The sequence below is a fragment of the Arachis ipaensis genome, chromosome B2 (assembly GCF_059453495.1).
Source record: "Arachis ipaensis isolate K30076 ecotype BB chromosome B2, ASM5945349v1, whole genome shotgun sequence".
Lineage (NCBI taxonomy): Eukaryota > Viridiplantae > Streptophyta > Magnoliopsida > Fabales > Fabaceae > Arachis > Arachis ipaensis.
The window spans coordinates 4,046,677-4,100,588 of record NC_142437.1 but is presented as its reverse complement, the minus strand read 5'-3'; the positions used below and the strand labels follow the sequence as shown (position 1 = coordinate 4,100,588).

The 53,912-nt window shown below is 31.3% G+C and overlaps 4 protein-coding genes across 5 annotated transcripts in view; 2 read left to right on the top strand and 2 right to left on the bottom strand.

Moving 5' to 3' along the window:
- The window catches only part of LOC107623354 (jasmonoyl--L-amino acid synthetase JAR6), a 6,043-nt gene extending 2,980 nt beyond the window's left edge, over positions 1 to 3,063 (bottom strand). The window contains exons 1-4 of the mRNA XM_016325583.2: positions 2,929 to 3,063; positions 1,223 to 1,542; positions 880 to 981; positions 14 to 469 (exon numbers count right to left, since the gene is read on the bottom strand). Coding sequence (XP_016181069.1) covers positions 14 to 469; positions 880 to 981; positions 1,223 to 1,515 — 851 coding nt within the window. The 5' untranslated portion in view covers positions 1,516 to 1,542; positions 2,929 to 3,063. The remainder of the gene's footprint in view (positions 1 to 13; positions 470 to 879; positions 982 to 1,222; positions 1,543 to 2,928) is intronic.
- Positions 3,064 to 27,448: 24,385 nt separating this feature from the next.
- LOC148572869 (uncharacterized) lies at positions 27,449 to 27,978 on the top strand. Its single transcript, XM_088504448.1, has 2 exons — positions 27,449 to 27,637; positions 27,739 to 27,978. The coding sequence occupies exons 1-2, from the start codon at positions 27,449 to 27,451 to the stop codon at positions 27,976 to 27,978; spliced, it is 429 nt and encodes a 142-aa protein (XP_088360574.1).
- Positions 27,979 to 28,197: 219 nt separating this feature from the next.
- On the bottom strand, positions 28,198 to 32,247 carry LOC148572868 (uncharacterized). Its single transcript, XM_088503653.1, has 5 exons — positions 31,155 to 32,247; positions 30,127 to 31,071; positions 29,389 to 29,980; positions 28,733 to 29,290; positions 28,198 to 28,646 (listed from the first exon to the last, which is right to left on the bottom strand). Exons 1-2 carry the CDS (start codon positions 32,245 to 32,247, stop codon positions 31,007 to 31,009), a joined length of 1,158 nt encoding a protein of 385 aa, XP_088359779.1. The 3' UTR covers positions 28,198 to 28,646; positions 28,733 to 29,290; positions 29,389 to 29,980; positions 30,127 to 31,006.
- Positions 32,248 to 42,454: 10,207 nt separating this feature from the next.
- On the top strand, positions 42,455 to 46,509 carry LOC107623347 (mitochondrial adenine nucleotide transporter ADNT1). Of its 2 annotated transcripts, none has more exons than XM_088504875.1 (8): positions 42,455 to 42,851; positions 43,602 to 43,650; positions 43,762 to 43,925; positions 44,215 to 44,252; positions 44,745 to 44,857; positions 45,032 to 45,145; positions 45,574 to 45,918; positions 46,011 to 46,509. In XM_088504875.1, the coding sequence occupies exons 4-8, from the start codon at positions 44,228 to 44,230 to the stop codon at positions 46,092 to 46,094; spliced, it is 681 nt and encodes a 226-aa protein (XP_088361001.1). In that variant the 5' UTR covers positions 42,455 to 42,851; positions 43,602 to 43,650; positions 43,762 to 43,925; positions 44,215 to 44,227; the 3' UTR covers positions 46,095 to 46,509. The 2 variants fall into 2 exon arrangements, with proteins under 2 accessions (XP_088361001.1, XP_016181056.1); XM_016325570.2 differs by having other exon boundaries at positions 42,461 to 42,847.
- The last annotated feature ends 7,403 nt before the right edge of the window (positions 46,510 to 53,912 follow it).

Sequence of the window (53,912 nt, the reverse complement as noted above, 5' to 3'; positions counted from 1 at the left end):
ATAAAATTCGTACCAATTGCTTAACCCCATGATTTTTGTTTGGATGATGTTAGCCAAATTGGGATCAGGCTTGAGAATTTTGGACATAGCATTCCTCAAGGAAGGGACAGTGACCCTTTCGGTAAGGACACCATCCCTTATATCAGCAACAAGATCCTCCCAAACTTGCTCAAATGTCCTAAAAGAATGGACAATGCTGTGTGCAAAAGTTGAGGACACAAATTGAACCTCATCACAGAAGATTAGGCCACAAAGTAGGTGGCAATAGAGTGATTGGTGAAAATCAGGACCAAATATCACTTCTTCAGGGCTGCAACATTGTGATTTTAGTGCTTGCATTGCAACAGTGTATCTTGAATTTCTGAAAACATTTGTTGTTGCTGTTCCTGCTGCTAACCCTCCTTTGGTCTTGAATTGCTTGCTGCTGTATATGAAGCTTAAGGCCTTTCCACTTGTGATTGGAAATTCTCTTCATAAATAATAATAATAATTCATAGTCATTTCCAAATTTCAATACCAAATAGAGACAATAATTAATAATATGATCATAATAAATTGTATCAACTAAATTCAACGGTTGAGTTGTTTCTGTGTAACTTTAAAGTTATAGGTTCAAGTCATGAAATCAGTCATTAATATAATTATTAGGTTAGGCAATTATAGGATACTTATATATCTTGTTGTCTTTTTTTTATGGTACTATCCGTATATAATATATATTAAAATAAAAATATATAATAAAAATGCGTGAAAAAAATGTTTATATGCACAGATACATACTAACTGATTTAGTAGCTAATTTTTTGTATACACGTAATATGTGTGATATTTTATTGAATTTAGGGTTTTAAATTAAAGAGGAATGAGAGTATTGATTACTTGTTTCTAAAGGCAAAAGAGGTTTTATATATCTGAACTGTGGTCTCAAAAAGCTCATCATTCCATGGCACAAACTTTGGCTTCCCCTGAGTAGTTCCAGAGCTGCAAAATCATCATCATAATAACCCTTTTCAAACTCAGAATTTAACACCCAAATTCAGCCTTTTCAAGAATAAATTAAATTCTAGTACGAGCCGTATTCGTGCTCCAGAAATATCTGCAACTGCTTCTAAAGCCTAAACCGGGCAATTGTAAATATTTCTGGAACACGAATAATAAAAGAAAACTAAAAGATAGAGGGAGAATGAATGAATGAATGAATAAAGAATCAAGATATATATACCTTAGAGACATAGTTGTGATTGGTTTTGAAGTGAGGATTGAAGAAAGATCACCATCAATCATTCTATTGATGTAAGGTTCAAGCTCTTTATGAGTAACAAGTGGGACACAGTTCTTGAAACTCTGAGGATCAGTTCTTCCATTAAGTCCTAAATTCTGAAGGTATTCAGCTTCTGAATTATCTTCAAGAATCTTCCTAAGAGTTTCAATTTGAACTCTACCAGCATCCTTAGTAACTTCCTCAAATTCCTCTATTACTTTCTCCATGTTGAAACCTTCAACTTTCTCTAACATTTTTCTACTATAAGTATTGTATAGTCCCTGAATAAAGAGAGAGAAAGAGAGAGGAGCACTCAATTATGTGAAAAAGACAAATAATATATAAAATTTTATTAATTTTTTAAATTATTTAGTTATAAATATTTAAAGAGAAGTGGGCAAATAGATAACATAGAAAAAGCCAAACTATGAGTCACACATTTTGTGAATAGACACAACAAAACCAAAAAAACAAAAAAAACATACATTTTGTGAATCTATGTTATTATGGGAAAAACATTTAGATAGGGCCAAATTGCACCAATTTCATATTATATCTTTTTTCTTAATTAGTTTTTTTTTTTTTTTGAATTCTTTAAAATTTTATGGTCGTTATTTAATGTTGCATATTCTCTTTTTCTTTTTTTCATAATCATGACAAAATGAACACTGTGGTAATTTGAACCATTTAGGAAAGAACAAAAATAGATTGAGAAATTTGGAATAATATTAGAAAATGAATATAAGAAAATGAAAGGAAACAACCAAGTTGTCTAGTGATGAAGTCACACAACAAAAAAATAAATCAATAAATAAATAAATAAAAGTTCTGTCAAGCACTAACACTTAAAATTCTTTCAAAGATCAAATCAAGTTCATCATTTCAGGTATATTGAAAAAAGAAAATTCATTATATGAATACCAACCAAAAAAAAAAATTTATTAGAACTGTAATTTTCAGTGACAGATATTAATTATTAGAACTGTAATTTTGAGTGACAGATAAACTGTAACAAGATAAAGTCAAAGGAAAATCCAAGATAGTCCTTGTTGCTGAGGTAGAAGGGAAAAGACTAAAAAGTAGTGTTCCATAATCCATAAAGATAAGATTTTTGAAAACTAACAGAAACTGATTTAGACTTTAGTGAGAAGAGAGAGAGAGAGAGAGAATCATAGACAGCTGGAAAATTCAGAATTCTGTTTCAGTGTCTTAAACTCAAAGGGTTGTTTACTTGTTTCAGAAACAAGAAAAATTACAATAAAATTTTTATTTTTTTTGAAAGATTTTAATGAAAAAGATTAAAACAGAAAAAAGTCAACGAAAGCATGTCTTGTTTGGTTCTGGAAAAGTAGCCATAAATATAAATAATAGTACTAAAGAGTGGAAAAATTAGGGGAAGAAAAAAACTTATGATGTGGTACTACTACTAGTACTAGAATTTCATCTAATGAATACCCATGACTCCATGAGCAAAACCCAGATGAAAAAATTGTTTTTTTTATGCTTTTTTGTGAAAAAACAGAACATATATACATAGAATGAATATGTGATGAGATAATCTTCCTCAAATTGAGGAAGAGTGTGGTAAGTGTGTGTTTGTGTCAGGAACTTTATGAGAGAGAAGAAGCAGGAGATGATGATGAAACACACAAAGTTAGTTAACATACCTAAAGAGAGTGAAGGATGGATCTGAAGAAGGAGAGAGAGGGAAAGTGAATCTGAAGATAGAAATGGTGTATTCTGTTACTTGGCAGAGAGGCAGTTATAGTGTGTGATTAGCTCAAGATTCTCATAGTGGGTATGCCTCTATATATATAATATATAATATACTATACTATGTTTCCGAGTACACTAAAATCAGCCACCAATATAAGATATATATTGAAATTAGAATATAAATATATATTAAAAATAAATTAAACCACACATATATTTATACATAAATACATTAATAATTAATTTTAGTGACTGATTTTTTAATGTATAAATAACATTTTTAGTATAAAATAAAAAATATATCTATTATATATATATATATATATATATATATATATATTATTAATTATTAAAATTGAATTTTTTTTCAAGCATAGTTGACTTGGTATATATATTTTTGAAAGTATTTGTTAATTTATTTTATTTTATTTATTTATATATATTAATTAATTAATTAATTAATTATTTAATCTAATTAAGATAAAGATCAAATCATTTAATATTTTATTTGACCAAATTAATTATAACGAATAAATTATATTAATTATTTGATTTGATTGGAATAAATAAATTTTTTAATTTATATTAATTTTTTTATCCTATATATTTTGATTAATAATTTTTAAAAATAGTATAATAAAGAGTTGAGTAAAGTGACAATTAGATTTTCGAAAATTTTCACCTAAAACTAATTAGTCTTTGAAGAAGAAAAAAAGTATCAATTAAGTCCTCCACAAAACGAAATAGAATTGTCTATATATTTAATTATATACAATGGTCTGTCTTATTGCTGTCAAATAAGTATGAAAACAATATAATTTTAGACAATAAAACATTTATTGTTGCATGCATAAAGCGAGATTCAAACTCCTGACACTTGCTTAAGCGGACGAGTGAGCTAACTACTCGACCAACTCATAGTAGTTAATGATACATATTAACACCACAGTTAAGTTTTACGTGATAAATTGATATAATGACATAACGTAGTCTCCACCATTTATTATTGTGGAAGATTAAATTAATATTTTTTCTTTTAATAAATATAAAATAAATATTTTTAAAACTTAATAAGATTTAATAGTATGTTTTTAAATTTTTAGAAAGAAAATCTTAAAATATGATATTTAACAAAAAAAAGTTATAACAAAAAATTTCTTTCTTCTTTTGCTTTTTGGACCAAATAATCATAATTGGAGAATTTTCGCTAAGAAATCCAAATCAGTGTAAATATTTTCATTTTCCTAATCAATGTCACTCTTTTTGGAAAAGGATATTTTGGGCGGATATAGTTTCCAAAAGACGTTAATTCCTATGTGTAATTGTAATTTCTCAAATAAGATTATTTCTAGTAAAAAATACGTATAGCTTTACCCAAAAAACAAAATAAAGGTATTAATATTATTTAAATATTTAATTAAAAATCCTAAACTTTGATTTAAAACAAATTTATTGATTTTTTTTTTTTTGGCCCAAAACACAACTGGACGATGTTCAAATGGCCAATATAGTGTATCGAAATATTTAATGGCCAAAAAAATTATTCTAATATTTTGCTAAATTATCAATAATACCAATTTCATTTTATTTTTTGATGCCACTCATTTCTAGATGCCTCTGAGTCCAATATATATGTTATCTAATGAAACTAAAAATATATCTTTCCGAAAAATATGATCGGATCATTATGTGTGGCAAAAATTAAATAACCACTAAATATTTAAAGGTATTCAAAGATATCAATATCACTGTCTTCATTAAAAATTTAAAATAAAGATAACCAATATCCTCATATAAAAAACATGGTCATATAACATAGCAAAAAATAATTCATATATAATTTCCAATTAAACATTTTGTCAAGGATTTAGATTTATATGATGATGATGATGATGATGATGATGAATAAATAAACAAAAAATCCAATTATATGAACCATTGTTTTATTCATCCTATCATAAAATTATTTATTTAAAGTTTAAATTATTTTTTATTTATGATAAACAAAATTTATAACGAGAATTAAATTTTAAACCTTTTAATTTATAGTACTCCGATACTATATAAAAAATTACACATTTCAAAAGTTTAAACTACTAAATAAAAATATATAAATAGTTATATATCTAATACAAATTAATACAATTTTAGCCTATTTAACAACAAAATATATTTCATTCAATTCAAATTAACTAAAAATTATTTCCTAAATCTGATCGAATTATATTAGCTTTCACTCTACACAATAAGGAAATAGATAAAAGAAATTACATCACAAATTAAATCCCAAATAAAAAAACATAATTTATGTTTTAGAACTTGATTTTTTTTTTCCTCTCTAGCATTTTTCACACTTATTGAGATTTGGTTGTCAATGCATATGCAATAGGTGTAATAATTAATATGACTGGAAGAAATTATTTAGAAAATAACATGAAAAAATTTTAACAATAACCATAAAAGAGTTATTAGTAAAGTAAACATTAGTAATTAAAAAAAAATCAATATCTAGAAACCCAGAAAGAAGTAAGGAAATGAAAAAAACTATTATTAATATTTAATAATTATTTTTCAGTAAAAATAAATAAATTCTTATGTTGTCTCTTGATCAGTTAATTAGCAACTCACTTCACGTATTTAATTTATACTCCCCCAATTGGTTATTTGTTTTGTTTATCTTTGCATTTACGTAAATTTTGCAGGCTTTTATTTTATTTTTGGATTAATAAAGATCAATTTTAAATCTTCTGGTTATCAAAATTTTAGTATTATATATTATAAATTTATTTATTCTACAAATTTAAAATAATGAATAAGAATATATAAATAATTATCTTTTTAATATTAATTGAAATATTGTTATTAATTAAAGGCGTCATTTAGGACGGTTAGTTAGACACATACATGAATTGTGAATGTGTTCTTAAGAGGTGGAGAAAACTTGGACTGAAGTATGATTTTAATTTTTGAAATTTTAAAATTAACCCTTTTAACTTTTGAGAATATTATGTTTTGCAACTTATTTTAACTCATGATTGGTCAAGGACTTATTTATTATCTCTTTTTTTTTTTCTAGCTAATATCTAAATCCTTGAATATTTAATTTCTCTTGTTTTCACATTCTACCTAAACTAAATTATATTATCTCCATCTAAATTTCTAATCGTATTTCTTAAAACACTTATCAACTTGATGATTCATATAATGAATTACTGATACTATTTATTACAAAAGGTTAAATTGATAACCAAGTAATTTTTTTACAAAAACGAAAAAGCTCAGCATCCATGTATTTTTTATATGGTTGTTAATCAAGTAATTTCTTTCACACGCGCATCTCCCATCCCTCACTCGTTTGTCATATACGTGCTACATATAACGTGCTGCAACCTAAAGCTTTGCTCAACGTAAACCTTCTGCTGCAACATAAACATTCTTCTTCTTCTTTTTCTTCTTCTTCTCATATGTTCGCCTTCTTTCTTATTGATCTGCATTGCCTTCGTCGTTCTCCTCTGGTTGCGTTCATCTTCTCGTTTTCTTATTTCGATCTGGTTACATTGCATTTATCTTCTTCCTATTATTCTTCATTTTCTTCTTCGATCTACACTTCTGAATCGAAACAATGAATGACTCAACTTCAAATCAGTTGAATGGAGAGCGATATGGATTACTGTTCTGAAACGAATCAAAATGAACGGAGGTATACTGAATTGAATTGAATTGAATTGAATTGAATTGATAATATGTAAATTGTAGGCAGAGTTATTTGAATTTAATTTGATATAATGGATTATGTTTCGTTCACTCAGTACTATACAATTGTTTCACCATGAGTACTGTGTTCGGTTCATTCTGTAGAAAGCTGTTTGAATTTGATTTTATATAATGGATTATGTTTCGTTCACTCAGTTACTATACAATTGTTTCACCATGAGTATTGTGTTCGGTTCACCATGAGTATTGTGTTCGATTCACCATAAGTACTGTGTTCGGTTCATTCTGCAGAAAGTTGTTTGAATTTGATTTTATACAATTGTTTCACCATGAGTACAGTGTTCGGTTCACCATGAGTACGGTGTTCGGTTCACCATGAGTACTGTGTTCGATTCACCATGAGTACTGTGTTCGGTTTATTCTGCACTATTCAAAATTCTCATTCCTCACCTTCTACTGCTTCTTCACCAAAGAGAGAAGGAGAAAAAGACAAAAAAATACAGCAGCAACAACAACAAAAGAATGACGATACGGAGAAAACACGAGAAGAAGAAGGAACACAAAAAAGAAGGAGGAGAATGAGGAGGAGGAAGAGGAACGCGAAGAAGAAGGCGAAGAAGATGAAGACGCTCCGTGAGTAAACAAGCGTGAGAAGAAGCGCGGAAGAGAAGAAGAAGAAGCGTGGGGGAGAATAGAAGAAGAAGAGAAGAAGCGTTGGGCAAGAACGATTTCGTGTGTGTTGGGCGCGTGTATTTCACATTTTATTTAATGGTATGAATTTTTTTGGTGTTGGGCCAACTTTATTACATGATTACATGGATGTGTTGTGTAGCATCCGGAAACAAAAAATACATATAAAAAAGTTATGTCTTATGTTAAAAATTTTCTTTTTGGGATTATAATTTTTTTTTAGTTATTAAAATTCTGATATTATATTATGATATTAATTATCTTAAAAAAATTAAATTAATAAATAAATAAATAGATATAAATAGTTATATCTCTACATTTTGAGAGATATTATTAAAAGATATCATTAGAACTTAGACACACGTATATGAACCTTGAATGTGTGTAAGTAAAAATAGTGCGTACAAAATAAATGCACATTTTTCCACTAAGCAATATCAAATGTACATTTTTGTACTATGCAATATTAATTTACGTTCAAACAAGATGAAGATAAATGTGTTTAGCCAAAAATGGGGTGTGTATAAATAATTAATAATCATATTTACATTTTTGCAATACAAACAAGCTAAGAAAAAAGGAGGGAGAGAAAGAGAGAGAGAACAATAGTTTATGCACAAATTAAATAAGATTATCGGAAAAGAAAAAAGAAAGAAAAAAAAAAAGCAAAGAAGAATAAACAATAAGAAAAATCACTGTTCATGTCAAGATATTAGACCACAAGATAAAATAAGAATTATAAACTCACTTTTTGTTCTGTTTAGATAATTATTCCCAACTGCATTTAATTATTTAATTCTCTTATCTTCATTATATGATCATCATAGAATAATATATATAGATATTTTAATAGGAAGCTGGATTTCAAGTATATAAGAAAAAGAAGCAAAAGTTATCACTGGACCACATGATAAGTTTATGAAAATTTAAATATGTATAATATAATTTCCATTGATAATTATACAGTAATACTAAAAAAATAATACCTGAAATTATTTTATTTGATATATCTATTCATAAATTTATGTATATAACATTTATAATTATATATTTATTACATTTAAAATTAAATAATTATTTTAATAATAATTAGTAAATATTAACTTTAAATTATTTAAAGTAATTTTTTTATTATTTTTTAAATATTATTCTAATATTATATGTACACACACAATATATAGTAGTTTTCTATTTATACTAAACTAATAATTTTTTCCATCTCATGAAAGTGACATGTTATATTACTTTATTGATAAAGTATAAACTAAAGGGAGGGGGTGGCATGCTTAGCTTTCACAATTAAATTTAAGCACAACTTGCTAAGAACTTCACAATAAATTAATAAATAAACAAATATTGAAAAATGCAATTAATTAATAAATAAAATCCATGGTTCGTAGTTTGAAGGGTGTAGCTAGGTTTAGTATAGGATGATAAACAGGGAAGCAGGTGCCTAGAATGGCGACCTTTTTTTAACATTACGATACATAAATATAATAGACAAGTTGAAGAATAAAATAACAATGACTAAGTTTATTAATTTATTATATAACAAGAACCAAGTTTGTGTGACCTACAAGAGTCTAGATAGATTATAATTCTTCTAATTAAAGTCACTTATCTAAAAAAATTGACTTCATATGTGTCTTTTTTTTAAACTTTAAATGTCTTTTAATTTGAATTTTTCTTTTTTTTTTTCTTTTATCTTATGCGAATTTTTTATTTTAAAATGATAAAAATCAAATTTTAATTTTTTTTTAATAACAACGATATTATCTTTTGAAACTATTTGTCTAAAAAATTTAAACCGATTAAAAGAATTATCATTATGTATAATATATCTAAATATTAGAATCTCAAGTTTAAACTTTTGCAAATTAATAGAAAAAAAATTATTAACAAAAAGTTATATTCAATTAAATTTTTCATTCGGTTTTAATTAAATTAGTTGAATATTCAATAATAAAACTTTAATATTAGTATTTTTTTTTTTCAATTGAGAATCAATTTTATGTGAGGCTTTTTTCATGAAATTACAACTTTTATTATTAAAACTTGACTAATTTATAAATGTACACAAATACGTATATATTTAATATTTCTTAAAAAATTGTTATACTTTTTTAAATAATTTGCTTATTTTTCAATTATAAATTTAATTATTCTAATAATTAATTATTTAATTTAAAAATATATAATTTGATATTTATAAATATATACAAATATATTAACTAATTTTGTGACTGAATTTTAATATATAAAGAGTATTTTTTCTAAAACAATTATTATTGCATTAATCAATTAAATGGTAATCATGTGAACTTTTGTTCGTTATAAATTATTTAGAAGAAATTAAATAACAAATTATATAAAGAAGGAATAAGTAACAGAATTGCAGTTACAGTTGCGCACATGCCTACAAACCTTTGTTGAGAGGTTTGTCTAATCCTATCCCTACATTAATACATTAATTAATAATCTTATACATTATATTAATAATTAAGGCACCAACAAACATAAGTACATTTGGTGAAGGATCAACTTAGTTGTACATATGTTTAATTAATTAATTATATTTTATATATATATATATATATATATATATTAAGAAATAATCAAGTGGAATAAATTCCAATAGTTACTTGTGAATATTAATTAATAGTCGGTTGCAACCAATAATTTGGTTAGGTCAATTTAAAAAGAACTGTTTACCAGACAAAAATTTCGAATTTAAGTTTGAAAGAAATAGAAAAAATATATCAAATGGTTAAAGAAATTAATTTGACTATAGTACTATAGTAACATATATTAATTGCAATTAAGTCCTAGTTTTTTTTATGTCTATTTATTTACTATATAAATGTAAAGTTATCAGATTTAAAGAAGAAGATTAAGGAGAGAAGGATTGAAGGTTGAAGAAGAAATGAGAGCAGAGAATTTTGTTTTTTATTGACTTTTAAGAATGGTAAAATTAAAGAGATTCACAAAGTCTTTAGTAGGAGCACTTTATAGCACAACTGTCACTTATTGTGAACCATACGTGCTTAACTAACTGAGCCAATAGAAATCTAACTGATTAGACTAACTAACTCTGTGTGTGTGAGCTAACTAAGATAATTGAAGACTGAGTTGGCTAACTGCCTTTCATTCTCCCAGCTTACTCTATCATGACCCCTGTTAATCAGCTTCCCTTTTGATAATCTTGACTTGCCAGACTCATTTGGCTCATTAGTTAACTTGCTGTCATGACTCCTGCTGTTGCTGCTGCAGTCCTTGTCCTCTGCTCTCGCACACTACTTTGAGTTCACTTCTCCTTGTGAATCTTCTTCTTTAAGTCTGACAGAGGGGGATTTGTATTGCTCCAGGTCTTTTACCATCAACTTTGTTCTTGATTCCAGGAAGACAGCACTTGGCAATGGTTTTGTCAATGCATCAGCCAATTGCACAGCTCCAGGCACATGAGTGACTTGAACAACCTGTTTGGTGATTGATGCGTGAGCATCTTGTCTATCTTTTCCTAGTGAATTTGCATTTAATTTGTTGAGTTTAATTAAGAATTAATTATATTTTAGCCACTATGGATGCTATTTTGAGTTTTGTGCAATTTTATTTATTTTAGATAGCATTCGGATGGATTTGGTGAAGTTTCTGCAGAGAAAGAGAAGAAGCCAAGTAGATGACCAGCGAATACCGACACGGACGCATGACTCACGCGACTGCGCGGAATGGAGGAGATCGAAATGACGCGATCGCGTGCCTGACGCGAACGCGTGGACTGGAATCTGCACAAATGACGCGAACGCGTGGACGACGCGGACGCATCACATGAGCGATCTACAGAATTAACAGAAAACGCTGGGGCCGATTTCTGGGCTATTTTGACCCAATTTTCAGCCCAGAAAATACAGATTAGAAGCTGCAACATGGACAATTCAAGTGGTCCCCATCCATCAATTGAAGATTTGATTATTTAAATTAATTCAAATTTAAATTCAAATTTGAATTCTATGAAAAGATATTATCTTAATTTTAAATTTTAGATTTTAAAATTAATTAGGATTAGTTATAAAAAGGGGAGACTTCTCTCCTAGTAGACAATTCCATTAGGGGGGATTCCATTAGGGAATTCTATACAAATTTACATTCTACATTCCATGAGCAACTAATCCTCCATTGTTAAGGTTAGGAGCTCTGTCAATTGTATGGATTGATAATATTATTTTTCTATTTTAATTCATGTTTTGATTTATATTTCAATAATTGTTTTCGTTCTTTATTTTATGAATTTGGGTGGAACGGAAGTATGACCCATGTTCTATTTGAGTTCTTATAAAACTTGGAAAAGCTCTTTACTTGAACAATAGCTTGAAAACATATTATCCTGAATTTCTAATTGTTTGTATTTAACGGGATACGTGACATATAATCCCTTTATTTTTGAACAATTAGGATTCTTGTGGCATATAAACTGGAATTTGATCATCACCCTCTAATTGGAATCAATTGACCAAGGAATTGGCAGTTGATGAATTTTAGAGGAGACTAGGAAGGTCTAAGGAATTAGGGTCTAGTCACAAATAGTTTGCCATGAATTAAATCTTGCATGATTAAAATAGTTAATAAGAAAAGTCAATCGGAAAAATAGATAACTCTAAAACCTTAACAATTTATCCATATTTTATTCTCACTTATTACCTGTCTGTCTTCAAACTCTTATTTTATTGTTTAATGCTTTTTGAACTCTCAATTACTCTTTTCTGTTTGTCTAACTAAGCCTATCAAATACTATTGTTGCTTAATCCATCAATCCTCGTGGGATCGACCCTTACTCACGTAAGGTATTACTTGGTACGATCCGGTGCACTTGCCGGTTAGTAAGTGTGGTTGTAAAAACCTCACTAGTGACATAGTCTCGAACAAAATGCAGATCAATCTCAAAGTGTTTTGACTTTGAGTGTAAAATTGAATTTGCTGCCAACAATACTGCACTAAAATTATCACAGTATATTGAGGGAGATGCTTGGAGTGGAATTCTTAGTTCAACCATGAGGTTCTTTATCCAGATCAGCTCAGCAACCAGGTCTGCCATAGCTCTATACTCAGCTTTGGTGCTGGACCTTGCAGCAGCACCTTGCTTCTTTGAGCTCCATGACACCAAATTTCTTCCAAGAAAGACACAGAACCCTTTAGTTGATTTTTTATCATCTAGATCACCTTCCCAATCCGAGTCACTATATGCTAAAATGCTGTGAATGCTTGTTCTGTGTAGGTGCAACCCGAAGCCTGATGTGCCACTGACATATCTCAGTACCCTCTTTACCAGCTTCCAATGGTCATCCAGAGGTGTGTGCATAAACTGTGACAGTCTGCTTACACAATAAGACAGCTCTGGACAAGTGACTATGAGGTACTGCAAGCTCCCCACAATTGACCTGTAAAGCTTCAGGTTGTGAAAGATAGAACCACCAAAGGCAGAAAATTTATTTGAGGATAGGAGAGGTGTATGGCAGGGTTTACAGTTCTCCATTTCTGCCATTTCGAGTAAGTCGTTGACATACTTCTCTTGAGACAAGACTAAACCACCAGCATTAGTCTTAGTTACCTGAATCCCAAAGAAGTAGTATAAATCACCTAGATCCTTAAGAGCAAATTTGTGATTTAGCTGCTGAATCACTTGGCCAATTGCTTCTTTAGAGTTCCCTATGATTATTATATCATCGACATACACAAGCACAAATAATGTAGAGTTTTGTTTGAATCTGACAAAGACAGAGACATCAGATTTTGTAGCACTGAATCCAAGGTGTTACAGAGTTGTAGAGAGCTTGTGATACCAGGTCCTTGGTGCCTGCTTCAAGCCATAGAGTGTCTTCATTAGTTTGCAAACTAAATGACCATCTCCCAGTTCATAGCCTCTTAGTTGCCTCATGTATACATCCTCGGTTAGATCACCATGCAAGAATGCATTGTTCACGTCAAGCTATCTGATCTCCCAATTTATGCATAAAGCCAAGGTAAACACAATTCGAATTGAGGTGGGTTTGACAACAGGGCTGTATGTCTCAGTGAAATCAAAGCCTGGCCTTTGTGAAAAGCCCTGGGCTACCAAACAGGCTTTGTATTTCTGAAGGCTGCCATCAGAGTTATACTTAACTAGAAATACCCACCTGCTGCCTACTACTTCTCTCCCTTGTGGTAAGGGAACCAGCTTCCAGGTATGATTCTGGATTAGAGCATTGTACTCTGCATCCATGGCAGCTTTTTAGGTTGGATTTGTCAGAGCATCTTTTACTGATCTTGGTTCAACATGAGCAGAGAAGACCCTGGGCTTAAACACTCCATTTTTACTTCTCGTGATCATGGGATGAATATTCAAAGGTGCAGTCAGGGGTTCATTTGCTAGGGGGATAATTTCAAAATCTAAAATGGAAATTAGGACTGGTGTAGCTGAAGGTGCAGTCAGGGGTTCATTTGCTAGGGGGATAATTTCAAAATCTAAAATGGAAATTAGGATTGGTGTAGCTGATGGTGCTGATGGCACAGGAAAATAAGAGGTGGAATTAGGTGGCTGTATGTTTGGAGTGAATAAGGGACTATGATTAGAGTTGAGAATGTGATGAGGTGAGGTTGGTACTGGTGGAGAAGTGGAGTTGCTTAATCTAGGATGAACATAAGTTGGTGTATGGGAGGGATTATTATAACTGTTTGGGAGATTGTTGTTCGAGGCTAATGTTGGAGGTGCAGGAATTCTTAGAAGCGGAATGGTTGGTGCTGATTGAGGTTGGGGTAGAGAACCTCCTTCTTGTGATTGTGAGGGTTTAAACTTGTCATTTCTGAAAGGGAACTAATTCTCATCAAACACCACATTACTTGAGGTCACCACTTTTCCTTATTCAGTAAGGCACTTGAAGCCTTTGTGGATTGTGCTGTAGCCCAGGAAGATACAGGGAGCTGACCTGAACTCCAATTTGTGCCTATTGTAAGGTCTCAAATGTGGAAAACACATACAACCAAACACCTTGAGGCTTGTGTAGTCAAATTGCTTTGCAAACAGATTTTCAAATAGAGATTGACCTTGCAGCACTTGAGTAGGCAGCCTGTTTATCAAGTATACAGTAGCTAGAAAGGCTTCTCCCCAGTACTTTGCTGGCATTCCAGCCCCTGCAAGCATTGCAAATCCCTTCTCCACCACATGTCTGTGCTTTCTCTGAGTACTACCATTCTGTTGGTGTTCATGTGGATAGGAAAGCCTGTGAATTACTCCTTGTTCCTGCAAGTCCTTGGCTAAACTTACATATTCAGCAGCATTGTCAGACTAAAGTATCTTAATTCTAGTGGTAAATTGCAATTCAACCATATGCTGGAAACATTTAAAAACTGATTTGACTTGAGACCGAGTTTTAATGCGATACAACCAGGTATATTTACTATAAGCATCAATGAAATTCACAAAGTAATAGTTGCCATTCAAATCAGAAATAAGAGCAGGGCCCCAGACATCTGTGTAGACTAATTGTAGAGGAGCAGTATAGACAGAATTAGATGTATGATAAGGAAGGCAATGAGACTTCCCAATACAGCATGGCTCACAAGTATTTTTATTAGAAGAAGCAACAATGTTACAAGACTTTAGAACAGAAGTAACAACATTATTAGAAGGGTGGCCTAGTCTATTGTGCCAAAGGAGAAATTGATTATCTGTTGTGGACACAGTTGATACAAATGCAGCTGAGTTACTTGATGGAGTGAAGTTGAGGAACTTGTACATTCCCTTTTCAACCTCCCCATGCATGACAATCTGTTTAATTGCCTGAGATTTTACACAGCAGCCATTAGAAAAAAAATTGAAGGTAAACATCATTGTTACAACAGAATTCGTACACACTCAATAAATTCTTTGTGATATCGGGAACATGAAGAGGTTTGTGTAGCAAGAAGTTTTTGTTACTCAAATCAGTTTTGAAATAAGAGTTTCCAACAAGGTTAATGTGCAAACCTGATCCGCTTCCTATGAAACCACTCATTCTAAAAGCTTAAATTGATGGAAGAAGGTAAAATTAATGGTTATATCTCTACCACTCCCCCTCAAACAAGAGCCTCTTTTTGGGTTTGTCTGATTTTGCATAGGCCTTTTTTTCTCTTTTATTTGCCTTATGCTATTTTTTTCCACTTTTGGAATTCACTAAGAATCGAACTCTTGACCTTTCAGACATAGAGCTATGATACGTACCATGTTAAGATATTAGACTTAAAGAAGAAGATTAAGGAGAAAAGGATTGAAGGTTGAAGAAGAAACGAGAGCAGAAAGTTCTGTTTCTGATTGAATTTCAAGAATGGTAAAGTTAAAGAGATTCACAAAGTCTTCAGTGGGAGCACTTTATAGCACAGATGTCACTTATTGTGAACCACACGTGCTTAACTAACTGAGCCAACATAAATTTAACTGACTAAGCTAACTAACTGTGTGTATGTGAGCTAACTAAGTTAATTGAAGACTGGCTAACTGCCTTTCATTCTCTCATCTTACTCTATCAATATATATATAGGACTATATAATTAAATTGAGTTGGTTTAATAGTTAACTCATTAGTTTGTCTAAGTATGTAAGTGTCGAGAGTTAGAATCTTATCTTATACATATAGCAATTCATTATAATTAGCGATAAATTTAAAAAAAAAAACTCCGATGTACGACGGATTATTTTTTAATCCGCCAAATTAAAAAATTCCGTAAAACATATGTATATATATAGTAATCATTTATTTTCCGTCCATTTTTTTCTCGTCTCGCTCATCACTAACATCATCAAAATTGTACCCAACTTCTAAAACCGCAAACACAACGTGGAGTTTTCGTGTTTATACCCCCCCATATATATATTAGACACAATACGTATTTGACAAATATTCTTTTATATCAAACTGCCTTTTATAAAACTATAAAAAATATTTCATTCTTTGAATAGGTTAGATATATTCAGATATGAGTACGTATTCGCGTGTCTAATTTTATTTGTTATTTATATTTTTAAATAAAATTAAAAATAGTATACATTATTAATATAAAAATTTGTCTAAAATATTTTGTATAAATAAAGAACATTATCAAATGTTAAATAATTAATTTATATTTTAATATTAATAAAATATTAAGATATGAATATAAATTATTTATAAATTTTTGTATTTTATATATATGAATTATCTCTATGTTTAATAAAAAATTGAAATTATTGTATCTTTATATTATATATTATTATTATTATTATATCTTGTCTCATATACCCTACACAACCTCTGGTAAATAGCGGCGGTTTTATAGTCCCATGGAGTGGTTTTCAATTGTCGTCTATATTAGTGTATGGCTATCCGTGAATCATATTCTAAAACATTTCTTTTTAAAATGTCTTAATCAAAATGCTTTGGCTTTTCATTTTCTAGGAAATATTGTTTAAGTCTTAAATTTATTCACTTTGTTAGTAGCTTATTTAGACAAACACTCATAAATTAAATTGCAGTATATGTGTGGTAGTTGGTAATGTTCGTTGGATGATATGCCTAGTAGAATATAATTATAATTATATCTTCTTCATCAATTTAGTACTAAATTCATCTATGAAAGATAATTAAGTTATTTTTTGAATTAATTTCTAAAAATTAATTATATTTATTCTTTCATTATTTTATTAAGATTTTTCGTCAAAAAATTAATAATATAAAATATTAATTGACAATATACATAATTTTTAGTATATTCAATTAAATGCTGCCTAATGATATTTATGAAATTCTATCAGTTTAGTCCAATTTTTCAATTATATAAACCGAATATAACCTAACTACTAAATTGATAGATTTTTATAAATATATTTATTCAGTATCTAATTGAACATGTTAGATATTATGTATGTTATCAGTTAACATTTAATATCATTAATCATTGACAGAAATTATTAATAAAATAATAAAAAGATAAAAATAATTAATTTATAATTTTTAAAAGATTAATTTAATTAATAAAATATTTTAAAAATATTGAGAACGATTCATCTATCATGAATTAATTTAATTATAACTCAATAAAGGATATGTATTTTAAAAGTGAGTTAAAATTTTTATTTTTTTTTTTCATTTAATAGTTGCTACTAGATGAACATGCATCCTCCCATCTCCAAGCCCCCAAAAGGGCAAAATAAAATAAAAAACTAAAACTATATGACATAAATGCCAAGCTGTATTTTATTTTTATTTTTTTCAATTTCATGATTCACACTTAACAGAAACTATTATTTTTATCTAACGTTGGTCCTTGGGAATGGTGTTGGGTCACTTTGTTGAGTTTCTTCTGTTCCTTGGTCAATGGTTATACAAGATAAATATTTGGTTAAAAAATAATATAGCAACAACAAATATAAGCTGTATGTTTTGGTTATGTATGTGTGTATTATTATGAGTATAAACATTACTTAGACACTAATTAATTGTTAGATCATGTACACTAATTATTAGCAATTCTTATAAACCAAGTAGGATAAAATTAAGCCAACAATTAAGTAGACTTTGAAAATTTCTTTATATATCCTACATTTTAATTAATTTTCACAACTTGAATTATTATGTGATTAAAGATGTACTTTTAATAATTAAGATGTAAGAGATAAAGGTAGATCAATTAAATAAGTGTCAAAATTTAAATTTTGTTTGATATTTATATATAGCAAGTTATTAGTTAATAATAAAATATAGAATAAATGCCATTTTCGGTAAGACTGACAATTCATACCCTACCCGCGGGTATTCAATCCGGTCTAATCCGTTCGGATAGGGTAGGCTACCCTACCCGCTGCGGGTAGGGTAAGGTACGGATTTAGGGTGTACCCTCCTACCCTACCCTACCCACACCACATATATAGCACATATTTTATAAAAACATCTCTATATAGTGAAGGAAGTAAGAGTTGAACTCACAACCTCTCTTATGTAATCACTTATAATAAGTGAACAACCACTAAACTAGTTAGTTAATTTAGTAATTTAGAGCATTAATTTTTTATTTTTTATGTTATTAATACGTATAAAATTCGAAATAATTGAATTTTATATTTACTTTGAAAAAATTTGATATTTCTGCGGGTAGGGTAGGGTAGGGTAGGGTTTAGAATTTTAAGGTGCGGGTAGGGTTAGGGTTGAGAGATTCTCAACCCGCGGGTAGGGTTAGGGTAGGGTCCAAACCCTATCCTATCCTACCCATTGCCAACCCTAATTTTCGGTCCCTAACCATTTGTCTGATAGACTTCTCACCTCCTAAGAAATTTAAACACCCAAATCGATCTCTATTTATAGATTTTTTAGGGGGTGAGAAGTCTATCGAACAAATAGTTAGGGACCGGAGCATTTACTCTACAATATAAATCTTTAGTGAATTAATTATTTGTTGCTGAATTAAGAGATATTGTAAAAATGAAATAAAGGTGGACCATATAATTAATTAACCAGACACACAAAATATTTTTTATTTAATTTTTAGGTACTATACAAGTTGATGAGATATATACATTACTTCAATGGCTCAAGAAAGATATTCTTGTCGGTTTGTGAGACTATATGTAATAAAAAGAGAATAAATATGTGATGTCGATTTAATATAAATTAGGGTATTGAATTTTAGAATTGGTGATTGCCCATGATTCATGGTGTGTGCCATGTGAACGCCCATATGTTAGTTAATTGTTAATCAATTACAAGATCTCTTGCACATATTTCAACTATGAGTTATTAATTAAATTGATAAATAGTACTATACTTTAGTTTGTTAATTATATGTTTTAGATTTGGATTTTGAAAATAAAAAATCTTTTAGTTCTCAAAAAGTTTTTTTCGGAAAAAAAAATATGTTACAGATATATAATTTAAGGTAAAGTATATTTTTTGTCCCAGAAGTTTGACAAAAATTTTAAAAGTATCCCTAAATTTTATTTTGTTTCAATTTTGTCCCAAAAATTTTTTATTTGCATCAAATATACCCCTGATAAAAAAAGCTTTTGAAATATAACTATTTATGAATTTGTACATAAACCTTATACATTTTTGGTATAAATAATTTTATGATATTAAAATTTTGGACAAATAAAACTAAATTAGTCAAATAAAACTTTAATATTATTGGTAGTTTTATCAAGATAATTAAAGAGAGCCGTAGCTAAAAATTAGTAGCTCAACATGCTCTTAAAGAATAACCTTAATATTCATCACTTCAAATGTTCCACGATTTAAGTTTTCTTATTTATCCTTTTTATCACGCACACAAACAATTCATATCCTAGTCTTTCCAATTTTCCTTTTTTTGTTAAAAGATATTGATTAAAGATGCAAAAGTGAGATACTTTTTATTCATTGCACATAGAAAATTTAAAAGAAAAAGAAAAATATATTTTACCTTTATATTTTTAATTGTACTTTTAAAATACACTAACAATACAACCTTTAATTTTTTATGATTTTTATTTGAATATAATTTTAATGCATCGATAATATAAAATATTTTATACAATCGTTTAATTATATCTGTCTTTTTGAATAAATATTTATACAGTAAATATAAAAATTATTTTTTTATTGATGTAGTATTATATAATAATTACTAATTAGATACACATAAAGCACTATTTACAATGATAGTAAAATGAAGAGAAAAAGACAAATAAATTTTTAACTTTTTAATTCGAAGACACCTAAGTCTTTATCTAATTGAAAATATAAAAGATATTTTTAGCCTTTTAAAATATGAGATATTTAAGTTCTTTCATTCAAAATATATATATATATATATATATATATAAAAGGATAAATCGATCTCGAAGAGACTTAAATGTGTCGCATTTTAGAAAATAAAAAATATTTTTATATTTTTAATTAGTCGATAATTTATTTATTTTCGAAATAAAAAATTAAGGATCTATTTATCATTTACTTTAAAATTAAATTCTTATTAATTTAGTTGTTTATTTAGCCAATGAGATAGATGATGAGAATAACAAGGGTATCTTTTTTGGCTTCTTCTTCAATTGGTTAGACACATTCCCGTGATGGGTTTCAAAATAAAACAACTATCATACACTTTCTATTTTCAAGCTTCATCAACATCAAGAGTCAAGACACATTCATAGGCATACTACTAAAAGGGAAAGGTTTTAAGTAATATAATAATTACTATGAATTATGAAATTAACTTCTTTTTTTTTTTAAGTTAGAAGTGAGATTTGAACCTAAAATTTTTAAATAAAAATAAAAAGATTATGTCATTTGAGTTATAACTCGTTAGTAAGATAAACTTCTCTTTATTCTTTTAAAATTCTTAATATGGGTGCCATTTATGTTATAACAGAAAATATCAAAGTAATATATTTCAGTTTATTATATTATTATTTTTATACACATATCTTTATTGTTTAATCTTCCTAAATTGGATAAGCTTATAGGACTAACTAAGATAAAATTTGAATGATTAATGTAACTTTTAAAAAATTATATACATACATATGGTCATCAACATTATCAAAATTTTCACTAATATATATGCTTTGTGAAGATAAAAAATTACTAAAAATATTCTTAAAAAAATTCAACCGTTGACAAAATATATTCAAAAAATAAAAATAATAAAATATGCTTTTAAAAAAAATGACAAATCTTTTTCAAAAGCAATTTTGTTGCTTAAATTTTTTAGGATATTTTTATTATAGCTAATAAATATTTTAGAGATATTTTTAATATGTTACTCTTTTTTGAAAAAAGGAAATATATTCAAAATAAAGAAAAGAAAAATATATAATCATACTAATATATACTTCCAAAGTAATAAGTATAGGAAAGTTATCAGGTATACCCAGGAATATCGGTATTCCAGTTGTTTTAACCGTTGATTTTAATTAATATATATTATATATATTTTTTATAATTCAGATCAACGGTTAAAATAACTGGAATACCGGTATTCTCGGTACACCTGATAAAGTATAAACTTAAAAGATTTTCGAATTTTTGAAAGCATTGTTGGTGATATAATAAGGAAACATATCAATTCATTTTGTTGATTGTGAAACTTAGGAATACACAGTAATGTGTCATTCTTAATGCAGAAAAAATCAGGAGGAATAATATATAATTTAATCATAATCATTAAGCAGTGCAAATTATAAAATAATGGTCTTTGGTACTTTGATGAGGAAAGTTGCATCCAACACTACACAACATAGATATGAAATTATTTTTTAAATGATATGGCGTTGAACATACTTTTCTTTTTCATTGGAATTAGGAAAAAAAATAAAAAAAAGGCAAGATCAATGAGTGCTTGACAATTGTTACTAAGATTAAGGAATTAATTATTTAAATTCTGTGGTCCTTGTAAATGTATGTAAGCGGTAACTTATTCTGTTCCAAAGCCAAATCATGTCTTATTCAAGTTTTATAAAGTAATTATTAAAGTGTCCAAGGTCATTAATTTTTTTGTGGCGTGTCTAATCAAATGTCACTTTGTGCTAAAACAGAGGTAATTTAATTTAATTTAATAATTAATATATATACCTAATAAGGTAAAGAACAAAATTGCTACAGCAATTATATATAGTTCATCCAGCTCATGGTTTTGGCTTGAACAATGCAATACCATTTTTCTTTTCTTCCAAGATAATTACTAGAGTAAAGTCACGGTAAGATGTTCGAGAATTTTAATTTTGGATTAATTAGTCATCGGAAAAAAAAAATGATAATAATTAAATTCTTTATTATAATAAATGATACACATGTAGATTCTTTTATTAATAGATAATGTAAAACGAAAAAAAACTTGTCTATATATTTTATTATCTACAATAGTGCGTATTTTGTTATTGCTACATAATTATAAAAAGTGATATAGTTTTGGATAGTAAAATATTTATTATCTTTTAAATTTTTATATAATATTTATTAATTGTTTTTTATTTATTACGAATCTTATTAAAATAGACAAAATTTTACTCCAAAATTTATTATCTATATGATAATTTTTATACATATCATAATAGTTAATAGTATATATAAATACATTGTTAAATTTTTATGTGATAAATTGATAAAAAATATAATATATTTACTGTTTACTATCATAAAAAATTAAATTGATATTTTTTTAAAAATTAATTAGTTCGAGATAAAAAATTTCAAAATCTTAAATATCTCTATACTCAATTTGTTATTGAATACAAAAAGTAGTATTGAATACAATAAGTAGTTGGAGTTTGTTTTTGTCTAAGTAGTTTGTTTGTTTGAGAATCTAATAGATTTAAAAAGAATTAATCAATAAAAACAAGATGAATCTAATTACTAAGAAAGAGTTTTCTGAATACAAACAAGATGGATTTTTTTATACAATTATTTTTCTGTGAATCCAAATAATTAATTAATTGTTTTTTAATTAGACATCTTTTAGCGGTTTTGTTTGTACTTTTTTTTTTTTTTTTGTATATGTTGAATGTTTATTCAATAATTCTATTCTACGGACTCTGTGTTAGTATGTTTATCTAGATGTAGCAGATAAACTTGTTTCCTTTTTCATGCTCTCATTGATTCAAATCCAACCCTAATTGTTTGAATTTCAGGTAAAAGTTAAACTATTACAAAATAAATAAATAGAATAAAGTATCATTTTTATTCTCAATATTTAGGATAAATTATTTATATTCCTAACGTTTAAATCGGTCTATTTTTATTTTTAACGTTTATAAAAGTGATTTAATATTATCCTGCTGTCAATTATACATTATGAACTTTAGTTGGAGTTTGAAAATTTCTTCTTGAAGTTAGAATATAAATGTCTGGAACAGACCAATAATTCACTCCGAATAATACCTCATAAAAAATTGAAACTAATCCCTGTAATATTCATATAATTCACTTTTTTAGGGACATAATTGAATCTGAACACAAATAGTTTGTATAATATTAAAATCGAACACATTCAAGTGAGATTTAATTGAGAATGAATACATCCAAGCGAGAAAATTGAAAAATACAATCTAATTTGTTAGTATAATTGACGGTAAAATAATATTGAATCACTTTTATAGACGTTAGAGATAAAAATAAGATATTTAAACGTTATAAATACAAATAGGACTTACTCCAAACGTTAAGACAAAAATAATACTTTATTCTAAATAAATAAATAAATTCTATTCTATCTTTTTTTCTCACTCATAAAGATTAATCATATGTTTCAAAATTTTTTATAAATTGAATAACAATAAGATTTCAATTATATGCATTTTAAATTAAAAAAGTCTTGTATTATCTAAAATTAAAAGTTTCATAATTTTTATAAGTGTCAAATAAATTTCACTTCTTAAATTAATGTTTGAAAATGAGCAAGCTCCATATAATTAATTTCATATATAAACTTTAATATAATAGTTGATTATTAGCTCCATCAGCAGCATTCCTGGAAGACAGTTATAAAGGTAAATAATTAAAGATTATTAGCTGTCAAATTAAACCTTTTCATGTAAATTTCACAGAAGGGTTAAATTAAAAGGGTCTTCATTTCCAAAAGTGTGGAATCTTGATCTCAAATCTGTCTACCTTTACTTCACTAAGAACCAAACAAAATTGACTTTTGCTTCCAAAAGCAATATTTAAATAACTAGTAAGATTCTAAGATCCTTATATACAAATAAAAAGTATATAAACAGGTGACCCAACATAAGATTATGATTCCATATATAAGGATTAAAGGAGGGAAAATAAGAGTATTCTTAAAATAATTTCATACATATATATTGGTTCTACATTCCCTCTTCACCAATATAAGTTCTTTTATTTCTTTGTCACAATTTTAAAAAAAATTGCTAAAAGATATGATACTTTTTTTTACCACTTTACTAATAAGAGTTAATAGTTAAAATCGTCTCTGAAAGATATCTCGATCTCCATTTTCGTCTCCAAAAGATAAATTTAATCAAAATCATCTTTGAAAGATTTAAAATTAATCACGTTAGTCCCGCCGTCTATTCTGTCATTAACGACGTTAACTTTGCTGACGTGGCACATTAGTTTTTTTTTTTCATGGGCTGTTAAGCCCAAAAAACAAAAACAGATCCTAACTACCCATGACCCGACCCACCCGTACCCACCCCTAAAATCCTTCCTCAACCGTCTGAGTACCTTCAAGTCTCCATTCCCCTCGCTGCAACACAACCTCCGCCACCTATCAAGCGTCTTAGAGCCCCTGCTCCACAGCTGCTGCCTCTCTCTACTATCGGTTTGGATTAAGTCTTTCACATTTGGAGAGAGATCTGACTTACTTTGGAGTTTGGATTTTGGAGGTCGTCTCTGTGAAAATGATTTTTCTTCTCTCTGTCGCTTTCGTTAGGGTTATTTAACAAATATTCTTGGTGCTTAAACTTATATCTCACTCCTTCACCACACTGGTATGTTTCATCGTTGTAGCTCTCTCTTATTACTACTATTTTATATCGTGTGAAATTTTTATTTTTTGAAGCTGTTGTGTCCAAAGATTGTGCCTTTTTTGGGGCATATCAGGTGTGGTGGTGTGATCATTCATGGTACATTGATCATGCGCTTTTGTTTTTGTGTTTTTGATTCTAGTAATTTTCTGGTTTATCTTTGGGTTGCATTTTTGCATGCTTGGTTTTGTTCATAGAACGAGGTCTTATCTTTGCTTAAACATTAAAATTGAACATTTTCTCTTGGTTAATTATTTTGCATGTTTGAGATTGTGATGATGCTATGTTGATTCCTTTGTTTATTTTGACATGCACCGAATTGGATTGGGGGTGGAAAGCGAGCACTATACTATTGATGCGGCGGCGGTGGCAGCAGCTGTGGAGCGGGGGCTCTAAGACGCTTGATAGGTGGCGGAGGTTGAAATTTAGGCAAGGCATGGTATCTCTGCAACATCTGGTGTTGACGACGGTGGTGGTTACTGGAGACGGTGCGTAGCGTGAAGCTTGAAGAACCACCATTGTGTGGGTTGTGTTGCAGCGGGACGGGAATGGAGGGTCAAAGCTACTCTGAATCTCAGATGGGTTGAGGAGGGATTTTCGGAGCGGGTACGGGTGGGTCGGGCTCTGGGTAGTTAGTGTTTTGTTTCTGTTTTTTGGATGACCAAAAAGACAAAAAAAAAAAAAATTAACGTGCCACGTCAGCAAAGTTAACGTCGTTAGTGACAAAATAGACGGAGGGACTAACGTGATTAATTTTAAATTTTTCGAGGACGATTTTGATTAAATTTATCTTTCGGGGACGAAAATGGAGATCGGGGTATCTTTCAAGGACGATTTTGACTATTAACTCTTACTAATAACTTGGTAATAGCGGTACACTGCACTAATTCCAGCAGATAACGTTGGTTCTGGAACTAGATCATGGTGATTTTTAACCGTCACAAAACAAATAGGGGCAGTTGCATAATCGCTCTAATATTGGGCGCGACTAAACTATTGGCGATGGTTTTTCCAAACTACTGGAATAATCGCTGCAAACCAAAATTTTGCTGTGAATTTTTTTTGGCAGTTTAAAACCGTCACAATATGCCAATAGAAATAAAAAAAATATAATTTAAATATTGACAAAAAGTTAAAAATATTATTTTTAATTTTCTAATTTGTCTCTTTTATCCTAAAACAAATACAAAATTCATGTATCAGTTTAAGTAAGAGTGATTCAAACAAATTTTAAAAAATAAATATTTAGTATATATATAATAAAAATTAAATACGAAAAACTCAATTTAAGTACTAAACAAAACTTTTTATTTTATCAAAGGCAACATCGAATTAGCACAACATTAAGAATTTGTGTGTGAACTTATTTTGATTATATTCCATTGATTTCTTAAAAAGAAACAACATACAAATTAGGTATAAGGGCTATGTAATTTCGCGACAGTTAAAAAAAAAAAGTTGCTAAACGCAATAGATTTGGCAACACATTCTATTTTTGCAGCATTATTATCCGCCGCAAAATGTCATTTTTTGCAGTGATTCGGGTCAACTCAATTGCTAAATTCCAGCAGCATAGTAGTGCCGGGATTTTTCGCCACTAGATCTTTTTTTACAGTGATTTTAATTAACCGTCACAAAATTTTTACACTATCTACTAAAATTTTTGTAGTGATAAGAATTATAGTAAATATCAGATTTTATGATATCCATATATAATGTTAATCAAATGAAAAAAAATTTACCAATAGTGACAAAAGTACATCTCAAATAAGAATTAGATAGAAAATACGGGTATCATCATATACTTACTAATTAACTCCTTGAAGATAAGCAAACCAAGGAGTATAAATATATTTTGTATTTTGAAATGAAATATGTCTATCATACTACGGTAACAATTAATCCTGTAATTTATACATTTGAAGCATGAACACATGGTAAGACACGATATTGACATATTAATTTCAATTTTTTTTTTTAAATTTGAAGACACGCATGAATATATATATAAAATTTAAAATATTTTTTTATATAAAGTACAATAATATTAATATTTTAGTGATATTAAAGCATAAACTAATTATTTTAAATTATCTTTATTTTTTAATTATATAAATTATTTAACATAATTTTGGTATTAATAAATAATAATATATACTATCTCTAAATTTATTATAAACATATAAATTAATAATAAAATTAGACATGTCAATACATAATGATATTTGAATGAGTTAATAGTCAAAATCGTCCCTGAAAGATACCCCGATCTCCATTTCAGTCCCCAAAAGATAAAATTAATCAAAGTCGTCCCCGAAAGTTACTCACGTTGATCGAGTTTGTCCTTCCGTCGTCTCAGTTGGTGACGTGGCTAACGTTTGCTGAGGTGGAACGTTAAGTGCCAGCGTGGTGAAGTCCAGCATGGCAACCGTTAATGCTGATAAGATATGTTTGATTATTTAGGTCAAATTAGTCCTAATGTTACAACCCTAACCCCCAATCTGAAGTATATATGTTCGTGATTCTCATAGAAGATGGCGATGTATGTTTGAGGAGTCGCTGCTATGATGAGTGGAAGCCGCAGTGGTGACCTGCCGTCGCAGTCTATCGGTAGCCATAAGTCGAACTCTTCCATGCGACAGAGGAGGAAGATGAAGGACCAGACTTACTTTTTTGGGTTGAAGACGACAATCAAGAAATTCGGCACAAGAGAGAATCCAGATAGGTTGTTCCACACTTGTGCGAGATATCCGGTGAGTTAGGTTATGATATATTAAGCTTGTTTTTCATATTCCTTTGTCTATTCTGCTGGGTAGTTGAAATTGATTTTCTTTTTTTTTTTTGAAAAATTCAGAAGGGAAGTCACTGCAACTTCTTTAGGTGGGTTGAGGAAGATGGGTATGTAGCAGGGGCAGAAACTGATGCAGAGGTTGGTGGGGACTATGATGAATGGAAACTGAATGTGTCATGGAGATTGGGTAGCTTGGAGGGTGAGGTTAGAGCAATGAAGATGTTGATAATGTTCCTGTCAGTTGCAGTGGTGGTGTCTACTGTATTGTGTGTATCACTGTTGTTCACATTAATCTCCAAGTAAAGCCACAGATGGAGTGTTATGTTCTTGTGTGTTAGAGGTGTTGTTAGATCAGAGAAATTGAATTAGTTGATATGTAATGATGATGTTACTTATGAATGAAAGTATGGTTTAATTGTGTTTAATTTAACATAAACTTGTTGTTTAAGCATGATGGGTTTCACTGAGAATACATGATGGTGATGTTTGAACTATTATAAGTATCTATACATCAGAATAGACAAAGTCATTGTAATTCATAACAAACATCATAATTATACTGATATCATATTGTCTTAGTAGACACACCACAGGGGTGATCAAGGATCTAGAAGTTAAAATAGCAAAGCATAAGTTTAGACAACATTGTTCACTTAAACCAAAAAACATACTAGGCCTAACTTAAGTGATCCTGAACACAGAAGCAGTTTACAGAGCCATGTTCTCAAAAAGCAAAGTTGCAACTACATACAAAATATATTTCCTAGTTAAACATATTAATCTTTCTTTCTTGGACGCTTGAAGCCTGAAGTAGGCACGAATGTCATGAAGGTTTGCATCTTCTTTGCAGTGGCGAAAGTTGTTCCTTTCAATGTCTCAGCAGATATGGCCACAGGTGACTGGGAGGAGGCATTCGATCTTGCCTTGCTTTTGATGACATGCAGTTTGGGTGGCCTGCCTCTCTTTGCACCCTGCATAGGCCAGTTGCAGAACCATTTAGTTTCAAGTGAATAAAATAAATGCAATTGGGCAGAAGAAAAAGCAACAATTAAATAACCTGAATGTCTTGAACGGGCAGTTGGGTATCTTGCATTGGTGGGGTTCCTCCTGGTTGGTTGACTTCCACAACAGGTTGTGGCTGGACTGGGAGAGGAGGGGGAGAATGTGATTGAACTTCATTGTTGGTGTTTGGCTCATCTGTAGGGGGAGCAGGCCCTTTAGCAAGGGCAAGCTGAAGTTACATTTGCCTAGCTTGTTCCTCAGCATCCTCCTTTTTCTTCTTTGCACAGCTTCTCTTGTTGTGTCCAACTTCACCACAAAACATGCATCTAATTGGGTTGTACTTCCTCTTCATCTTGGTGCTTGACCCAACTGGCTGCTCTCCCTTGTCCTTTCTCCTCTTCTTGGTAGGCCTCCCAGGTTTTGGCTTAATTGGGGGTGGGACAGGGGGCAGGTGAGGATGTTTTCTCCCACAGATCTTGTCCTTTCACCGGGTTAACATTGAAACAGTATGTCCTTTTATACGCCTCTATTGTCAACAACTCATGGAAATACTCCTCAGTCCTCTTACCATTTTTGTCTTGAATTGCTGAAATTACATGCATACATGGCATCCCTGTGCCCAGTACAGACAGACAAACGTAATGAAAAAATCAAAAGCAACTCTGACTAATTCATGCTAAGGGAAGGAGTGATAGGGTCTGAATGAATTACCTGTGAGTTGCCAGAACCGACAGGTGCAAGTGTGCTTTCTCAAGTCGACCACCATGTTTGTGGGCCAGCCATGTACTTCAAACAACTCCTCTTTTTCATTCCTGCACCATTGGGGAGCCCAATGACTAGATAACCTTGTCGTGGCTTCTAGTCTGTGTTGCTGAACCGGGGGTAAAATTCCTTGATAAGTGCTCAACTTCAGTTTGTTGTCAACCATGCTCTCCATGATTATTCTTCTCACCTCTTCAGTCAAAGTCAAAATCGGCTTGGTCCTCTCATGCTTTATTTTAGCATTGAAACTTTCGCAAGCATTATTGCAAATGTTGTCATTCTTAGGATCCTCACTGAAGTACGCCTTAGTCCAAGCTTCCTTCGGCCACTTTTCAAGATACTGCCAAGCCTGCTCGTTGATGACCTTTACTCTCTTCATGTTCCTCTCGAACTCATTACGTGTTCTTGATCTAGCACACTCCCAGACCAGGTCTTTCAACTCTGTGCTACCCCATTGTTTTGAAAAATTCTGCCATAAATGCCACACACAGAATCTATGCTGGGCCATGGGCATGACTTCCTTCACTGCTGGGATTAGTCCCTGCCAAAAACAGAAAAACCCGAAAAGATTGTTAATCAAATGAATCCCTCAACTTTGATCATTAAATCAATTTAGTCCTAGAAGTATATCTCATTAAATCAAACGAATCCTAAAACTATGAATACGAGTATGAAAAATGTCCTCACCTTCTGCATGTCTGAAATGATGCACAACTTGTTATCATTGTAGTTGCCAAGGTCTGACTGCAACAGGTCTAGAAACCATTTCTAGTTGTCCTTGTTTTCCACATCCACAATTGCATAGGCAACGACAAAGATGTGGTTATTGGCATCCTGAGCACACGCTGTCAATATTTGTCCACCGTGCAGGGTCTTAAGAAAAGCCCCATCCAATCCAATAATGGGTCTACACCCAGCCTTAAATCCTTTTTTACAGGCAGCAAGACACACATAAAATCTCTCAAATTGAGGAGGACCCTCTGGCATCGGGATTCACCAACTTGAACTGTAGACCCAGGATTACTTGTAAGCAATTCATTAGCATAGTCCCAGATTAGTCCATACTGGGCAACTTTATCACCCTCTACCACTTTCCTAGCAGCTTTCAATGCTCTAGTGATGCAGGTGCTGTTGAGGTTTACATTACACTTCCTCACAAATCACTCATACACTTCACGATGTCTCATTGTAGGGTGCTTCCTAAGTTTTGGAACAAGTTTGCTTAGTGTCCACTGTTGGGTCGCTGTCCTGTTTTTTCGCCTTCTAGGACAGATATGGTTGTCTACTAGGGTTTTAATCTGCCAGGACCCGTCTTGCTTACTACGTGCACAGTATACTACCCAAGGACAACCCTCAGCCTTACACACAGTCCTAACCCGAACATTGTCATTCTTTGTAAACAATATGTTTCTATCTAACTGGATTGTGTAGTCCCTAGTTGCATGCATAAAATGTTCCTTTGATTTGAATATCATACTAACCTCAAATTTGAGGTCCCCAAACTTTGCCTTGTCATTATACTGGGATATACGGTTGGTGATTCCTCATCAGAGTTCAGTTCCTGGCCTTAGTCCTCCGAGTGCCATGAGTTGAGATCCGAATCATTATCATCAAGGGAATTATCCTCTAGGTCTGCCAAATAGAAACCAGAAAGTAATTAGTCATGTGATCAAAATTAAATCAACAACTACAAACCAATTGAGTTAACCAAATACCTGAGTCACTTTCATCCTCATCCTCAGAAGCTTCATAACTTGAATCTTCAGTCTCTATTTCTTTCTCTGCTAATCTGGTCTTAGCAGGCTTGTGCTTCTCCATCACCTCACTTTTTTTGTTCAGCCTTGTAGAGTTCACACCATCATCACTGTCACTGCTAGATTCATCATCTCCTAGTACCGTTGGAAGTTTGTAAAGGCTGTCCTCAACACTCTCATAGGAGTCATGAGAGTCATTGTCTTCCTCAACCTCTAATGTCTTCACATGCCTGCCTGCTCTTGTGGTGGTAGCGACCTTGGTCTTACCTTTGGTCTGAGATGGAGCAGGGGTAGGTTTGGTAGGATGACTATAGGGTTTTTTCTGCTGTGATGGAGTTTGCACAAGGTGATGTGACTTTTTGGTAGGTTGAGATGATGGTCTGGTGGGCTTAGATGATGGTCTAGTGGGCTTAGCTGATAGACCCATGGGCTTCAATGATGGTCCAGTGGGCTTAGTGGGCTCCTTAGTGGGCTGAATTGGTTGCTTAGTGGGCTGGGTATGCAGTTTACTGGGTTGACTTGGTTCCTTTGTGGATTGGGTAGAAAATTTCCTGGACTGAGAAGGCAACTTTGAAGGCTGAGATAATCTGCTACCATCAGCTGATGCCTTCGTGGATTCAGAGCATGCTTTTTGGTGGGATGGTAACTTGGTGGGTTGAGACTGATGTCTCTTGGTTTGGGTTGGCTTAATTTTTGGCACATCTTCTTCCTGCTCATCAACCACACATGGCTCTGAAACACCATGCTCGAAATACAGGTTGATCAAGTTGAAGTTCCTCCTGCAATCCTTCACCATTGCAACCAAATCATGATCTGTGGCCAGTCTCCTCAGCCCATATTCAAGGGGAACTCCTGGAGATTTCCACCAGCACTCCCTAGCCTCAGCATATCCCAATTTCACATAGTATCCCTTCACAAAGAACACGTCAAGTGTGTCAGCTTCAACTCCCATTAACACCTCTGTGTGATCCGGCTCATAGTACAGATTTCCACCCTCATCCTTTTTAAACTTCCCACCATGGTGAAATACAAACGTCATAGGAGGACCCTCCATCTACAAGTGCAAAAATAAATAAATGTAGTCAACATCAAAATCTGAAACAACTCCAGCCTTACAACTGCATGTAAACACAGAGCAAAATCAACCTAACGGCAAACGCATACAGAACATGTTCAGGCTAATCCAAACCCTAGTCTCACTAGATGGTTCTTAGAACTAAGTCAACCTAAACTAACGGATACCGACATTGCAAAATCAATAGAAACTATCAAAAAAATTAAATCTTACCCTATGGCATTTACTATTCCTTCCTCCAAATATGAAACTCCTCCGCGACCTCCTCCAACTATCCAACGTAGTAGAGCCTACTCTTCTACAAGCCTCGACACGCATAGGAATCGTCGATAACGCTACTAGGTTCTGATCAAAGGATCTTTGGGCAGAGTACCAGAGTAGAGAGAAGACGAGGGATTTTGGAGCGAAACTTGAATAGGGTTGTTATGAGAGGAGAGAAGGGCAGAATGTTTGAATATCCAACTGTGGACCATAAACGACGTTGTTCCACTGATTTGGGGTTGAGGGTATGAAACTACGTCGTTTTGAACTTCACCACGCTGGCACTTAACGTTCCACCTCAGCAAACGTTAGCCACGTCACCAACTGAGAGGACGAAAGGACAAACTCGATCAACGTGAGTAACTTTCAGGGACGACTTTGATTAATTTTATCTTTCGGGGACTGAAATGGAGATCGGAATATCTTTCAGGAACGATTTTGACTATTAACTTATATTTAAATATATATAAATATATTCTAAAAAATATTTTTATTTTTTATTAAAATACAAAAAATATATGTATTATTGATAAAATTTCGAATATATCGTATCCAAAATGTATCCATATATATGTAATTAACATGTAAACATATAACTCAACAAAGTTAATTAGATTCAAATTTCATACCAAGGCTTTAACAATTTAATTTCTCTTTTTTCTTTTTGGTCGGAGCAGATATTCTCTAAGTTGGAATCAATTTAAATTTTTATGATTATATGGGTCCATGGGCCATATATAAGTGTGAACATGTAACCGCCGCAATTGAAAGTGAGTGTTTTTTGGTTAGCGTCTGCCATACCATTAATCACAAAATAGTCAAATACCCTAATGAATTGAATCCATCATGATGTGATGAACATTGAAACTTTTGAAGATTGAAGAACCATCACCTATTTTGTATTGATGTGATCGAATAATAAAGGATAATCTTCTACACAAAAAATGCTACCATTGTTTATATTCAAAGTTCAAATTAAAAGAAGATGCACTATCATATATATTATATATCCCTACAATATAATCGACCACTTTTAATTGTTTAGTTTGAAGCATCTTTCATCATTCTTCATTCGATCACTCACAATGCAATCACCGGCCAATAATGTGGCAAAAAGTTTAAATTAAAAGTTATATATGCATAATAATTTTGTGCCCTAAAGATTCAAGGGATATATCAAACAATAATATGCTTTAATCAACGAACCATTCATAACTCACCGTCCAATAAAACCACAAATCTAATAAGCTTAGCTTCTTCATTTTGTATTCGATTCCCATCATCTATCTAAAAATTCCATAGATAATGAAATGAATGATACAACAAAGATTTAGTTTACATAAATATAATAAAAATGTATATAATGTGGACGGAAGAGCTTTTTTTTATTCTATTCTTGTTTATTTTCTCTCTTAAAATAGGTACGCAGTTAAGTTGATACAATTTTACCAGTTGAGGTAATGCGATTCTTCGATTCGATTCCACATTTCCACGGCATATATATGATAATAATTTCTTAAAATTTTGAAAACAAATATTCAAAATTATTATTTTATATAATGGAGTTTTCTTTTTTATAAACAAACTTGTATATTAGAATATGCTTACAATACCAATAAATATTTCCCCTTCTCCCATCCATCTTCAACTGAAAATCCCCTTAACTTTCTACAAGAATTCCAATCAAAATAATGATATGATGGAAAAGTTAGAGATAGAGAGAATAAATGCATCATTGAAGAAAGAATATTTTTTCCCTTTATATAATTACAAATATCCGATATTTCTTTATGAAAATCAATTCAAATATATTTTAACATAATTATTGGGAGTATATATATAGGTTTGAGAACATGAAAAATCAATGCCAAATATCATTTTGTCTTCATAAATTTATTTTAAAGTTACCAATATGTTTTTTTATAAGTTACACATATTAGTTATTCCATTACTCCTCGTACTTTTCCATTAGTTAATCATTAATATGTGTAACTTAGAAAAAAAATATTGTGGCAATAATCACTACAACAAAAGTGGCGGTTTCTGGAACCATTTAGCGGCGGTTTAATAAAACGCCGGAGGATGGAGCGCGGGTAAACGAATAGTGGCGGTTTTAGCTAACCACTGGAATAACCGCCGCTAAACGTCTATCAATTTTGCGGCGGTTTGTAACCGCCATTAAATAGTAAATAAACGAAAATAGCATTTGTTTTGCCGCGGTTCTAAACCGCCGCCAAATTTTAGTATTTCCGTTCATAGTTATTAGAATCAGACTGGACCGTCCGGTGGTCCAACCGACTCAATCATTAAACTCGCGCTTCCACCAATAGACCCACAACGTGTGGATCACTGTAAAATATCAACTATGTAAAGCCTTCCACAAATGAAGAAAGTAGGGCTCAAACTTAGAACCTCGAAGAAGGAAAAGCTTTAACAATGTCATGTTACACAATTCTACCAAATTGAAAAATATTAACAGGATCTCCCAAAAGCACATTCTTATGTAATTCGAATCATTCTCATTCGAATTAGACAAACCAACACTAATTCGAATTAGTAGTACTGCTTGTAATTCGAAATTGTCCAATTTGAATTATACTTGCATGTAGTCTTAGGGCAGTTCGAATCAGGGTGATTCGAATTATGCATGCTAGGACGTTCCTAGTAATTCGAATGGGTCTGTTTCGAATTAATTTTGGACCATAGTAGATCGAATTAATTTACATCTATTTATATATGATCTAAGCGTATATAAAGAGTACAATAAAGAGTACATTTAATAATATCATAATGAATTCAATAAAGAGTACATACAATCATAGATAAAAAAATAATAATTATAAATATTTTTTATAAATTATTAAAAATCAAATATTTTCTAAAAATATTTATTAAGATTTAGAATTTAGTCTTTAATATTTAAAATTAGTGAAATATTTGCCAAAACATTATATTTTGTTGGTCAGTTAGCATTCTTGAATCTATTAACCACAATAATATGTAGATGCTTGATTGGTTTTTATATAAAAATATTTTTATTCTATTTAGTATTTAATTTTAATAAAATATTAATTAATTTTAAATTTAGTTATTATGAATTCTTATATTTAAGAATACAAGTTAAGATTGTTATTAAAAAAAATTTAAAATTTTTATTTAAATAAATGCTCAACAAATTATTAAAATAAAAAAATTATAATTTAAAATTATAATTTTGGTAAAATTATAAAGTTTTGAATTTTTAATGATTTGTAGAAATATTTTTAATTATTATTTTTAATATTTTATAAAAAATATTTATAATTATTATTTTTAGAAAATGTTTGATTTTTAATTAGTTCAGAGTATGATTTTATTTTCGTCTTTTACATCCATGTTTGAATGCAAATTTAAATGCCAATAAAGTAAACAAGAAAATCTTATTGGTAAATTTGTTCACATGAGTTAACATATATAACTTATTTAACTTGTTAATTTTTTTTACCTAAAACGAATGTAGAAAAAGTGTTACTTAACTAGATTATACCCAGATGGTTATTACTAAAGAAAACATTACAATATGTGGTAATTCGTATTTTGCGACGGTTTAAATAAAACCACCGCAAAATGTAAAACAATAACTCACTCGACGGTACATATAGCGGCGGGTTTCGAAAAGACGCCGCTAAATGTTGTCCTGATTGCAACCCCAACCAATAATCGCCGCTATATGTGCCGCAAGTTGCCGTTTTACCGTAGTTTTATAAAATTGTCGCAAAATTTCCGTTGCTATCTACCGAAATTATTCTCGTGAATAATTAATTCAAAATGAGAATAGAAGAATGAAGAGAAAGAATAAGAGGGTATACTAGAGTGCACCTATACACTTATTCTTTATCAAAAGGAATATAGCAGAAAATGGCTAACCTTAAACATGAAAAATCCTATATACTACTATAGCTAGCTAGCTTGAATCTAAGTAGCTTATAATATATAACTATTTTGGTAACATTATAGCATTTTTGAAAAAGAATATTATTAAAATTTTAGTTTTTAGTCCCAAAAATTTCAATTTTATTTGTTTGCATTTTTTGGAGATACTAAAAAAATAAAATTTTGTATTTTATAGTTAAAATTTTAGTTTTAATATCTGAACATAATATTAAATCTCAATTCCAGTATCTACAAATAAACTGTATGTTGGAGCTAGCTAGCTCTATAGTTTTATATAAAATTACTATAATTTCTATTGTTCAATTTATGTTCTCCTTTAATTTAATATTAATTATTTATTTCAATAAATTAAAATTCTTGCATTGTACATAATCTAATGCTCATCACATCACATTTTGTCATATTTTATGTGTGCGTGAAAAATGCATTTGAAATTGGATTATTATAACCAATTAATTCTAGATGCATTTTCTTAAAATTGTAATTTATTTGAACATACAGAAGCCTATATATCTAAGGGGCTAGCTAGGTCTTGGTTTTAGATCACAAAATGTTACAATCAAAGTTTAAGTAGTTGGTGGGCTTAATCATATAAAACGACTTTGAAATAAATTATTAATATGTTTATAAAAAACAAACTGAATTAGAAACAAAAATTAAATAAACATTTACCAATATATACCTTGATTAAGACTAATACTAATGTATTTCGAGAAAAGAAACTCGTACAGCGTTTTTTAGAAAATAATCTGCTATATTAGAGATAATACATAAATTAGTAATTTTAGACCTTATTTTTATAATTTTACAAAAAAAAAAAGTGATTAATCAAACGAGTAGGGTTTTTTTTTTTTTTTAATTCAAACCGTTGTTATAAAATATAACAAATAAAAAGTTAAATTTATTTAGTTAAATTTATTGGTAAAGAATGTTTAAAAATGAGTTGTAAATTAATTAGCAGTAACTAGTTAAAACTTAGATGAAGAAATATTACCGCTTCTTATGGAGAAAAAATGTTGGACCAATTTTATGATGATTTATGAGAGAAAGTTTAATAGAAATTTATCGTCCTAAAATACCAAATCAATAACGAAAATATTTCACAAGTGAATGATGTGCCATTGGACCTTTTTTCACGTATAGTTCCAAAATTATATTCCAAATATTCGATGCATGAACCCTTCTTCTTTTATTCCTTTTAGCAGTTAGCATCATGACCAAAGCATCACTTTCAATTATTAGTAATAATAGTACGGACATGGAGAAAATAATTAAATTAGTTCTTGAAGTTATATTCACATTTTAATCTGATTTTTAAATTATTTATTTATTTAATATAATTTTTTAATTTAGTATTTATTACTATATTAATTTTTAATTTTGTTTTTGATACATATATAATTGTTAACGGTGAACTGAGATGTATTTATGACTACCATGCTAAATTTTTTAACAAATATTTGATCTGGCAATCGAAATATTTCACTTTAATTTTTTTATAAAGTCTTTAAAATTTTAATTCTAATTTCACTTAAAGATTTTAAAGATTTTTTTAAAAAAATTAAGGTAAAAAATTTTAATTGTCACAATATGTAGCAACTGTCAACCTATCTTAATATACCATTAACGATTATATGACAAAAACAATAATATGGATTAATATGAGTCACGAATGCTATATTAGAAACTAAATTTAGTAAATAAAATTTTGGAGACCAGATTAAGACGTAAAAATAATTTCAAGAACTAATTTGAATATTAACTTTACGTATATATCTAAATAATTAAGCGCATGAATGTTGTGAAATTTAAGTTTTTTATTTTGCTTTGGTTATAAAGATATTTGATAAGAAGCCAAAAAAAAAAATTCATGATTCTTTAATAGAAAATGTATAAATTGCAATATATGACATTCAACTAACATATATGTTAGAGTGTCAACAAGATTTTAGGTATGGTTTGAATATTTAGGTTTTATTCATATGAATTTGGGTGTCATGTCTTTTTCCTTCGAGCTTCATAATTTATTTATCAACAATAAGAAACTAATATAACAACAACAAAACTTTGTCATATTAGATGGGTCGGTTACATGAATCAAATGATGTCATTGAACTCTATCATGTATCATGTTTACAAAGAGATTATTTACATGTAAATTTCGTTTGACCACTTTATGGATAGTCTTCTTAGGTCTTCTTTTGCCTTTTACCCGTTGTCCATCTTCTATCTCATCCACCATCCTGACTGGGTGTTCTATCGGTCTTCTTCTCACATGTCAAAACTACCTGAGACGTGATTCTATCATCTTTTCCACAATGGATACTACTCTAATTCTCTCCCTTATATTTTCGTTCCTTATTTTATCTAATCACGTATGACCACTCATCCACCTCAACATCTTCATCTCTGCCACACTCATCTTATGTTCGTGCTCCCCTTTGACCGTCCAACACTCCGTACCATAAAACATAGCTGGTCTTATAGCAGTGCGATAAAATTTACCTTTAAGTTTTAAAGTTAATTTTTTGTCGCATATAAAACCAGATGCATTCTGCCATTTTGACCAACCTGCTTGGATCCTATGATTTAATAATGTTCAATCTCTCCATTATCCTGTATGATGCACCCAATATACTTAAAACTTTTAACTTTTCATATGATGTTTTCTCCAATATTCACCTCTATATTAGGGTTTTCCCTTCTCAGACCAAACTTACATTCCATATATTCTATCTTGATACGGCTTATACGCAGACCATATACTTCTAGAGTTTCTCTCCATAAGTCCAACTTTTTATTTAGGTGTTCCATTGATTCTCCCATAAGGACGATATCTTCGGCAAAAAACATGCACCATGACACAGGCTCTTAGATGTGCTCTGTGAGTACTTTCAAGACTAATGTGAAAAGGTATAGACTTAAGAATGATCCCTGGTATAATCCTATACCAATAGAAAATTTTTCTGTCACACCACCTTGAGTCTTCACACTAATTGTGACCCTATCATACATGTCTTTAATTGCACAAATATATGTGATCCTTACTTTCCTCTTTTCTAAGACGTTCCATAAAAACTAATATTAAAATTAAAAAAAAATGATGGCATTTTGTATAGAGTTGAGCAGATAATGCAAATAAGAAAATGTTCTAAACATTGAACTATAGTTTTTTTTTTCTTTTTTGTTACAATATATCATGTTGTCCAACATAAAACATAGCTATGAATACAATAATACATGTACTTCACCAACACAATGATTGAAGTGTTGAAAAAAAAATTTTTTTTTTTGGGTTTAGCTAATATATATTCTAAATACACATAATAAACTTATTATCAGTGAAAAGTTTTAAATTTTTTATTTAATAAATATAAAATAAATATATTAAAAATTTAATTTTTTTTTATTTTCAATAAAAATTATTTTAACTTATACTCTTAACCGTTAATATATATTAATAGTAGTGTTTGATTAGTATCTTTTAGACATAAAGATAAAACACAAATATATAGAGATACAAAATCATAACTTTTTTTATTATATTTGGTCATAGCGTACAAAACACACTTATCTAAATCAAATGTCATATTTTGTCCCTATATTATATCCACCACTACATCACTTATGTTATATTTTATCCCTATATTATATTCACCACTACATCACTTCTACTATGGTCGTTGATTTTTTTACAATCCAAATTACTATTATCGTAGTCTCTGATTCATAATCAATTCAATAATAAAAAAAATTGAACAAAAAAATCAAAAATAAAAAAAAAATGAGAAAGAGATAGAAAAGAAAAAAATCCTGATGTCCAATTAGACTTTTTTGTGTTTCATTATCATTATCATGAAATACAAATTTTTAAGGAAAAGTGATGGCACATCCCAAATACTTAACTCATGCTTTTCTTCAAAAAACCAAACTCATATTTTGTTTTGAATATGAGTTTTTTTTAAATAAAAAAATAAATTTTTTGAAAAATATATTTAATAAACTAATATTCGAATAATGCTTCATCTATTACCGTTTAAAACTCTCATTTTGTGTGACTTTTTTCTATCATCCAAATTTATTGTCGCCACGACGGAGAAGAGACAAATATGGAAACAGCGCGATTTAAAAAACACGATGGTGATAACACATGGAAGAGGAAGATAGGAGAGCGCATACAGATTTAGAGATGAAGCGAGAGAGGACATCAACACGAATATCAGATCTGCCCTTTGGGGCAAGAAGAAGAAGATTGAAAGGTAAAAGAAGAAAAGAGAACAGAAAGAGGAAAGAGAAGAAAAGTGATAAAAAACATAGTTACCAAATTCGGACCGAATCGACCGGTTCGATCAGAAATCCAATGAACCAAATTTTTAATCGGTCTAAGCTAGCATTCAAACTGTACAAGCAAAAGAATCGGTCAAACAAAAAAAAATTGATCAAAATCGACCTGAATTGCAGACCTAACCGAATCGATCAACCCGCAAGATGATGTCAGCACGTACCAATTACAAAAAATTGGCGTCACTGGGCTACTGACACACAAAAGACTTTGTAGCCACCAGGCTAAGATCATCTTTAACATTATGGATGCCTTTTTATAAATATATTTAAACTTATTAGATATATCTTAATTAATAACTTCATCTTATTGACTCTTTTAATTATGCAAAATTTAAAATTTTCTTATCCTTTTGTCTTTTTATTCTAATGAGTAGTTTTTATATTAAATTTAATTGAATTTTTTATTTTATATTTACTCACTTAAATTAATTATTTTTTAATTTTACATAATTATTAAAAAACATTAAGTATTGTTAAATATCTCTATATTAAAAAGATAAACAAAAATATTTTTATTAATCGTACCATATATTTATTATTGATAATTATATAATATTTATTAATATTAATTCTTTTTCAACATATATTTGATTAATATAATTAATTGATAAATTATTGAAATATTAAAATAAGTTAATTTAGTATAAAAAAATTATTATAAAAAATTAAATTTTATATAATTATTTAATTATAACCAAATTAATCGGTTTAACTTTTGATCTATCGGTTGAACCAATAACTCAATAATTTAATAGTCTTATCGAATTGATTATCAGTTCGATTCTGATAACTATGTTCAGAAAAGAAGAAAAAAAATGTTAACGGTACGGCATAATTGTGAAATTTTCGAAAAACAATAAGGATATAATTGTCTAAATCTATGATTTAATCTCTATTTCAAACTAAAAATCCGTATCTTAATATTTTTAAAAAGACACAAAATACATGTTTTTTTTAAATAGTCACGTATGACTGTGTCTTAAAAAAAATTATGTGTCAACAAATAAACAATGAACATGTACCAACGTATTCATATTTTTTATGGGAGTATGGATATAAATAATAACCAAACGGTGTCGTGTATATATATATATATATACATTAATTTGGGTATGCCAGAATCCATCATAACCCTCCTTCCCAAAGTGCTAAGCCGTTTGGCAACAGTGAAATTGTTCTTACCAATTACAAGTAGAGATAGCAAATGGGTTGTAGTACGTTGATTTGGGCTCCTTAATTCGCCAAAAATATTGGATTACACTGAATTTTTGAGATCATAAAAATAAAAAAAGTTGATTTAATCCGCATTGCTTGGCCAGCGAACTTTGGACAATAAGGAGAGCAAATCTAGCGAGAGGCCAATTATTTTCTATTTTCCTTATAGACACCCTAATCGGTTAATCCAATGAAATAATTAATTGTTTAAAAATATCACTATAAGATAAATTAATTATTTTTTAAAATAACAGAAGAATCAATCTATTTAATATATATAATTTTTGAAGAATAAAAATTATAATAAATTTCGAAAACAAAATCATACTTTATCCATTAAATTATAATAGACTTATTTTATTCTTTAAGGCTAATGAATCATTAGATTATATAATTATTAGTAAAATTTTTAAGTATATAGAATAAATATTTTATTAATCAAAGAAATAATAAAAATAAAATATTTCATAAAAAAAGAAAAAGAGGATGATGACGTGGCAGTGAAGAGTGTAAGAGTAGGAATTGTTGTGAGCTCACTCTTTCTTTCTCTGACTTTATCGTTCGGCTACCAACCTTCGACGCCGCCGATCCATCGCAACCATCGGAGACTCAGAGAGACACAGAGAGAGAGAGAGAATCGATCCCTTCTGTGTATGGCTTCGGAAGATGTGAAGAGCGGTGAATCTGCAGTCACAAAGATCGTTACTCTGGCTGAGGAAGCTAAGCTCGCTAGTCGTGAAGGCGTTGTCACCGCCGCCGCCGCTCCTTCCTACGCCTTCACCACCATCTGCAAGTCCCTTATCGCCGGTGGAGTCGCCGGAGGAGTGTCAGTTCCGTTTCTCACCTCTTTATTTATTTTTTTATGCTAAAATTGATTGAATATAATGAATTAATGATAATAGTTTGATTGGATTTTGGAAGTATTGTTTTTTTTTTTTTGGTTTGAATTTTGATGCTTTGTTGTTGTTAGGTTTCTCGAAGGAACGATTTTGATGTTTCATTGTTTCATTTGTCTGGGAACGATGAAGCTGGCTTCTGTGATACCAAATTATTTATTTTTAATATTTCATAGACCAATAATTACGGGAAATTATTGTTTTTTTTTTTTGTTATTGTATTTAACGGGATCTTGTGAGTAATATGATGTGTTGAATTGATATGACCGATGTTGTTCATTTGGGAAGTAGTACTGACTGTGCTCTTGGTTATATATCACTGTCCCTTTTATTAGGTTTGGATTGGATCATGATTAAAGAACTACTACAAATTTTGTGAATTTGCAACAAAATATTCATTTTTTTGGAGATTCTCATGGGAACTATATGTCTTGCTAATAATTCCTTAATTATTCGTTGATATTCGGATCTTATTACTAAGAATTTTAGTTTAGGGAACCTTAGTTGCCTCTTCTACATGGTGTTTTTGTTGTTGTTGCATCTTTAGGTCTCATACGTGATCACTAGGAAGGGAATGAATTTGCTTAACCACTCAACCAACGTCGTGTTGGTTCCTGGATCCTATTTGATAATAGTTTTAATAACTTTTATATAAATTGAAGCTTCTTTCGATTATCAATGCAGATCACGAACAGCAGTTGCCCCACTGGAACGGTTGAAGATTTTGCTACAGGTTAGTTTAACCATTTTACTACAGCAGTATCCGAAGTTCTTTGGATTCCAACTAATCTGGCCGGGGTGTATTCTAATTCGTTTAATTTTGCTGGGCCTTGCTGATATGCAGGTCCAGAATCCTCATAACATTAAATACAATGGAACAGTCCAAGGCCTGAAATATATATGGAGAACTGAAGGTTTTCGTGGACTGTTCAAAGGGAATGGTACTAATTGTGCTCGGATTGTCCCTAACTCTGCAGTGAAGTTCTTCAGTTATGAGCAAGCTTCTAAGTAAGTTTTACTTTAGAAGCAAAGGAATGATTGGCTGATTGTTCTTTTATTCGACATTATTTTTGTTGGCATATTATTCAAAGTGGAGCATTTTGCGAATCAATTTTAAATGATAGTAGAAGGGGCGCCTTGGAGTAATGGTTGAATTGTCTTGTGTGACCTCAAGGGCTCGGGTTCATTTAAATAGGTTCACTGCTGCCAGCAGCGTTTGGCATTGTTGAATTATTTAAGTGTATTCACTTCATATATTTTAACTCTGTTTTCTGATTGTTTCTTCCTGTTTTGACAGGGGTATCCTGTATATGTATAGGCAGCAAACTGGAAATGGTACATTCATTTTTTACCATTTTTTCTTATGAATAACTTGTTAGCTTAAAATTTTTTAGTTTTATTTTTTTGTAGTAGAAAGTTTGTGAAATGGTTTAGATTATGAATCTGTTTTCAAAATCTGGACCTGTAGGTCTTATTTTACGCCAGCTGAGACTAATGGCTTGTTTAATTACTCAATTCTGTACGGGAAGTGAATAATTTCAGCACAAGTGTTTTAATGGCTCTTTTGATGCAAAAGTCGTTTTTCTTACATTCTTCAGTAACCCTCTTCCTTTTCAAGATTCTCATTTATTCCATTCAGTAGCAATAGTTTCCTTTTATACTGCATTCAGCAATTGAGTGAACATCATTTTGAAAAATAATCTTGTACTTATTACAGCACTAGCGGAAATGAGCTTCATCATCTATTCATCTTTGGCAGTTGTTTAAAAATTTGGTGGTTTTAAAAGCCATATAGTCACTCAGCATTTTTCATTGTACTTTCTGCAGAGGATGCTCAGCTGACTCCTGTTTTACGACTTGGAGCTGGAGCATGTGCTGGAATAATTGCCATGTCTGCAACTTATCCAATGGATATGGTTCGAGGCAGGATAACTGTACAGGTAAACCTTTTCCATTCTTTTTTATTTTTTACCAGCTAAATTGTTAGTCGAAAATGCATGAAGGTAATACCTCCTATAATTGCTGTATGATTAATTGGAGAGTCAAATTGTGTTAAGTTTACCCTTGCTCTTTGCGGTTTATTTGACATCATGTTGTTGGTATTCTGCTTGCAGACTGAGAAATCCCCTTATCAGTATAGAGGAATGTTCCATGCTCTGTCTACCGTACTTAGGGAAGAAGGTCCACGTGCTTTATACAAGGGTTGGCTACCTTCAGTAATTGGAGTTGTGAGTAATTTAAGAATATGTATTCTCTTTTTAAAGTTGATGAGTGTGACCATGATCATATACATGGCAGAGAACTTCATCCCATGTTCTTTTTTCAAAGATGATATCATTATGAATTAATACACTTATGTTACATCAATGTTTCTACCTCGACCTCTTTGTTTTTGACAATTTCATGCTTGGATCTGTTAACTTTTCTTTTAAATTTAAATTAATCTAAGATCCTTAACTAAGCTCTTAATAAATTATATTTGTGGGGTGAGCCTTTTCTCAATTTATTTTAAAAGCTCTTTATGTAAACTTCTAAAAGTATTTGCTGATATTTTTTTGGCCTTGCTTATTTGTGGATGTTAGACTACTACGCCACAATTTCTCGAACACGTTTCTCACATGTAGTTGACTTGATATTCTCGCTCTTATTTTTCCAGATTCCTTATGTGGGTCTCAACTTTGCTGTCTACGAGTCTTTAAAAGATTGGTTAATCAAATCCAAACCGTTTGGTCTAGCTCAAGATTCTGAGTTGAGTGTGACAACACGTCTGGCTTGTGGTGCTGTTGCCGGAACTTTTGGACAAACTGTTGCTTATCCTCTCGACGTCATTCGTCGAAGAATGCAGATGGTGGGCTGGAACCATGCTGCTTCTGTTGTAGCTGGGGACGGAAGAGGCAAGGTCCCGCTCGAATACACTGGAATGATAGATGCATTTAGGAAAACCGTTCGGTACGAGGGATTTGGTGCATTATACAAGGGTCTGGTGCCAAATTCTGTAAAGGTCAGTCTCATCTAATATACTCAAGAGGTACAATCCTTTTAGTGGCCTTACTCTTGTTGCATTCTAACATTCTTCAACTTGCTGTTTTGCAGGTGGTGCCGTCCATAGCAATCGCATTTGTAACGTACGAGGTGGTGAAGGACATTCTAGGAGTCGAGTTCCGAATATCAGACTGAAGTTTGATAACAGTATAATATCCATTTAACCGTTTGGTTTTTCGTTTTTGTAGGCAAGGGGATGCAGAGATGATAGATCATAGTTGTTATTTTTCTTTCTTTTTAGAAACTTTTAGATTTAGTGTCCATAAATTTATTCCCTTGTTTTTTTTTTCCTTGTGAACATTCTGTAGCTTTCACAGCTGCTTATTCATCTTCTATGTCAATAAGTTGTGGAAAAAAACAATGCAACTACATAGCTACCTTGCTCTTTGCACGAGTCAAGAAAGCGTTTTTCCTCCTAGTGGAATTTGCAGTGAAAGATTATTGAGATTTTAGATCCCTATTCAAATAGGTTTGGAACTAATGATGTTATATCATTTTTTTATGTGCTTGTTTCTAAGAAACCTGGTTAATGCAATGTTTGTTTTATCTACTACCATGCTTTTGGAAGTTTTCTATATGTGAAAAATTGAGGCTATGCACGCACATATATTATAAGTTCGGTTCAATTGATTGGATAATTTTTCTACAGCGTTAGTATCCTCAAAATATAATCTTAATCAGTGATGGTGAACCTGAAAATGACATACGTTGATCAGTTGATGTATTACATAATTAAGGTAAGAATTAATTGATTGTATCTATTTAAGTAATTATGTTAGGAAAACTTTGAAAGAAATGCCCGGAAAAATGAGCAAATTAAAAGTTTAAAACACTTTTGGATTTTAAGATCCGTTCTTGTGGGCATGTGCAAAGACAATGGAATCCAAGAACTGGGAGGGCTATCAAATCTATATGGATCACTTGAGTTGGAGAATATTGTTGATCTGAAAGAAGCAAAGAGCGCAAAGAATGGTGTTCAGTTGATGATATGGTTCCAAACACAAACAGAAAGAGATATACAGTTTGCAATCGCATAATGGTCTGAAGGAGTTGAAAATCAAAGGATCCAAGGGTACAATATTTCCAAATTGGGTTGGGCATTGCTCCTACTTCCTACTAAAACATGACACGTGTATCTCTGAAGTATTGCAACAATTGCTGCATGCTGCCTCAGTTGCCTCAACAACGTTGCGAGCAGAAGCATGAACAAATTTGGCCTAAATTTTCCCACACCCCCACTAATCACGTCAAAGAGGACATATTTTTCTTAGTAGGCATTTCTGAGCAGGTAATTCTCTGATTTTCATATGTTTCCCATGTTACCACAATTAAACACATAGATGCATAAATTTCCTTTCTTTCATTTTGTAGTTGCAGATTTCTAGTTAAACGTCACTGCTATGTGTGATACTTATCTTCCACATTTTTCAATAAAATCAAATTTGGAGAGAAACATACGAATTACCATGAACTAAAAATTGAAATACAGGAATCAAATTTACTGTTTTTACCATCTTCTGCAGGTAGCTTCAGGATTTCAGGAGAACAAGGCAGGAGAAAAGCTGTCTTTCTCTCTATTACTACTTCAAATTCAAGACTGTCCTTTGATCGGAGAACGCTGCAAGAAGAGTTGCAGCTAAACTCTCTGTGAAGGTAACTATAAACTTGATGGCTCTATAGTTGATATTTGAAATTGCTCTATATGAATCTAATACCAACTCAAATAGACTTTCTAGGGGCCTGAAGAGATAGATAACTACTATGGTCAAGATAAAGATCTGATTTCATTATGGATTCAACCATTAGAATGTGCATAGGACAGCTTCTGTGGCAGTTGCAAATTGGTGAGCATGTAAGTACTTTTCTAAAATTTTTTCATTGTGGTATTGTTATTTTGAATTTTTACTTTTCTCAAGCTGAGTTTATCCCTTTCAGTTCTGTTTTCAAAGCTAAAAAGGATGGCAACAATGTTGAACACATCATTGTGTATTTATCAAAAGCAGGTTCTGATCATTGTATATTCCCATTAATGTATCAGCCTGATCAAGTGAATGATCTGATAATCAAATCTATTCTTGTTTAAGTGCAGATTCAATATTATCAGTCAATTCATTAAGAAGCCATTATTATTAAAATGCATCGAATGAGTGCACAAGTACAAGAAATCATTATGAATTTTTGCTACATATGTTTTACTGCACAACAACATCACACATTAAAATGTTCATCATATCATAATTTTATATAAAATTAACGTTTATTAGGAACAGCTTCTAAGAAAAAAGTTTTAAACTTTGCAACAAAATTTCCACAAAGAAAATAATTCCATTGGTCACACAAAAGGCTTGAATGATACTCCTCTCATGCGCTTAGGGTATTATATAAGATGATGTTTGCAAGCTTAATTTGGATATTCCTTTTGAAATTTTGGTAACAATAAATGCTAATTATATTATTGGATTGTAACAACTAGCTTTCAACTAAACTCTCTATGAGGATTAAGCTTGATGATCAATGGGTATTCAATGTTTTTTTTTTTTTGGGTCTTGGGGGTATCCATATTTCATATCGCTCTCATCTCGTGCATTTCTTGTGGATATCAACTAAAAACAGATTTTCTAGAGGGCCTAAAGATTTTTTTTGGTTAATCTACTTCAGGGATTTGGGCTGGCTTTTCCAGATTGACATATACATCATTGTACAAAAAATTAATGGAACAAATTCCAAGCATGAGTATTGAGCGCTCATTTTATGTTTTATAGGTAGACAGTGTAAAACATAGTTATTTTTATTGTATGTGATATTATGTAATTGAATGTATGTGCTAAATTATTTTATACCGAGAATGTATCAAATTAAATTCAATAAGAAATGACATAAAAAGCAAGAAAGATCTACTTTTCAAGAGGTTCTGAAGATGAAATTCTGAAGTAAATTTTTTTTGTTAATCTACTTTGGGCTGGGCTTTTTTTTTTTCAAATTGACACATACATCATTGCACAAAAAATTGATTGAACATTGCTAATGGGATGAATTCCTAGCATTAGTGCTCATTTTATGTTTGATATAGGTAGAGTGTGTAAAATGATGAATCACATTCTTTCTTTTTGGAAGATTATTTATGCAGTTAATGTAAAAGATAGTTATTTTTACCATCGTGATATTACGTAATTAAATGCATGTATAAAATTAGTTTATACTGATAATACATTAAAATTAAATTCAATAAGAAATGACATAAAAAGCAAGAAAGATCTAAACAGAGAAAACAGAATTCCAATTGCATGTACTGATGATGTTCTAATATTACATTGAACTTGTTAAATATCTTTTTCTTGAGAAACGTATGTTTGTTTTCACTATTACCAACCCAAGTAAATGTTAGGTCTCAAAAAATAATAATAACATCAACATGAGCTGCTCCTCACTAATATTAGCATTAAGAGTATCCAGATGCTCATTTTAAATAGAAGCAACCTCAGTGAGCGATAAAAATTGTAGAAGACCGAGTAAAGATTTACTTCATTTGACAAACAAATTATGGACCATCTTATTATTAGATAAATAAATATTTGTTTAAAATGTGCAAGGCCAAAGAAAATGTTGAAGGTTGGTTTATATGTAAATAATTATATTCTTTACAAAGTGAAAGGGTTCAGTTAGCCATATTTCAAAGTCTTAAAGTAAATTCAAACGGGCAATTAGTGTAGAACCGGCACAAACATATATACTATTATAAATTGACCTTCGCAATGTGAAATATCAAATGTCACCATCTTGTTTCTATGGTTTAATAAACTAAAGTTGATTCATCTGACCAATCACCTAATTAAAGATTGATAACTATTACCTTTGTCGTGATTCATGCCACAGTTGAAGCCTTCCTCAACTTGCAGTTTTCTTGCATCTTAGAGACTTAAAAAGACACAATAAAAATTCCAAACAAACTATTAAACTAAGACTAAGGCATTAAATTATTAAGTAAGACAACTATTATGCATTCTTGTTATTAATAACTTAATAATAATATAATATGTTACCTTGATATACATACAAAAATCTGGTGCTAAAATGCTCTTAGTTTTATATAGTAAGTTTCCACAAAGACTAGTAGTATCAATTGGTGAACGGAAACAACACCACTTGCAAGAAAGAATTAAAAAATGAGTTAGAGCAAAGCCAATTAAGCATTCCATTTCTATGAATTTTCTAAGTTACCTCGGAGACCGATACCGTGTCTTGTTGCTATAAGGAATCATTGACACCGTGTCTAAGTATATACCACTTTCTTTGAAAAAATTTTTTTGGTGTTAGAGTATAATTAGGATCAATTATATTAATTAGTATATCTAAATATTAATTATAGGATATTTTATTTTTATTATATCTGATATGACCATTATCAATACGAGCTATAACTCGGTATTATGATCATCATCAATACGAGCTATAACTCAGTATCACCCGTTATAACTCGGCTTTTATGAGTCATAACTCGGTTTCGTTTATTTTCTTGTCATAACCGACATCCAAACGGTGAAATTGTCAGTTACGTTGTTCATCATTTCAAAACCGACGTTATCACCAAAAGCGTAAAGGACGAGAAACCCATCATATAAAGAAAGGTAAGACATTTTTTCTTGGATAAGAGATAATAATACACTATACTGACTTAAGCTTTGGAGTGCCTTTGTAGGTACACTCCCTTCTTTTTTCCGACATTCATATTCTCGCGTCACACCAGAAAGAAGAGCTCGGACTCAAGGATTGGACGATCAGCCTCCGAGGACATAGTTCGGTAGTCATCTATCACTAGAGGCTGATCTATTTCGCAGGCAAGAACAATTGGCGCCCATCGTGGGCCAAGGAAATAGATATTTTCTGTTGGTCCCATTACTTTCTCTCGCATCCATGGCTGACGTACCACCCCCTTCCCCATCCGAACTTCTGAGGATGGTAACCGAGCTACAGCAAGCCAATTAGTGTATGGTAGAAGAAAATCAAAGAATGGCTGCCAAAATCGCCGAGCTGAACAATGCCCGGATCAAAACAACAACGATCACTAACATCAACCAGAAGATAATGAGCATCATTTCGACCCTTCCCACGTCTCGGAGACCATCCGAGTTGAGGGAGCCCAGCCTGAAGACGAAAACGAGGAGCCCGATGAGCCCGTGGGACCCTTCACGCCAGAAATAATGAACTTCGAGCTACCAAGAAGATTCACCCTGCCACTAACCCTCACACCTTATGATGGGCTCGGAGACCCGAAGACATTTCTCAAAAAATTCCGATCAATAATGATCGTTAACGGTGCCTCAGATACTGTTTTATGCCGTTGTTTTTCGAATTATTTAGACGGTCTTGCAATTGATTGGTTGTGTGCTTTGCCTGCAGGTTCTATCTCATGATTTCAGCAGCTGGCCAAGCTATTTGAAGAACACTTCGCTGGATCTGCAATTTATCTGCACGACTCGGATTATCTGAATACAATCAAGCAGGGACCAAATGAAAGTTTGAAGGACTATATGACCGGCTTCATGAAAGTCACCATCAGTATACCCGACCTCCACCTCGAGGTCCATCTGCATGCAATCAAAAGCGGACTCCGACCTGGAAAGTTCCAAGAAACCATCGCGGTGGCCAAGCCGAAGACCCTTGCCGAGTTTCGCGAGAAAGCCAAGGGCCAAATTGATATCGAGGAGCTCAGACAAGCTCGGAAGTCCGAGAAAACATATTACCGAGGCGAAGATAAGGCTCCGAGCAATAAGAAAAATTTTAAACTAACTCCTCGATTTGATTCTTATACGCAGTTCAACACTAAGAGAGAGAACATAATCAAAGAAATTTTAAATTCAAAGCTAATTAAGCCACCAAGGAAGGCTGGTACCTATCAAGATACCAAGAATATGGACAAGTCCAAATATTGTGCTTTCCACCAAAAGCACGGCCACACCACTGACGACTGTGTGGTCGCAAAGGACCTCTTGGAGCGGCTAGCCCGGCAAGGACACCTTGACAAGTATATTGGAGGTCACATCCAAAAACGTACTCCACCTTCCATAACAAACGACTCGTCCGAGCAACTAAACCGAGGAAAAGAGAAGGTATCCTCAAGCCAATACGAAAAGCCACGAGGTATAATTAATTGTATTTCAGGGGGATACGCCAGTGAAGGATACTCAAATTTGGCCAGAAAAAGAGCATTCTGAGCAATATGCTCGGTGGATGGACCACAACGTGAGATTGAAATCGCAAACCAACTCCCGCAAGTAACTTTTACACACGCAAACTTTGATTCCAGCATCCAGAACTTAGTTGATCCTGTGGTCATCACTCTTCAATTGGGAGATATATTGGTAAGGAAAGTACTCCTAGATCCCGGGAGCAGTGCCGACATTCTGTTCTACTCAACATTCCAAAAGATGAAGCTCAGCACAACATACTCTAGTCAATAGGGGGAGACCTGGTCGGTTTCTATAATGACCCAATTTTCAATATGTCTAGATCATATCGGAAACTAAGCGCTAACAATTTGTCTTCCTAATTATCATCTATTATTTATCATATGAGCCTGATTCGTTGTTAAAAACGTAGTTAATTTGCGAGGTATTTTTTTTTTGAAAACGTCTGGATTAATAGACGAAATCATTCATAATCATTCCACAACTGATAACAGATAAAACAATTATAAACAACCACACATAAATACATCACAAGCAGTTAATAACATTCAGTGATCCAGCCTTTATTTAGGTAAAGACTTTTAGTTAGAACGCCCCTAGATATAACTAGATAATAACTATATACATATATATACATACAACATCCCAGGCCCTGACCTGTTCAAGAAGTCCCTAAGCTGGCGCCCAGGCTAGCCTAGACCCTATACTTACCTAGTCCCTTTAAAATACTAAAGCGAGGGAAAGTACGTTCTAAGTTTTCAAACTCAAGTCAGGTGGAACTTCATCAAAAGGTAGAACATCATCTGTTACTCCTCTGTACGATCAGACATTGGCATATGACGTCTCTCTGGTACCTCATCAAGTAGCCACATAACAAGAGTCTCGTACACAGGATTTAGGTTAAAGTTCACGTACAAACGGGATGCAAACATTGGCTGGTCTCACAGTATAAACATATAAACAGAAAACAAGGTTCACCCTAGACTCAGAAGACTACCTAGAGCGGAATCCTTCTTGCGAACGGTCATCAGTGAGCTACGAAAGGGTACTCATGCTTCCATCTGAAGGGGAAGGGGGAGAGAAGGGGTAAAAACTGGGGAGTTCTTAGTAGGACCGGTGTTATTAGTTACGTTCATTAATTTCGTGTTGTTTAGCAGACAAATAGCAGAATACCGAGAAGCAATAAATAGAAGACAGATAAATAGAGAAAATAGTGAAAGCAGAACACAAACAAAAGAATACAAGAAAATAAAATGCAAATACAAGGAATATAATACAAACAAATAGAGCATACATTGATACAACAATCATAACAGAAGAAATGCACAACCAAGTATGATACATGTCTGTCCTATGCAGGCCATGAGCTCACGTGTCGGTTTACACCCTACATCCCGACATTACCTAGGAACAAGTCCCAGATATGGTTTCCCTTTGTGTCCTTAGTGCATACATGTTGGTGGTTAAGAATACCACTCCTTCGTGACTACCAGCAGTCGGCGCAAGGCTCGACCCCTTAATATACGCACAAGGGGAAACAATGATCTTCAGTTTGTGGGCATCCCCGAGATCAACACAAACAAAACAACGATCCTCAATTCGTGGGTTTCCCCGAGATCAATTCACAAACAAAACAATGATCCTTAATTCATGGGTTTCCCTGAGATCAACATACAACAACAAACACGATCCTCAGTTCGTGGGCTATACCCGAGATCAATACTCAACAATACAGTAATCTTCAGTTCGTGGGTTATACCCGAGATCA

Excerpts from the sequence above, each read along its gene's own strand:
- LOC148572869 (XM_088504448.1), top strand. The coding sequence starts at position 27,449 with ATGATGAGTGGAAGCCGCAGTGGTGACCTGCCGTCGCAGTCTATCGGT. Across the intron at positions 27,638-27,738 it reads ACACTTGTGCGAGATATCCG|AAGGGAAGTCACTGCAACTT; the intron begins GTGAGTTAGGTT and ends TGAAAAATTCAG.
- LOC148572868 (XM_088503653.1), bottom strand. The coding sequence starts at position 32,247 with ATGGAGGGTCCTCCTATGACGTTTGTATTTCACCATGGTGGGAAGTTT. Across the intron at positions 31,072-31,154 it reads TGAGGATGAAAGTGACTCAG|ACCTAGAGGATAATTCCCTT; the intron begins GTATTTGGTTAA and ends TCTATTTGGCAG.
- LOC107623347 (XM_016325570.2), top strand. The coding sequence starts at position 42,675 with ATGGCTTCGGAAGATGTGAAGAGCGGTGAATCTGCAGTCACAAAGATC. Across the intron at positions 43,651-43,761 it reads GGTTGAAGATTTTGCTACAG|GTCCAGAATCCTCATAACAT; the intron begins GTTAGTTTAACC and ends GCTGATATGCAG. Across the intron at positions 45,146-45,573 it reads TACCTTCAGTAATTGGAGTT|ATTCCTTATGTGGGTCTCAA; the intron begins GTGAGTAATTTA and ends TTATTTTTCCAG.